The sequence below is a fragment of the Scyliorhinus torazame genome, chromosome 14 (genome assembly GCF_047496885.1).
Source record: "Scyliorhinus torazame isolate Kashiwa2021f chromosome 14, sScyTor2.1, whole genome shotgun sequence".
Lineage (NCBI taxonomy): Eukaryota > Metazoa > Chordata > Chondrichthyes > Carcharhiniformes > Scyliorhinidae > Scyliorhinus > Scyliorhinus torazame.
Window position 1 is genome coordinate 176,237,434 of NC_092720.1, and position 72,089 is coordinate 176,309,522.

General features: G+C 45.0%; 11 non-coding genes across 11 annotated transcripts; 3 read left to right on the plus strand and 8 right to left on the minus strand.

The window, feature by feature from the left end:
* Window positions 1–2,151: 2,151 nt before the first annotated feature.
* On the minus strand, window positions 2,152–2,225 carry trnan-guu (transfer RNA asparagine (anticodon GUU)). Its single transcript has one exon. It is a non-coding gene; the product is annotated as a tRNA-Asn (tRNA).
* A 1,909-nt stretch (window positions 2,226–4,134) lies between these two features.
* trnan-guu (transfer RNA asparagine (anticodon GUU)) lies at window positions 4,135–4,208 on the minus strand. The gene has a single exon. It is a non-coding gene; the product is annotated as a tRNA-Asn (tRNA).
* Window positions 4,209–6,459: 2,251 nt separating this feature from the next.
* On the minus strand, window positions 6,460–6,533 carry trnan-guu (transfer RNA asparagine (anticodon GUU)). The gene has a single exon. It is a non-coding gene; the product is annotated as a tRNA-Asn (tRNA).
* Window positions 6,534–10,205: 3,672 nt separating this feature from the next.
* On the minus strand, window positions 10,206–10,279 carry trnan-guu (transfer RNA asparagine (anticodon GUU)). Its single transcript has one exon. It is a non-coding gene; the product is annotated as a tRNA-Asn (tRNA).
* Window positions 10,280–12,195: 1,916 nt separating this feature from the next.
* trnan-guu (transfer RNA asparagine (anticodon GUU)) lies at window positions 12,196–12,269 on the minus strand. The gene has a single exon. It is a non-coding gene; the product is annotated as a tRNA-Asn (tRNA).
* Window positions 12,270–15,947: 3,678 nt separating this feature from the next.
* trnan-guu (transfer RNA asparagine (anticodon GUU)) lies at window positions 15,948–16,021 on the minus strand. The gene has a single exon. It is a non-coding gene; the product is annotated as a tRNA-Asn (tRNA).
* A 1,908-nt stretch (window positions 16,022–17,929) lies between these two features.
* Window positions 17,930–18,003, minus strand: trnan-guu (transfer RNA asparagine (anticodon GUU)). Its single transcript has one exon. It is a non-coding gene; the product is annotated as a tRNA-Asn (tRNA).
* A 3,274-nt stretch (window positions 18,004–21,277) lies between these two features.
* On the minus strand, window positions 21,278–21,351 carry trnan-guu (transfer RNA asparagine (anticodon GUU)). Its single transcript has one exon. It is a non-coding gene; the product is annotated as a tRNA-Asn (tRNA).
* Window positions 21,352–29,221: 7,870 nt separating this feature from the next.
* trnan-guu (transfer RNA asparagine (anticodon GUU)) lies at window positions 29,222–29,295 on the plus strand. The gene has a single exon. It is a non-coding gene; the product is annotated as a tRNA-Asn (tRNA).
* A 25,871-nt stretch (window positions 29,296–55,166) lies between these two features.
* Window positions 55,167–55,240, plus strand: trnan-auu (transfer RNA asparagine (anticodon AUU)). Its single transcript has one exon. It is a non-coding gene; the product is annotated as a tRNA-Asn (tRNA).
* An 11,756-nt stretch (window positions 55,241–66,996) lies between these two features.
* On the plus strand, window positions 66,997–67,070 carry trnan-guu (transfer RNA asparagine (anticodon GUU)). Its single transcript has one exon. It is a non-coding gene; the product is annotated as a tRNA-Asn (tRNA).
* Window positions 67,071–72,089: the final 5,019 nt, after the last annotated feature.

Below are 72,089 nucleotides of genomic sequence, written 5' to 3' on the forward strand. Positions count from 1 at the left end.
CCCCCAGGAACGGTATGTCTCTTGGGTGCCAGACACAGCAGAAACAGTAAAGGATTTGGCTGCAACTGCAGGATAAACAGGGCCTCTTCCAGCATCCAGGCGGGGGAAGGGCAAGCTTAAAGCTGCAAGCTGACCTGAGGGCCTGTATCAAAGGTGAATTCTAGCAGCAGAGGGAACAACTGTGAAAAGATCTCATCAAGGCCACTGAAGGGACTTCCGGTTGCGGTGATGCCTAGCTAGCCGCACGTTTCGGCGGCTCCAGCTCCGACGGACCTTCTGGCTCTTTTAAGAGCCCCAACGGGGAATTTTTTGACGACGCAACCCGGTGTAGGGTGTGTGGGAAGAGAGTCTCCACCCCCCACCCCCCCACCCCCAAACGAAGGAAGAAAAAACCGGCGGCGGCGGCTGCAGCGCGAGGAATCGTCGACCAAAGGGTCAGAAAGAGAGAAGTACAAGATGGCGGGGGAGAAAGCGCAGGCGACATGGGGGCCTGAGCAGGATGAAATTGTGAGACGGTGCGCGGAGCTGCTGAAGAGGGAGGTGCTGACCCCGTTGCTACAGGCAATTGAGGGGCTCAAGGAGACACTAAAGACCCAGGAGACAGAGTTCCGCGTGGTGGAGCAGAAGGTGACAGATATTGAGGACGAGATCCTGGGCCTGGCGGTTAAGACACAGACGCACGAGGCACTTCATAAAAATTGTACTGAAAGGATCGAGGCCCTAGAAAATGGAGCGCGAAGGAAGAACCTTCGGATACAGGGTCTCCCTGAGGGTGTGGAAGGAGTGGACTGTGGAGCGTACGCAAGTACGATGCTGAGCTCACTGATGGGTGCTGAGGCCCCTACGGGCCCCTTGGAGGTGGAGTGGGCAAATCGGATTCCGGCGAGAAGACCAAAAGCGGGAGAACCACCCAGGGCGGTAATCGTGCGATTTTACTGCCTTAAGGATAGAGAAGAGGTCCTGAGATGGGCTAAAAAGGTGCAGAGTAGCAGATAACAAAGAACAAAGAACAAAGAAATGTACAGCACAGGAACAGGCCCTTCGGCCCTCCAAGCCCGTGCCGACCATGCTGCCCGACTAAACTACAATCTTCTACACTTCCTGGGTCCGTATCCTTCTATTCCCATCCTATTCATATATTTGTCAAGATGCCCCTTAAATGTCCCTATCGTCCCTGCTTCCACTACCTCCTCCGGTAGCGAGTTCCAGGCACCCTCTACCCTCTGCGTAAAAAACTTGCATCGTACATCTACTCTAAACCTTGCCCCTCTCACCTTAACCCTGTGCCCCCTAGTAATTGACCACTCTACCCTGGGGAAAAGCCTCTGACTATCCACTCTGTCTATGCCCCTCATACTTTTGTATACCTCTATCAGGTCTCCCCTCAACCTCCTTTGTTCCAGTGAGAACAAACCGAGTTTATTCAACCGCTCCTCATAGCTAATGCCCTCCATACCAGGCAACATTCTGGTAATACACATTACATAACAATTTCGATATTTATCCCAAACATATGGTATCTGGACGTTCTCCCGGTGTCTGTATCGAGTTTCTCCGCCTGTTCCTGGTCCCTACCACATCCAAAGATGTGAAGGTTCGGTGATTAGCCATGCTAAAGTGTGCCAGATTGTCCATACATCAGCAGTTTCGCTGGATTGGTCCAGATCAACATGCCGGGTTACGGCATTCTACGGAGGAACTTCGTCACGTCGTTCCCTGCTGATTTTTTTGAAACCGTTTCACCCTCTGTCCTTTTCCTTTCATTCCTGAATATTGCCAGTGCGAATAAACTCTCTCTCTATTTCGACGATTGAACTATTTCGCCTAGATACCAGTTACACTATGGAACGCCTCACAATCGCCGTCTCACCCTCTTTGAACCAAAGAGAAAAATCGAGGCCCCTATCGTTTCACTGTTGCTATTGGGATAAATGTCTCCCTCTGGTAGTTCAAAGTAATATTGATTAGCTCTTTGGATGTGAAATGACTGTTTAAAATCATAATGTCAGCATTTGGCCTGTTTAATATTGGAACCGGAGGAAAGAAATCAAATCAATGTGGCATGAAATATAAATAGCACCAAGGCGGTGATTCGATCCCACAGAGGGACGAAGTATACAAAAAATTTCATCCTCGGGAGGAATATCATTTCATCTCCGGGTGGGATTGAACCACCAACCTTTCGGTTAACAGCCGAACGCGATAACCGATTGCGCCACAGAGACGACAATAGCTCACATCGCTAGAATAAACATGCCAAATTATGATGGAAACAATCTCATCCTGGCCACGTCATAAGAGCAAATTATTGTCCATGCACAAATCTGGAACAAAAACACAAAAGGTTGGGCAATCTCGGCACGTCTTACAGCATCTGAGAAGTCAGAACGGAGTCTGTGGTTCAAGACAGGGTGACCTTTTGTTACAGAACAAAGACTACACCATTATCCGTAGCCCTGCCAATAACGCGCCTCCAAACTTTTACATTCGAGCCATTTTTGTATTTCTGCTTCCAGATATTCGCAGTGAAACTATAATAAAACTGTATTTTCTGATGTGCAGTTAGGACAGTTTTCTTAGTTTCTAAATATCAGTTGATTTCTCATTCTAACCAAAGGAAATGTGTCTTGACTGTCGACGATCAGTCGGGCAGCGCACTTCGTTCTCCTCGAAGTCTCTTTCTCGAAGTGTTTCCCAATATTCACAAAACTAGTGCTTGATTTTCGTGTGTTGCTTCGTTTCATTTTCTCCACTGCCAAGTGGCTCTATTTCTCAAAATTCTGCCCTCTCCTCCTCACTGCTTCATGACCAGATGTCAGGAAATTCATTTCCATGGAGGGACTATCGAGACCAAGATCATTCTCCGCGTATATAGAAGGTTCAGTGGGTATTTGGTTGAGACACTTGAAAGTTTTGGGTGAATAGCCGAAGAAGCTGATGTAACAAATTGAGAGAGACTGTTTTCACTTGCAAAAATAAAAGACCCGGAGGAGTATGATGGATGAAAATAGTTAAAATATAAAACAGTGATCTGAGGAGATTCTCGTATTGCCAACAGTTTGAATTCAGGTGCCTCTCACAGGAGCAGAAACATGCACTCAGTTGTGACCCGCTTTAAAGAGGCCTTACACAGAGAATTCCGCACCCGTTAATTTTCGAGATACACATTAACTTACCGCTGTCGTGACTCGGAGTCGAAGCGAGGTTGATGCAGCCACAGCGCAAAGTACTAACCACTATACGATCACGACGCCACACGTTCCCGCCCAGGTGCACAGTGACTGCTGATGTACTTGATCATCAACTGTTTGGAATCTATCATGGCCAACACTTGATGACTCTCTCATTACAAGTTTCGTAGATACACAGTTTGGATACCTCAACATTGGTTCCAGAGTAATGTTCCTGCAACAAGGGTATATACATTTTAACCCACGCTGATAAAAAGAACCGCTATAATAGATAACACATAACAATTTCGACATTCAGCCCAAATATATGGCATTTGGACTTTCTCCCGTCTCTGCATCGATTTTCTCCGCCTGCTCGAGGTCCCTCCCATAGTCCAAAGATGTGAAGGTTCGGTGGATTGGCCATGCTAAAGTGTGCCAGATTGTCCATAGACTAGCAGTTTCGCTGGATTGGCCAAGATCAACGTGCCAGGTGACTGGCATTCTCCGGAGGAGCTTGATCACGAAGACCCCTGCTGATTTTTTAAAAACCATTTCATTCTGTATCCCTTTCCTCTCATTCCTGAATATTGTCAGTGCAAACCAACTTTCTCTCTATTTCTACGACTCAACATCTCCGCCCGCATACCAGTTGAACTTTGGAGCGTCTCTCATTCGCCGTCTCGCCCTCTTTGATCCAAAGAGAAAAATCTAAGATCCTTTCATTCCACCGTTGCTATTGGATGAATGTCTCTCTATGGTAATTCAAATTCATATTCATTAACCCTTTGGATGCGAACTGAATGTTTAAAATCAGAAAGACAGAATTTGGCGTGTTTAATATTGGAACCGGATAAAAGAAACCAAATCAACGTGGCATGAAATATTAAAAGCACCAAGGCGGTGTTTCGATCGCACAGAGGGACAAAGTAAAATGCGGTTCACGCGGGGTGGGATAACACTTCGTCTCTGGGTGGGATCGAACCACCAACCTTTCAGTTAACAGCCGAACGCGCTGACCGATTGCGCCACAGAGACGACAAATGCTCCTTTAGCTCCAATAAACAGGCCAATTTAAGATGGACACAGTCTCATCTTGTCCACATCGTAACAGTTCCTTCTTGTTGATGCACCAATCTGGAACAAAAACTCAAAATGCTGGGCAATCTCAGCAGGTCTGACAGCATCTGTGGAGAGAGAACGGAGTCTGTGTTTCAAGCCAGGTTGATTATGTGTCACAGAACAAAGACTACGCCATTATCCGTCGCCCTGTCAATAACGCCTTCCAGCCTTCTACATTCGAGCCATTGTTGTATTTTCTGCTTCCAGATATTCGCAATGAAACTATAATTAAATTGTATATTCTGATGTGCAGTAAGGACAGTTTTCTTAGATTCAAAATATCAGTTGATTTCTCGAATCATTCTAACCAATGGAAATGTGACGTCACTGTCGATGAGCAGTCGGGCAGCGCCCTTCGTTCTCCCCGGTGTCTCTTTCTCGAAGTGTTTCCCAACATTCACAAAACTAGTGCTTGATTTCCGTGTGTCGCTTCTTTTCCATTTTCTCCATTGCCAACTGGCATTTTCTCCCAAAATCCTGCCCGCTCCTCTAAATTGAATCATGTCAGATGTCAGGAAATTCATGGAGATGAAGGGACCATCCAGACCAAGAATATTCTCCGCGTACACAGAAGGTTCCGTGGGTCTTTACTTGAGACACTTGAACATTTTGGGTGAATGGCCAAAGAAGCTAATGCAGCAAATTGAGAGAGACTGTTTTCACTTCCAACCAGACAAGAACCTGAGGAGTATGCTTGCTGATAATAGATAAAATAAAAAACTGGGAGCTGAAGAGATTCTCGTATTCACAAGCGTTTGAATTCTGGAGTATCAAACAGGAGCAGAAGCATGCACTCAGATGTGAGCCCGTTTTAAAGAGTCCTTTCCTCAGAGAATTCCGCATCAGTTCATTTGCGAAAAACTCATCAAATTATCGCTGCCGTGACTCTGAATCGAAATTGCTGCGGCCACAACGCAGAGCACTAACCACGAGACGATCACGGCGCCACACGTCACCGGCGAAGCATGTCTGTAACTGTCGATGTACTTGGTCATCAACTGTTTGGAATCTATCATGACGCACAGTTGATGACTCCCTAAAAACAACTTTCGTAGATACACAAGTTTGGATACCTTAACTTTGGTTCCATAATAATGTTCCTGCAACAAGGATAATTAACCGGGCTCATAAAAATAACAATGCAATGGCTGTAATATATAATACATAACAATTCCGATATTCATCCCAAACTTATGGTATTTGGACGTTCTCCCGGTGTCTGCATCGGTTTTCTCTACCTGCTCGGGGTCCCACCCGCAGTGCAAAGATGTGAACGTTCGGTGTATTGGCCATGCTAAAATGAGCCAGATTGTCCATGGATTAACAGTTTCGCTGGATTGGCCGTGATCAATTTGCGGGATTACGAGTATTCTACGGAGGAACTTGGTCTCTTTGTCTCTTGCTGATTTTTTGAAACGATTTCTCCCAGCATTCCTTTCCTCTCATTCTTGAATATTGCAAGTGCAAACAAACTCTCTCTCTATTTCCAGGATTGACTTTCTTCGCCCAAATACCAGTTGCGCGTTGGAGTGCCTCTCATTCGCCGTCTCACACTCTTTGATCTAAAGAGAAAAATCTAGGCCCCTTTCGTTCCACTGTTGCTGTTCGGTGAATGTCTCTCTATGGTGGTTCAAATTCATATTGATTAAACCTTTGGATGCGAACTGATTACATAGATTACACAGAACATACAGTGCAGAAGGAGGCCATTCGGCCCATCGAGTCTGCACCGACCCACATTAATCCCTCACTTCCACCTTATCCCCGCAACCCAATAACCCATCCCAACCCTTATGGACACTAAGGGCAATTTATCATGGCCAATCCACCTAACCTGCACGTCTTTGGACTGTGGGAGGAAACCGGAGCACCCGGAGGAAACCCACGCGGACACGGGGAGAACGTGCAAACTCCGCACAGACAGTGACCCAGCGGGGAATCGAACCTGGGACCCTGGCGCTGTGAAGCCACAGTGCTAATCACTTGTGCTACCGTGCTGCCCACTGTTTGAAATCATAAAGACAGCATTTGGCGTGTTTAATATTGGAACCGGAGAAAATAAATCAAATCAACGTGGCATGAAATATAAAAAGCACCAAGGCGGTGATTCGATCCCACAGAGGGACGAAGTATACAAAACATTTCATCCTCAGTAGGGATATCATTTCGTCTCTGGGTGGGATTGAACCACCAACCTTACGGTTAACAGCCGAACGCGCTAACCGATTGCGCCACAGAGACGACAACTTCTCTCGTCACTCGAATAAACATGCCAAATTATGATGGAAACAATCTCATCCTGGCCACGACACAAGAGCAAATTATTGTCCATGCACAAATCTGGAACAAAAACACAAAAGGTAGGGCAATCTCGGCAGGTCTTACAGCATCTGAGAAGTCAGAACGGAGTCTGTGGTTCAAGACAGGTTGACTTTGTGTTACACAACAAAGACTACACCATTATCCGTAGCCCTGTCAATAACGCGCCTCCAGCCTTTTACATTCGAGCCATTTTTGTATTTTCTGCTGCCAGGTATTCGCAGTGAAACTACAATAAAACTGTATTTTCTGATGTGCAGTTAGGACAGTTTTCTTAGTTTCTAAATATCAGTTGATTTCTCATTGTAACCAAAGGAAATGTGTCTTGACTGTCGACGATCAGTCGGGAAGCGCCCTTCGTTCTCCCCGGTGTCTCTTTCTCGAAGTGTTTCCCAACATTCACAAACCTAGTGCTTGATTTTCGTGTGTTGCTTCGTATCCTTTTCTCCACTGCCAAGTGGCTCTATTTCTCAAAATTCTGCCCACTCCTCACTGCTTCATGACCAGATGTCAGGAAATTCATTTCCATGGAGGGACTATCGAGACCAATATTATTCTCCGCTTATAAAGTAGGTTCAGAGGGTATTTTGTTGAGACACTTGAAAGTTTTGGGTGAATAGCCGAAGAAGCTGATGTAACAAATTGAGAGAGACTGTTTTCACTTGCAAAAATAAAAGACCCGGAGGAGTATGATGGATGAAAATAGTTAAAATATAAAACAGTGATCTGAGGAGATTCTCGTATTCACAACAGTTTGAATTCAGGTGCCTCTCACAGGAGCAGAAACATGCACTCAGTTGTGACCCGCTTTAAAGAGGCCTTACACAGAGAATTCCGCACCCGTTAATTTTCGAGATACACATTAACTTACCGCTGTTGTGACTCGGAGTCGAAGCGAGGTTGATGCAGCCACAGCGCAAAGTACTAACAACCAGACGATCACGACGCCACACGTTCCCGCCGAGATGCACAGTGACTGCCGATGTACTTGATCATCAACTGTTTGGAATCTATCATGGCCAACACTTTATGACTCTCTCATTACAAGTTTCGTAGATACACAGTTTGGATACCTCAACATTGGTTCCAGAGTAATGTTCCTGCAACAAGGGTATATACATTTTAACCCACGCTGATAAAAAGAACCGCTATAATAGATAACACATAGCAATTTCGACATTCAGCCCAAATATATGGCATTTGGACTTTCTCCCGTCTCTGCATCGACTTTCTCCGCCTGCTCGAGGTCCCTCCCATAGTCCAAAGATGTGAAGGTTCGGTGGGTTGGCCATGCTAAAGTGTGCCAGATTGTCCATAGACTAGCAGTTTCGCTGGATTGGCCAAGATCAACGTGCCAGGTGACTGGCATTCTACGGAGGAGCTTGATCACGAAGACCCCTGCTGATTTTTTAAAAACCATTTCATTCTGTATCCCTTTCCTCTCATTCCTGAATATTGTCAGTGCAAACCAACTTTCTCTCTATTTCTACGACTCAACATCTCCTCCCGCATACCAGTTGAACTTTGGAGCGACTCTCATTCGCCGTCTCGCCCTCTTTGATCCAAAGAGAATAATCTAAGTTCCTTTCATCTCACTGTTGCTATTGGGTGAATGTCTCTCTATGGTAATTCAAATTCATATTCATTAACCCTTTGGATGCGAACTGAATGTTTAAAATCAGAAAGACAGAACTTGGCGTGTGTAATATTGGAACCGGAGAAAAGAAATCTAAAACCGGAGAAAAGAACCCTAACCCTAACCCTAACCCCAACCCTAACCAATCTGGAACAAAAACACAAGATGCTGGGCAATCTCAGCAGGTCTGACATCAACTGTGGAGAGAGAACGGAGTCTGTGTTTCAAGCCAGGTTGATTATGTGTCACAGAACAAAGACTACGCCATTATCCATAGCCCTGTCAATAACGCCCTCCAGCCTTCTACATTCGAGCCATTGTTGTATTTTCTGCTTCCAGATATTCGCAATGAAACTATAATTAAACTGTATATTCTGATGTGCAGTAAGGACAGTTTTCTTAGATTCTAAATATCAGTTGATTTCTCGAATCATTCTAACCAAAGGAAATGTGACGTCACTGTCGATGAGCAGTCGGGCAGCGCCCTTCGTTCTCCCCGGTGTCTCTTTCTCGAAGTGTTTCCCAACATTCACAAAACTAGTGCTTGATTTCCGTGTGTTGCTTCGTATCCTTTTCTCCACTGCCAAGTGGCTCTATTTCTCAAAATTCTGCCCACTCCTCACTGCTTCATGACCAGATGTCAGGAAGTTCATTTCCATGGAGGGACTATCGAGACCAAGATTATTCTCCGCGTATAAAGAAGGTTCAGTGGGTATTTGGTTGAGACACTTGAAAGTTTTGGGTGAATAGCCGAAGAAGCTGATGTAACAAATTGATAGAGACTGTTTTCACTTGCAAAAATAAAAGACCCGGAGGAGTATGATGGATGAAAATAGTTAAAATATAAAACAGTGATCTGAGGAGATTCTCGTATTCACAACAGTTTGAATTCAGGTGCCTCTCACAGGAGCAGAAACATGCACTCAGTTGTGACCCGCTTTAAAGAGGCCTTACACAGAGAATTCCGCACCCTTTGATTTTCGAGATACACATTAACTTACCGCTGTCGTGACTCGGAGTCGAAGCGAGATTGATGCAGCCACAGCGCAAAGTACTAACCACTATACGATCACGACGCCACACGTTCCCGCCGAGATGCACAGTGACTGCCGATGTACTTGATCATCAACTGTTTGGAATCGATCATGGCGAACATTTATGACTCTCTCATTACAAGTTTCGTAGATACACAGTTTGGATACCTCAACATTGGTTCCAGAGTAATGTTCCTGCAACAAGGGTATATACATTTTAACCCACGCTGATAAAAAGAACCGCTATAATAGATAACACATAACTATTTCGACATTCAGCCCAAATATATGGCATTTGGACTTTCTCCCGTCTCTGCATCGATTTTCTCCGCCTGCTCGAGGTCCCTCCCATAGTCCAAAGATGTGAAGGTTCGGTGGATTGGCCATGCTAAAGTGTGCCAGATTGTCCATAGACTAGCAGTTTCGCTGGATTGGCCAAGACCATCGTGCCAGGTGACTGGCATTCTACGGAGGAGCTTGATCACGAAGACCCCTGCTGATTTTTTAAAAACCATTTCATTCTGTATCCCATTCCTCTCATTCCTGAATATTGTCAGTGCAAAGCAACTTTGTCTCTATTTCTACGACTCAACATCTCCGCCCGCATACCAGTTGAACTTTGGAGCGTCTCTCATTCGCCGTCTCGCCCTCTTTGATGCAAAGAGAAAAATCTAAGATCCTTTCATCCCACTGTTGCTATTGGATCAATGTCTCTCTATGGTAATTCAAATTCATATTCATTAACCCTTTGGATGCGAACTGAATGTTTAAAATCAGAAAGACAGAATTTGGCGTGTTTAATATTGGAACCGGAGAAAAGAAATCAAATCAACGTGGCATGAAATATTAAAAGCACCAAGGCGGTGTTTCGATCGCACAGAGGGACAAAGTAAAATGCGGTTCACGCGGGGTGGGATAACATTCCGTCTCTGGGTGGGATCGAACCACCAACCTTTCAGTTAACAGCCGAACGCGCTGACCGATTGCGCCACAGAGACGACAAATGCTACTTTAGCTCCAATAAAAAGGCCAATTTAAGATGGACACAGTCTCATCATGTCCACATCGGAACAATTCCTTCTTGTTGATGCACCAATCTGGAACAAAAACTCAAAATGCTGGGCAATCTCAGCAGGTCTGACAGCATCTGTGGAGAGAGAACGGAGTCTGTGTTTCAAGCCACGTTGATTATGTGTCACAGAACAAAGACTACGCCATTATCCGTAGCCCTGTCAATAACGCCTTCCAGCCTTCTACATTCGAGCCATTGTTGTATTTTCTGCTTCCAGATATTCGCAATGAAACTATAATTAAACTGTATATTCTGATGTGCGGTAAGGACAGTTTTCTTAGATTCTAAATATCAGTTGATTTCTCGAATAATTCTAACCAATGTAAATGTGACGTCACTGTCGATGAGCAGTCGGGCAGCGCCCTTCGTTCTCCCCGGTGTCTCTTTCTCGAAGTGTTTCCCAACATTCACAAAACTAGTGCTTGATTTCCGTGTGTCGCTTCTTTTCCATTTTCTCCATTGCCAACTGGCAATATCTCCCAAAATCCTGCCCGCTCCTCTAAATTGCGTCATGTCAGATGTCAGGAAATTCATGGAGATGGAGGAACCATCCAGACCAAGAATATTCTCCGCGTATACAGAAGGTTCCGTGGGTCTTTACTTGAGAGACTTGAACATTTTGGGTGAATGGCCAAAGAAGCTAATGCAGCACATTGAGAGAGACTGTTTTCACTTCCAACCAGACAAGAACCTGAGGAGTATGCTTGCTGATAATAGATAAAATAAAAAACTGGGAGCTGAAGTGATTCTCGTATTCACAAGCGTTTGAATTCTGGAGCATCAAACAGGAGAAGAAGCATGCACTCAGATGTGAGCCCGTTTTAAAGAGTCCTTTCCTCAGAGAATTCCTCATCAGTTCATTTGCGAAAAACTCATCAAATTATCGCTGCCGTGACTCTGAATCGAAATTGCTGCGGCCACAACGCAGAGCACTAACCACGAGACGATCACGGCGCCACACGTCACCGGCGAAGCATGTCTGTAACTGTCGATGTACTTGGTCATCAACTGTTTGGAATCTATCATGACGCACAGTTTATGACTCCCTAAAAACAACTTTAGTAGATACACAAGTTTGGATGCCTTAACTTTGTTTCCATAATAATGTTCCTGCAACAAGGATAATTAACCGGGCTCATAAAAATAACAATGCAATGGCTGTAATATATAATACATAACAATTCCGATATTCATCCCAAACTTATGGTATTTGGTCGTTCTCCCGGTGTCTGCATCGGTTTTCTCTACCTGCTCGGGGTCCCACCCGCAGTGCAAAGATGTGAACGTTCGGTGTATTGGCCATGCTAAAATGAGCCAGATTGTCCATGGATTAACAGTTTCGCTGGATTGGCCGTGATCAATTTGCGGGATTACGGGTATTCTACGGAGGAACTTGGTCTCTTTGTCTCTTGCTGATTTTTTGAAACGATTTCTCCCAGCATTCCTTTCCTCTCATTCTTGAATATTGCAAGTGCAAACAAACTCTCTCTCTATTTCCACGATTGACTTTCTTCGCCCAAATACCAGTTGCGCGTTGGAGTGCCTCTCATTCGCCGTCTCACACTCTTTGATCTAAAGAGAAAAATCTAGGCCCCTTTCGTTCCACTGTTGCTGTTAGGCGAATGTCTCTCCATGGTGGTTCAAATTCATATTGATTAAACCTTTGGATGCGAACTGACTGTTTGAAATCATAAAGACAGCATTTGGCGTGTTTAATATTGGAACCGGAGAAAATAAATCAAATCAACTTGGCATGAAATATAAAAAGCACCAAGGCGGTGATTCGATCCCACAGAGGGACGAAGTATACAAAACATTTCATTCTCGGTATGGATATCATTTCGTCTCTGGGTGGGATTGAACCACCAACCTTACGGCTAACAGCCAAACGCGCTAACCGATTGCGCCACAGAGACGACAACTGCTCTCGTCACTCGAATAAACATGCCAAATTATGATGGAAGCAATCTCATCCTGGCCACGACACAAGAGCAAATTATTGTCCATGCACAAATCTGGAACAAAAACACAAAAGGTTGGGCAATCTCGGCAGGTCTTACAGCATCTGAGAAGTCAGAACGGAGTCTGTGGTTCAAGACAGGGTGACTTTGTGTTACACAACAAAGACTACACCATTATCCGTAGCCCTGTCAATAACGCGCCTCCAGCCTTTTGCATTCGAGCCATTTTTGTATTTTCTGCTGCCAGATATTCGCAGTGAAACTACAATAAAACTGTATTTTCTGATGTGCAGTTAGGACAGTTTTCTTAGTTTCTAAATATCAGTTGATTTCTCATTGTAACCAAAGGAAATGTGTCTTGACTGTCGACGATCAGTCGGGAAGCGCCCTTCGTTCTCCCCGGTGTCTCTTTCTCGAAGTGTTTCCCAACATTCACAAACCTAGTGCTTGATTTTCGTGTGTTGCTTCGTATCCTTTTCTCCACTGCCAAGTGGCTCTATTTCTCAAAATTCTGCCCATTCCTCACTGCTTCATGACCAGATGTCAGGAAATTCATTTCCATGGAGGGACTATCGAGACCAAGATTATTCTCCGCGTAGAAAGAAGGTTCAGATGGTATTTGGTTGAGACACTTGAAAGTTTTGGGTGAATAGCCGAAGAAGCTGATGTAACAAATTGATAGAGACTGTTTTCACTTGCAAAAATAAAAGACCCGGAGGAGTATGATGGATGAAAATAGTTAAAATATAAAACAGTGATCTGAGGAGATTCTCGTATTCACAACAGTTTGAATTCAGGTGCCTCTCACAGGAGCAGAAACATGCACTCAGATGTGACCCGCTTTAAAGAGTCTTACACAGAGAATTCCGCACCCGTTAATTTTCGAGATACACATTAACTTACCGCTGTTGTGACACGGAGTCGAAGCGAGGTTGATGCAGCCACAGCGCAAAGTACTAACCACCAGACGATCACGACGCCACTCGTTCCCGCCGAGATGCACAGTGACTGCCGATGTACTTGATCATCAACTGTTTGGAATCTATCATGGCCAACACTTTATGACTCTCTCATTACAAGTTTCGTAGATACACAGTTTAGATACCTCAACATTGGTTCCAGAGTAATGTTCCTGCAACAAGGGTATATACATTTTAACCCACGCTGATTAAAAAGAACCGCTATAATAGATAACACATAACAATTTCGACATTCAGCCCAAATATATGGCATTTGGACTTTCTCCCGTCTCTGCATCGATTTTCTCCGCCTGCTCGAGGTCCCTCCCATAGTCCAAAGATGTGAAGGTTCGGTGGATTGGCCATGCTAAAGTGTGCCAGATTGTCCACAGACTAGCAGTTTCGCTGGATTGGCCAAGATCAACGTGCCAGGTGACTGGCATTCTACGGAGGAGCTTGATCACGAAGACCCCTGCTGATTTTTTAAAAACCATTTCATTCTGTATCCCTTTCCTCTCATTCCTGAATATTGTCAGTGGAAACCAACTTTCTCTCTATTTCTACGACTCAACATCTCCTCCCGCATACCAGTTGAACTTTGGAGCGTCTCTCATTCGCCGTCTCGCCCTCTTTGATCCAAAGAGAATAATCTAAGATCCTTACATCCCACTGTTGCTATTGGGTGAATGTCTCTCTATGGTAATTCAAATTCATATTCATTAACCCTGTGGATGCGAACTGAATGTTTAAAATCAGAAAGACAGAACTTGGCATTTTTAATATTGGAACCGGAGAAAAGAAATCTAAAACCGGAGAAAAGAACCCTAACCCTAACCCTAATCCCAACCCTAACCAATCTGGAACAAAAACACAAGATGCTGGGCAATCTCAGCAGGTCTGACATCAACTGTGGAGAGAGAACGGAGTCTGTGTTTCAAGCCACGTTGATTATGTGTCGCAGAACAAAGACTACGCCATTATCCATAGCCCTGTCAATAACGCCTTCCAGCCTTCTACATTCGAGCCATTGTTGTATTTTCTGCTTCCAGATATTCGCAATGAAACTATAATTAAACTGGATATTCTGATGTGCAGTAAGGACAGTTTTCTTAGATTCTAAATATCAGTTGATTTCTCGAATCATTCTAACCAAAGGAAATGTGACGTCACTGTCGATGAGCAGTCGGGCAGCGCCCTTCGTTCTCCCCGGTGTCTCTTTCTCGAAGTGTTTCCCATCATTCACAAAACTAGTGCTGGATTTTCGTGTGTCGCTTCTTTTCCATTTTCTTCATTGCCAACTGGCATTATCTCCCAAAATCCTGCCCGCTCCTCTTCATTGCATCATGACAGATGTCAGGAAATTCATGGAGATGGAGGAACCATCCAGACCAAGAATATTCTCCGCGTATACAGAAGGCTCCGTGGGTCTTTACTTGAGACACTTGAACATTTTGGGTGAATGGCCAAAGAAGCTGATGAAGCAAATTGAGAGAGACTGTTTTCACTTCCAACCAGACAAGAACCTGAGGAGTATGCTTGCTGATAATAGTTAAAATAAAAAACTGGGAGCTGAAGAGATTCTCGTATTCACAAGCGTTTGAATTCTGGAGCATCAAACAGGAGCAGAAGCATGCACTCAGATGTGAGCCCGTTTTAAAGAGTCCTTTCCTCACAGAATTCCTCATCAGTTCATTTGCGAAAAACTCATCAAATTATCGCTGCCGTGACTCTGAATCGAAATTGCTGCGGCCACAACGGATAGCACTAACCACGAGACGATCACGGCGCCACACGTCACCGGCGAAGCATGTCTGTAACTGTCGATGTACTTGGTCATCAACTGTTTGGAATCTATCATGACGCACAGTTTATGATTCCCTAAAAACAACTTTAGTAGATACACAAGTTTGGATGCCTTAACTTTGGTTCCATAATAATGTTCCTGCAACAAGGCTAATTAACCGGGCTCATAAAAATAACAATGCAATGGCTGTAATATATAATACATAACAATTCCGATATTCATCCCAAACTTATGGTATTTGGACGTTCTCCCGGTGTCTGCATCGGTTTTCTCTACCTGCTCGGGGTCCCACCCGCAGTGCAAAGATGTGAACGTTCGGTGTATTGGCCATGCTAAAATGAGCCAGATTGTCCATGGATTAACAGTTTCGCTGGATTGGCCGTGATCAATTTGCGGCATTACGGGTATTCTATGGAGGAACTTGGTCTCTTTGTGTCTTGCTGATTTTTTGAAAAGATTTCTCCCAGCATTCCTTTCCTCTCATTCTTGAATATAGCAAGTGCAAACAAACTCTCTCTCTATTTCCACGATTGACTTTCTTCGCCCAAATACCAGTTGCGCGTTCGAGTGCCTCTCATTCGCCGTCTCACACTCTTTGATCTAAAGAGAAAAATCTAGGCCCCTTTCGTTCCACTGTTGCTGTTAGGCGAATGTCTCTCCATGGTGGTTCAAATTCATATTGATTAAACCTTTGGATGCGAACTGACTGTTTGAAATCATAAAGACAGCATTTGGCGTGTTTAATATTGGAACCGGAGAAAATAAATCAAATCAACGTGGCATGAAATATAAAAAGCACCAAGGCGGTGATTCGATCCCACAGAGGGACGAAGTATACAAAAAATTTCATCCTCGGGAGGGATATCATTTCGTCTCTGGGTGGGATTGAACCACCAACCTTTCGGTTAACAGCCGAACGCGCTAACCGATTGCGCCACAGAGACGACAACTGCTCTTGTCATTCGAATAAACATGCCAAATTCTGATGGAAACAATCTCATCCTGGCCACGACATAAGAGCAAATTATTGTCCATGCACAAATCTGGAACAAAAACACAAAAGTTTGGGCAATCTCGGCAGGTCTTACAGCATCTGAGAAGTCAGAACGGAGTCTGTGGTTCAAGACAGGGTGACTTTGTGTTACACAACAAAGACTACACCATTATCCGTAGCCCTGTCAATAACGCGCCTCCAGCCTTTTACATTCGAGCCATTTTTGTATTTTCTGCTTCCAGATATTCGCAGTGAAACTATAATAAAACTGTATTTTCTGATGTGCAGTTAGGACAGTTTTCTTAGTTTCTAAATATCAGTTGATTTCTCATTGTAACCAAAGGAAATGTGTCTTGACTGTCGACGATCAGTCGGGAAGCGCCCTTCGTTCTCCCCGGTGTCTCTTTCTCGAAGTGTTTCCCAACATTCACAAACCTAGTGCTTGATTTTCGTGTGTTGCTTCGTATCCTTTTCTCCACTGCCAAGTGGCTCTATTTCTCAAAATTCTGCCCACTCCTCACTGCTTCATGACCAGATGTCAGGAAATTCATTTCCATGGAGGGACTATCGAGACCAAGATTATTCTCCGCGTAGAAAGAAGGTTCAGAGGGTATTTGGTTGAGACACTTGAAAGTTTTGGGTGAATAGCCGAAGAAGCTGATGTAACAAATTGAGAGAGACTGTTTTCACTTGCAAAAATAAAAGACCCGGAGGAGTATGATGGATGAAAATAGTTAAAATATAAAACAGTGATCTGAGGAGATTCTCGTATTCACAACAGTTTGAATTCAGGTGCCTCTCACAGGAGCAGAAACATGCACTCAGTTGTGACCCGCTTTAAAGAGGCCTTACACAGAGAATTCCGCACCCGTTAATTTTCGAGATACACATTAACTTACCGCTGTTGTGACTCGGAGTCGAAGCGAGGTTGATGCAGCCACAGCGCAAAGTACTAACCACCAGACGATCACGACGCCACTCGTTCCCGCCGAGATGCACAGTGACTGCCGATGTACTTGATCATCAACTGTTTGGAATCTATCATGGCGAACACTTTATGACTCTCTCATTACAAGTTTCGTAGATACACAGTTTAGATACCTCAACATTGGTTCCAGAGTAATGTTCCTGCAACAAGGGTATATACATTTTAACCCACGCTGATTAAAAAGAACCGCTATAATAGATAACACATAACAATTTCGACATTCAGCCCAAATATATGGCATTTGGACTTTCTCCCGTCTCTGCATCGATTTTCTCCGCCTGCTCGAGGTCCCTCCCATAGTCCAAAGATGTGAAGGTTCGGTGGATTGGCCATGCTAAAGTGTGCCAGATTGTCCACAGACTAGCAGTTTCGCTGGATTGGCCAAGATCAACGTGACAGGTGACTGGCATTCTACGGAGGAGCTTGATCACGAAGACCCCTGCTGATTTTTAAAAAACCATTTCATTCTGTATCCCTTTCCTCTCATTCCTGAATATTGTCAGTGGAAACCAACTTTCTCTCTAGTTCTACGACTCAACATCTCCTCCCGCATACCAGTTGAACTTTGGAGCGTCTCTCATTCGCCGTCTCGCCCTCTTTGATCCAAAGAGAATAATCTAAGATCCTTTCATCCCACTGTTGCTATTGGGTGAATGTCTCTCTATGGTAATTCAAATTCATATTCATTAACCCTTTGGATGCGAACTGAATGTTTAAAATCAGAAAGACAGAACTTGGCGTGTTTAATATTGGAACCGGAGAAAAGAAATCAAATCAACCTGGCATGAAACATTAAAAGCACCAAGGCGGTGATTCGATCGCACAGAGGGACAAACTAAAATGCGGTTCACGCGGGGTGGGATAACACTTCGTCTCTGGGTGGGATCAAACCACCAACCTTTCAGTTAACAGCCGAACGCGCTGACCGATTGCGCCACAGAGACGACAAATGCTCTTTTAGCTCCAATAAACAAGCCAATTTAAGATGGACACAGTCTCATCTTGTCCACATCGTAACAGCTCATTCTTGTTGATGCACCAATCTGGAACAAAAACAAAAAATGCTGGGCAATCTCAGCAGGTCTGACAGCATCTGTGGAGAGAGAACGGAGTCTGTGTTTCAAGCCACGTTGATTATGTGTCACAGAACAAAGACTACGTCATTATCCGTAGCCCTGTCAATAACGCGCCTCCAGCCTTCGACATTCGAGCCATTGTTGTATTTTCTGCTTCCAGATATTCGCAATGAAACAATAATTAAACGGTATTTTCTGATGTGCAGTAAGGACCGTTTTCTTAGTTTCTAAATATCAGTTGATTTCTCGAATCATTCTAACCAAAGGAAATGTGACGTGACTGTCGATGGGCAGTCGGGCAGCGCCCTTCGTTCTCCCCGGTGTCTCTTTCTCGAAGTGTTTCCCAACATTCACAAAACTAGTGCTTTATTTTCGTGTGTCGCTTCTTTTCCGTTTTCTCCATTGCCAACTGACATTATCTCCCAAAGTTCTGGCTGCTCCTCCTCATTGCATCATGACCAGATGTCAGGGAATTCATTTATATGGAAGGACTATCCAGACCAAGAATATTCTCCGCGTATACAGAAGATTCCGTGGGTCTTTACTTGAGACACTTGAACATTTTGGGTAAATGGCCAAAGAAGCTGATGCAGTAAATTGAGAGTGACTGTTTTCACTTACAAACAGACAAGAACCTGAGGAGTATGCTTGATGATAATAGTTAAAATAAAACACTGGGAGCTGAAGAGATTCTCGTATTCACAAGCGTTTGAATTCTGGAGCATCAAACAGGAAAAGAAGCATGCACTCAGCTGTGAGCCCGTTTTAAAGAGACCTTTCCTCAGATAATTCCTCATCAGTTCATTTGCGAAAAGCTCATCAAATTATCGCTGCAGTGACTCTGAATCGATCCGAAATTGCTGCGGCCACAACGGAGAGCACTAACCACGAGACGATAACGGCGCTACACGTCGCCGGCGAAGCATGTCTGTAGCTGTCGATGTACTTGGTCATCAACTGTTTGGAATCTATCATGACGCACAGTTTATGACTCCCTAAAAACAACTTTAGTAGATACACAAGTTTGGATGCCTTAACTTTGGTTACATAATAATGTTCCTGCAACAAGGATAATTAACCGGGCTCATAAAAATAACAATGCAATGGCTATAATATATATTACATAACAATTCCGATATTCATCCCAAACCTATGGTATTTGGACCTTCTCCCGGTGTCTGCATCAGTTTTCTCTACCTGCTCGAGGTCCCTCCCACAATGCAAAGATGTGAACGTTCGGTGTATTGGCCATGCTAAAATGAGCCAGATTGTCCATGGATTAACAGTTTCGCTGGATTGGCCGTGATCAACGTTCGGGACTACGGGTATTCTACGGAGGAACTGGTCTCTTTGTCTCTTGCTGATTTTTAAAGACCATTTCTCCCAGCATTCCTTTCCTCTCATTCTTGAATATTGCAAGTGCAAACAACCTCTCTCTCTATTTCCACGATTGACTTTCTCCGCCCTCATACCAGTTGCGCGTTGGAGCGCATCCCATTCGCCGTCTCACACTCTTTGATCTAAAGAGAAAAATCTAGGCCCCTTTCGTTCCACTGTTGCTGTTAGGGTGAATGTCTCTCCATGGTGCTTCAAATTCATATTGATTAACCCTTTGGATGGGAACTGACTTACCTGGTCCCGTTTCTGTTCCTCTTTGCTGTTGTATTTTTAAAAAAATTAAAGCGGGAACCGGAAGTTCGGCCCGCGGACTTCTGGGAAGGTTTCCCCCCCCCCTCCCCTCCCCAATAAATTGTGGTGGAGTGGAAACCCGTACACTACACGGGTAGTGTCTCCCACCCGCCCTCCTCCTCTAACCTAATAATAAAACACATTAGTGTGAGGTAAGTACCAGATTATATTATTATTATTTTTTTAAAAATTTATTTGTTAGCCTTATCTTGTTTGAAAGTTAGAGGGATGGCAGGGAAGGGAGTGCAATGTTCCTCCTGCAGGATGTTTGAGGTGAGGGATGCCGTTAGTGTCCCTGCTGATTTTACCTGCAGGAAGTGCAGCCATCTCCAGCTCCTCCAAGACCGAGTTCGGGAACTGGAGCTGGAGTTGGAAGAACTTCGGATCATTCGGGGGGCAGAGGGGGTCATAGATAGCAGCTTCAGGGAATTTGTTACACCAAAGATTGGAGATAGATGGGTAACTGTAAGAGGGACTGGGAAGAAGCAGTCAGTGCAGGGATCCCCTGCGGTCGTTCCCCTGAGAAACAAGTATACCGCTTTGGATACTTGTGGGGGGGGGGACTTACCAGGGGTAAGCCATGGGGTACGGGCCTCTGGCACGGAGTCTGGCCCTGTTGCTCAGAAGGGAAGGGGGGAGAGGAGCAGAGCGTTAGTAATTGGGGACTCGATAGTCAGGGGCACAGATAGGAGATTTTGTGGGAGCGAGAGAGACTCACGTTAGGTATGTTGCCTCCCAGGTGCAAGGGTACGTGATGTCCGGGTCCTTAAGGGGGAGGGGGAGCAGCCGCAAGTCGTGGTCCACATTGGCACTAACGACATAGGTAGGAAAGGGGACAAGGATGTCAGGCAGGCTTTCAGGGAGCTAGGATGGAAGCTCAGAACTAGAACAAACAGAGTTGTTATGTCTGGGTTGTTGCCCGTGCCACGTGATAATGAGATGAGGAATAGGGAGAGAGAGCAATTAAACACGGGGCTACAGGGATGGTGCAGGCGGTAGGGATTCAGATTTCTGGATAACTGGGGCTCTTTCTGGGGAAGGTGGGACCTCTACAGACAGGATGGTCTACATCTCAACCTGAGGGGCACAAATAACCTGTGGGGGGAGATTTGTTAGTGCTCTTTGGGGGGGGGGGGGGGTTAAACTAATGCAGCAGGGTCATGGGAACCGGGATTGTAGTTTTAGGGTACGGGAGAATGAGAGTTTAGAGGTCAGGAGCACAGATCTGACGTCGCAGGAGGGGGCCAATGTTCAGGTAGGAGGTTTGAAGTGTGTCTACTTCAATGCCAGGAGTATACGAAATAAGGTAGGGGAACTGGCAGCATGGGTTGGTACCTGGGACTTCGATGAAATCAAATCAACGTGGCATGAAATATAAAAAGCACCAAGTCGGTGATTCGATCCCACAGAGGGACAAAGTATAAAACGCTTCATCCGGTGTGAGGTAACACTTCGCTTCTGGGTGGGATCGAACCACCAACCTTTCGGTTAACAGCCGAACGCGCTGACCGATTGCGCCACAGAGACGACAAATGCTCCCTTTGCTCGATTAAACAAGCCAATTTATGATGGACACAGTCTCATCTTGTCCACATCGTAACAGCTCATTCTTGTTGATGCACCAATCTGGAACAAAAACACAAAATGCTGGGCAATCTCAGCAGGTCTGACAGCATCTGTGGAGAGAGAACAGAGTCTGTGTTTCAAGCCAGGGTGATTATGTGTCACAGAACAAAGACTACGCAATTATCTGTAGCCGTGTCAATAACGCGCCTCCAGCCTTCTACATTCGAGCCATTGTTGTATTTTCTGCTTCCAGATATTCGTAATGAAACTATAATTAAACTGTATTTTCTGATGTGCCGTAAGGACAGTTTTCTTAGTTTCTAAATACCAGTTGATTTCTCGAATCATTCTAACCAAAGGAAATGTGACGTGACTGTCGATGAGCAGTCGGGCAGCGCCCTTCGTTCTCCACGGTGTCTCTTTCTCGATGTGTTTCCCAACATTCTCAAAACTAGTGCTTGATTTTCGTGTGTCGCTTCTTTTCCGTTTTCTCCATTGCCAACTGGCATTATCTCCCAACATTCTGCCCGCTCCTCCTCATTGCATCATGACCAGATGCCAGGAAATTAATTTATATGGAGGGACTATCCAGACCAAGAATATTCTCCGCGTATACAGAAGGTTCCGTGGGTCTTTACTTGAGACACTTGAACATTTTGGGGGAATGGCCAAAGAAGCTGATGCAGCAAATTGAGAGAGACTGTTTTCACTTCCAAACAGACAAGAACCTGAGGATTATGCTTGATGATAATAGTTAAAATAAAAAACTGGGAGCTGAAGAGATTCTCGTATTCACAAGTGTTTGAATTCTGGAGCATTAAACAGGAGCAGAAACATGCACTCAGCTGGGAACGGGTTATAAAGAGTCCTTTCCTCAGAGAATTACTCATCAGTTCATTTGCGAAAAACTCATCTCATTATCGCTGGCGTGACTCCGAATCGAACCGGGACTGCTGAGGTAGCAACGCAGAGTTCTAACTACGAGACGATCACCGCGCCTCACGTCACCGGCGAAGCTCGTCTGGAGTTGTTGATGTACTTGCTCATCAAGTGTTAGGTATCTATCATGACGCACAGTTTATGACTCCCTAAAAACAACTTTAGTAGATACACAAGTTTTGATGCCTTAACTTTGGTTCCATAATAATGTTCCTGCAACAAGGATATATACACTTTAACCCAGCCTCATAAAAATAACAATGCAATGGCTATAATATATAATACATACCAATTCCGATATTCATCCCAAACTTATGGTATTTGGACTTTCTCCCGGTGTCTGCGTCGGTTTTCTCCGCCTGCTCGAGGTCCCTCCCAGTGCAAAGATGTGAACGTTCGGTGTATTGGCCATGCTAAAGTGTGCCAGATTGTCCATGGATTAACAGTTTCGCTGGATTGGCCGTGATCAGCGTGCGGGATTACGGATATTTTACGGAGGAACTTGGTCTCTTTGTCCTTGCTGATTTTTTGAAACCATTTCTACCAGCATTCCTTTCCTCTCATTCTTGAATATTGCCAGTGCAAACAAACTCTCTCTCTATTTCCACGATTGACTTTCTACGCCCCCATACCAGTTGCGCGTTGGAGCGCCTCTCATTTGCCGTCTCACCCTCTTTGATCTAAAGAGAGAAATCAATGCCCCTTTCGTTCCACTGTTGCTGTTAGAGTGAATGACTCTCCATGGTGCTTCAAATTAATATTAATTAACTCTTTGGATGCAAACTGACTGTTTAAAATCAGAAAGACAGCATTTTAATACTGTTTAATATTGGAACCGGAGAAAAGAATTCAAATCAACGTGGCATGGAATATAAAAAGCACCAAGGCGGTGATTCGATCCCACAGAGGGACGAAGTATAAAAAACATTTCATCCTGGGGTGGGATAACACTTCGTCTCCGGGTCAGCAGCGCACGACGTGACTAAGTTCCCCCGGAGAATACCCGTAACCGGGCTCGTTGATGATGGCTAATCCAGCGAATCTGCCAATCGATGGAAAATCGGGCACACTTGAGCATGGCCAATCCACCGAACCTTCACATATTTGGACTGTGGCAGCGACCTCCAGCAGGCGGAGAAAACCGATGCAGACGCCGGGAGAACGTCCAAGTACCATATGTTTGTGATGAATATCGAAATTGTTATGTATTGTATATTACAGCGTTCGCATGGTAATTTTTATGAGCCTGAATTAAAGTGTATATATCCTTGTTGCAGGAACATTATTATGGAACCATGGTTAAGCCATTCAAACTCTGTATCTCCTAAAGTTGTTATTAGAGAATCATAAAGTTTGGGCTATGATAGATTCCAAACAGTTGATGACGAAGTACATCGCCAGTTACAGGTTGTCTCGGCTGCGACGTGTGGCGCCGTGATCGTCTACTCGTCAGTATTTTGCGGTGTGGCCGCAGCAACCTCAGATCGAATCCGAAACACGAGCAGCGATAATTTGATGTGTTTTTCCGAAATGAGCGGATGAGGAATTATTTGTGCAAAGGCCTCTTGAGAACGGGTTCACAGCTGAGTGCATGCTTCTGCTCCTGTTTGATGCTGCAGAATTCAAACGGTTGTGAATACGAGAATCTCTTCAGCTCCCGGTTTTTTATTTTAACTATTATCATCAAGCATACTCCTCAGGTTCTTGTCTGTTTCGAAGTGAAAACAGTCTCTCTCAATTTGCTGCATTAGCTTCTTCGGCCATTCACCCAAAATGTTCAAGTGTCTCAACCAAATACCCACTGAACCTTCTGTATACGCGGAGAACAATCTTGGTCTCGATAGACCCTCCATATAAATGAATTTCCTGACATCGGGTCATGATGCAATGAGGAGGAGCGGGCAGAATTTTGGGTGAGAATGTCAGTTGGCAATGGAGAAAACGGAAACGATGCGACACACGAACATCAAACACCAGTTTTGTGAATGTAGGGAAACACTTCGAGAAACAGAATCCGGGGAGAACGAAGGGCGCTGCACGACTGATCAGCGACAGTCAATACACATTTCCTTTGATTAGAATTATTCGAGAAAATAACTGACATTTAGAAAACTGTCCTTACTGCACATCAGACAATACAGTTTAATTATAGTTTCATTGCGAATATCGGGAAGCGGAAAATATGACAATGGCTCGAATGTAAAAACGCTGCAGGCGCGTTATTGACAGGGCTGCGGAATTCGTGTACTCTTCGTTCTGTGATACAGTCACCCTGGCTTGAAACACAGACTCCGCTCTCTGTCCACAGATGCTGACAGACCTGCTGAGATTGCCCAGCCTTTTGTGTATTTGTTCCAGATTGGTGCATCAGCAAGAATTTGCTGTTACGATGTGGACAAGATGAGACTGTTTCCATCATAATTTGGCTTGTTTAGTCGAGCGGGAAGAGCATTTGCCATCACTGTGGCGCAATCGTTTAGCGCGTTCGTCTGTTAACCGAAAAGTTGGTGATTCGACCCCGCCCCCCCCCCCCCCCCCCACCCCCACCCCCACCCCCCGGAGAGGAAGTGTTATCCCACCCGCGAATAAAACGTTTTTTATACTTTGTCCCTGTGTGGGGTCGAATCACCCACACTGGTGCTTTTTATATTTCATGCCACATTGATTTGATTTCTTTCCTCCGGTTCCAATTTTAAACACGCCAAATGCTGTCATTCTGATTTTAAACAGTCAGTTCACATCCAAAGAGTTAATCAATATTAACATAAATTACCATAGAGAGACATTCACCCCAACAGCAATAGTTGGACGAAAGAGACCTAGATTTTTCTCTTTGGATCAAAGACGGTGAGACTGCGAATGAGAGGCGCGCCTAAGTGCAACTGGTTTGTGGGTGGAGAACCTCAATCTTGGAAATAGAGAGAGAGTTTGTTTGCACGGACAATATTCAGGAATGAGAGGAAAGGGATACAGGATGAAATGGTTTTTTTAAAAATCAGCAGAGGTCGACGTGACCAAGCTCCTCCGTAGAATACCCGTCACCCGGCACGTTGTTCATGGCCAATCCAGCGAAACTGCTAATCTATAGACAATCTGGCACACTTTAGCATGGCCAATCCACCGTACCTCCATATTTTTGGACTACGGGCGGGATCTCCAGCTGGCGGGGAAAACTGATGCAGAAATCGGGAGAACGTCCAAATAATATCTGTTGGGATGAATTTCGAAATTGTGATGGATTATATATTATAGCGATTGCATTGTTATTTTTATGACCCTGTGTTAAAGTGTATATATCCGTCTTGCAGGAACATTATTATGGAACCAAGGTTTAGGTACCAAACTGTGTATCTACTAAAGTCGTAATTAGAGAGTCATAAAAAGTGGGCCACGATTGATTCCAAACATTTGATGACCAAGTACGTCGGCAGCTGCGGGTTGCCTCGGCGGTAATGTGCGGCGCAGTGATCACAGAGTGGTTTGTAATCTGCGTTGTGGCCGTCGCAGCCTCTGTTCGAATCCGAGTCACGGCAGCGATAAGTTGATGTGTTTTTCCTAAATGAACGGATGAGGAATTCTCTGTAGAAAGCACTCTTTAAAGCGGGTTCACAGCTGAGTGCATGCTTCTGCTCCTGTTTGGTGCTCCAGAATTCAAACGGTTGTGAGTACGAGAATCTCTTCAGCTCCGGGCTTTTTACTTTAACTATTATCATCAAGCATATTCCTCAGATTCGTGTCTGTTTGGAAGTAAAAACAGTCTCTCTCAATTTGCTGCATCGGCTTCTTTGGCCATTCACCAAAAGTGTTCAAATGTCTCAACCAAATACCCACTGAACGTTCTGTATACGCGGAGAATAATCTTGGTCTCTCGTCCCTCCATATAAATGAATTTCCTGACATCTGGTCATGATGCAATGAGGAGGCGCGGGCAGAATTTTGGGAAATAATGACAGATGGCACTGGAGAAAACGGAAACGAAGCGACAAACGAACATCGATCTCCAGTTTTGAGAATGTTGGGAAACACTTCGAGAAAGAGACACCGGGGAGAACGAAGGGCGCTTCCCGACTGATCAGCAACAGTCAAGACCAAGTTCCTTTGATTAGAAAGATTCGAGAAATTAAGTGATATTTAGGAACTAAGAAAACTGTCCTTACTGCACATCAGAAAATACAGTTTACTTATAGATTCATTGCGAATACCTGGAAGCACAAAATACAACAATAGCTCGGATTTAGAAGGATGGAGGCGCGTTATTGACTGGGCTACGGATAATGGTGTAGTCTTCGTTCTGTGACACAAAGTCACCGTGGCTTGAAACACAGACTCAGTTCTGTCTCCACAAATGCTGTCAGTCCTGCTGAAATTTCCCAGCCTTTTGTGTTTTTGTTCCAGATTGGTGCAACGGCAATAATTGCCATTATGACGTGGGCAATATGTGATTGATTCCATCATAATTTGGCATGTTTATTCGAGCAAGGAGAGCAGCTGTCGTCTCTGTGGCGCAATCGATTAGCGCGTTTAGCTGTTAAGATGGTGAATCGATCCCACCCCGAAACGAAGAGTAAATTCTCCCCGGATGACGTGTTTTTTAAACGTCGTCCCTCAGTGGGGTCGGATCACCCACCTTGGTGCTTTTAATAATAGATGCGACATTCATTTGATTTCTTTCCTGCGATTCCAATGTTAAACACGCCAAATGCTGTCATTCTGATCTTAAATAGTCAGTTCACACCCAAAAACGTAATCAATATTAATTTGAACTCCGATAGAGAGACATTCACTCCAACAGCAACAGTGGGATGACAGGGGCCTAGATTTTTCTCTTTGGTTCAAAGTGGGTGAGACGACGAATGAGAGGCGCTCCAAAGTGCAACTGGTATGTGGGCGGAGAAGTTCAATCGTGGAAATAGAGAGAAAGTTTATTTGCACTGGCAATATTCAGGAATGAGACGAAAGGGTGACAGGGTGAAGTGGTTTCAAAAAGTAAGCAGGGGACGACGGGACCAAGTTCATCCGTAGAATACCCGTAACCCGGCACGTAAATCGTGGCCTCTCCAGGTAAACTACCAATCTAAGAACAATCTGGTACACTTTAGCATCGCTAATCCACTGAACCTTCACATACTTGGAGTGGGGTAGGGACCTCGAGCGGCGGAGAAAACCGATGCAGACACCGGGAGAACGTCCAAATACTATATGTTTGGGATGAATATCGAAATTGTTATGTATTGTATATTATAGCATTTGCATTATTATTTTTATGAGCCTGGGTTAAAGTGTATATTTATCTTGTTGCAGGGACATTATTATGGAACTAAGGTTAAGGCGTCCAAATCGTGTATGTACTAAAGTTGTAATTGGAGAGTCATAAGTGTGGACCATAATAGGTTCCAAACAGTTGATGACGAAGTACATCGACAGTTACAAGTTGCCTCGGCGGTAACGTGCTGCGCCGTCGTCGTATAGTCGTTAGTACTCTGCGTTGTGGCCGCAGCAACCTCGGTTACAATCCGAATATCGGCAGCGATACGTTGATGTGTTTTTCCCAAATGAACGGATGAGGAATTCTCTGTGAAAGGCCTCTTTAAAGCTGGCTCACAACTGAGTGCATCTTTCTGCTCCTGTTTGATGCTCTCGAATTGAAACTGTTTTGAATACGAGAATCTCCTCAGCTCCAGTTTTACATTTTGACTAGTCTCATCAATCATAATCCTCTGGTTCTTTTCTTTTTGGATGTGCAACACTCTCTCTCAATTTGCTTCATCATTTTCGGCCATTCACCCAAAATGTTCAAGTGCCTCAAGCAATACCCTCTGAACCTTCTGTATACGCGGAGAATAATCCGGGTCTTGATAGTCCCACCCTATAAATGAATTTCCTGACACCTGGTCATGATGCAATGAGGAGGAGCGGGCAGAAGCTTGGGAAATAATGACAGTTGGCAATGGAGAAAACGGAAACGAAGCGACACACGAATATCATGCACCAGTTTTGTGAATGTTGGGAAACACTTCAAGAAACAGTTTCCGTGGAGAACGAAGGGCCCTGCCCGCCTGATCAGCGACAGTCAAGACACATTTCCTTTGATTAGAATGACTCGAGAAATTAACTGATATTTAGAAACTATGAAAACTGTCCTTACTGCACATCAGAAAATACAGTTTAATTATAGTTTCATTGTGAAGATCGGGATGCGGAATATACAACAATGGCTCGAATGTAAAAAGGCTGGAGGCGCGTTATTGACAGGGCTACGGATAATGGTGTACTCTTCGTTCTGTGACACAGTCACCCTTACTTGAACCACAGACTTCCCGGGCAACATCCTGATGAAGCTCCTCTGCACCCTCGCCAAAGCATCCACATCCTTTTGGTAATGTGGCGACCAGAACTGTATGCAGTATTCCAAATGTGGCTGAACCAAAGTCTTATACAACTGTAACATGACCTGCCAACTCTTATACTCATTTCCCCTTCCGATGAAGGACAGCATGCCGTATGCCTTCTGAACCACTCTATCGACCTGTGCAGCCACCTTCAGGGTACAATGGACCTGAACACCCAGATCTCTCTGTACGTCAATTTTCCCGGGGCTTTTTCATTTACCATATCGTTCGCTCTTGAATGACAGGGAGTAGGATAGCTTGATCTTGGTTTCGGACAAACCTCGGCACAACATCGAGGGCCGAAGGGCCTGTTCTGTGCTGTACTGTTCTATGTTCTATGTTCTCTCACAACAGATGCTGTCGGACCTGCTGAGATTGTCCAGCCTTTTTTGTTTTTGTTCCAGATTGGTGCATCAGCAAGAATTTTTTATTTCAATGTGGACAAGATGAGACTGTTTCCATCATAATTTAGCTTTTTTATTCGAGCCAAGCAAGCATTTGTGGTCTCTGTGGCGCAATCGGTTCGCGCGTTCGGCTGTTAACCGAAAAGTTGGTGGTTCGATCCCACCCAGAGGCGGTTATCCCACCCAGAGACGGTTATCCGACTCCTGGATCAAGTGTTTCTTATACTTTGTCCCTCTGTGGCATCGAATTATCCAACTTGGTGCTTTTTAAATTTCATGCCACATTGATTTGATTTCTTTCCTCCGGTTCCAATATTAAACTCACCAAATGCTGTCATTCTGGTTTTAAACAGTCAGTTCATATCCAAAGAGTTAATCAATATTAATTTGAATACCACAGAGAGACATTCACACAAGAGCAACAGTGGGATGAAAGGACCTTAGATTTTTCTCTTTGGGTTATAGAGTGTGAGACAGCGAATGAGAGACGCTGCAAAGTGCAACTGGTATGCGGACAGAGAAGTTCAATCGTAGAAATTGAGAGAGAGTTTGTTTGCACTGAAAATGTTCAGGAATGAGAGGAAAGGGATGCAGGATGAAATGTTTTTTTTTTAAATCAGCCGGGGTCGACGTGACCAAGATCCGCCGTAGAATACCCGTCACCTTGCACTTTCATCATGGCCAATCCAGCGAAACTGCTACTCTATGGACAATCTGGCACACTTTAGCATCGTCAAGCCAGCGAACCCTCATATTTTTGGGCTGTGGGAGGGACTTGGAGCATGCGGAGAATACCGATGCAGACACCGGGAGAACCTCCAAATACCATCTGTTGGGATGAATATCGAAATTGTTATGTATTATATATTATAGGTGCTGCATTGTTATTTTTATGATCCTGGGTTAAAGTGTATGTATCCTTGTTGCAGGAACATTGTTATGGAACCAAGGTTAAGGGATACAAACTATGTATCTACTAAAGTTGTAATTAGAGAGTCACAAAGTGTGGGACATGATAGATTCCAAACAATTGATGACCAAGTACGTCGACAGTTGCAGGTTGCCTTCGACGGTAATTTGCGGCGCCGTGATCATATAGTGGTTCGTACTCTGCGTTGTGGCCCCAGCAGCCTCGGTTCAAATCTGAGTAACGGCAGCGATAAGTTGGTGTGTTTTTCCCAAATGAACGGATGAGGAAATCTCCGTGTCAGGGACTCTTTAAAACGGGTTCACAGCTGAGTGCATGCTTCTGCTCCTGTTTGATGCTCCAGAATTCAAACGGTTGTGAAGAGAAGAATCTCTTCAGCTCCCGGTTTTATATTTTATCTATTATCACCAAGCATACTACTCCGGTTCTTGTCTTTTTGAAAGTGAAAACAGTGTCACTCAATGTGCTGCATCAGCTCCTTCGGCCAAATACCCACTGAGCCTTCTGTATACGCGGAGAGTAACCTTGGTCTCGATAGTCTCTCCATATGAATGAATTTCCTGACATCTTGTCATGATGCCATGAGGAGGAGTGGGCAGAACGTTGGGAAATAGGGCCACTGGCAGTGGCAAAACGCTAAAGAAGCGACACACGAAAATCAAGCACCAGCTTTGTGAATGGTGGGAAACACATCGAGAAACAGACTCCGGGGAGAACGAAGGGCGCTGCCCGACTGATCAGGGATAGTCACGACCCATTTCCTTCAATTAGAATGATTCGAGAAATTAACAGATATTTAGAAACTGAGAAAACTGTACTTACTGCACATCAAAAAATACAGTTTAATTGTAGTTTGATTGCGAAGATCTGGAAGCAGAAAGTACAACAATGGCTCGAATGTAGAAGGCTGGAGGCGCGTTATTGACAGGGCTACGGATAATGGATAATGTAGACTTTGCTCTGTGACACACAGTCACCCTGGCTTGAAACACAGACTCCGTTCTGTCTCCACAGATGCTGTCAGACCTGCTGAGATTGCCCAGCCTTTTGTGTTTTTGTTCCAGATTGGTGCATGTGAAAAAAATTGCTATTATGACGTGGGCAAGATGTGATTGTTTCCATCATAATTTGGCTTGTCATTTCGAGCCGAGGGTGCAGTTAGCGTCGCTGGGGCGTAATCGGTTAACGCGTTCGGCTGTTAACCGAAAAGTAGGTATTTCGATCCCACCCGGAGACGATGTGTTACGCCACCTCCGGATTAACAGTTTTTTATACTTTGTCGTTCTGCGGGATCGAATCACCACCTTGGTGCGTTTTATATTTCATGCCACATTGATTTGATTTCATTTCTCTGGTTCCAATATTAAACACGCCCAATGCTGTAATTCTGATTTTAAACAGTTGGTTCGCATCCGAAGAGTTAATCAATATTAATTTGCACGACCAGAGAGAGACATTCACCCTAATAGCAACAGTGGAACGAAAGGGGCCTGAATTTTTTTCTTTGGATCAAAGAAGGTGAGACGGCGAATTAGAGGCTTTCCAAAGTGCAACTGGTATGTGGGCGGGGAAAGTAAATCGTTGAAATAGAGAGAGAGTGTGTTTGGACTGGCAATATTCAGGAATGAGAGGAAAGGAATACAGGGAGAAATGGTTTCAAAAAATCAGTAGGAGACAAAGTGACCAAGTTCCTCCGTAGAATACCCGTAATCCGTTATGTTGATCATGGCCAATCCGGCGAAACTGCTCATCCAAGGACAATCAGGCACACTTTAGCATGGCCAATCCACCGAACTTTCACATCTTTGGACTGTGGGAGGGACTCCGAGCAGGCGGAGAAAACCAATGCAGATATCGGGAGAACGTCCAAATGCCATACGTTTGGGACGAATATCGAAATTGTTATGTAGTATATATTACAGCTGTTGCATTGTTATTTTTATGAGCCTGGGTTAAAGTGTATATGTCCTTGTTGCAGGAACATTATTATGGAACCAAAGTTAAGGCATCCAAACTTGTGTATCTGCTAAAGTTATAATTAGGGAGTCATAAACTGTGGGTCATGATAGACTCCAAACAGTTGATGACCAAATACATCGACAGATAGAGCATTCACCCTAATCGCAACAGTGGAACGAAAGGGGCCAATGTGCTCCGCCGTTGACGTGTGGAGCCGTGATCGTCTCGTGGTTAGTACCCTGCGTCCTGGCCGCACCAATCTCGTTTTGAATCCGAGTCACAGCTGCGATAAATTGATGAATTTTTCTCAAAAGAACTGATGAGGAATTCTCTGTGTAAAGGACTCTTTAAAACGGGTTCACAGCTGAATGCAAGCTTCTCCTCCTGTTGATGTTCCAGAATTAAAACGGTTGTGAATACGAGAATCTCTTCAGCTCGCGGTTTTTATTTTAACTCTTATCATCAAGCCTATTCCTCAGGTTCTTGACTGTTTGGAAGTGAAAACAGTCTCTCTCAATTTGCTGCATCAGCTTTTTTGCCCATTCACCCAAACTTTTCAAGTGTCTCAACCAAATACCCACTGAACCTTCTGCATACGTGGAGAGTAATCTTGGTCTCGATAGCGCCTCCATATAAATGAATTTCCTGACATCTGGTCATGATGTAATGAAGAGGAGCAGGCAAAATTTTCGGAAATAATGCCAGTTGGCAATGGAGAAAACAGAAAGGATGCGACATACGAACATCAAGCACCAGTTTTATGAATGTTGGGAAATAAGTCGAGAAACAGAATCCGGGGAGAACGAAGGGCGCTGCCCGACTGATCAGAGACAGTCACGACACATTTCCTTTGATTCGAGTGATTCGAGAAATTAACTGATATTTAGAAACTAAGAAAACTGTCCTTACTGCACATCAGAAAATACAGTTTAATTATAGTTTCATTGCGAAGATCGGGATGCGGAATATACAACAATGGTTCGAATGTAAAAAGGCTGGAGGCGCGTTATTGACATGGCTATACAATGGTGTACTCTTCGTCCTGTGACACAGTCACCCTGGCTTGAAATACTGATTCCGTTCTCTCTCCACAGATGCTGTCAGACCTGCTGAGATTGCCCAGCCTTTTGTGTTTTTGTTCCAGATTGCTGCAGCGGCAAGGATTTCCTGGCACGATGTGGACAAGGCGAATTGTTACCATTATAATTTAGCTTGTGTATTAGTGCCAAACCAACATTCGTCGCCTCTGTGGCGCGAACGGTTAGCGCGTTCGACTGTTAACTGAAAATTTGTGGTCCGATCCCACCCACAGCCGGAGTATTATCCCACACACGGATAACTTTTTTTTGTACTTCGTCCCTCTGTGGGATCGAATCCACCCACCTTGGTGCTTTTTACATTTCATGCTCATTGATTTGATTTCTTTCCTCCGGTTCCAATATTAAACACGCCAAATGCTGTCATTCTGATTTTTAACAGTGAGTTCACATCCAAGGAGTCAATCAATATTAATTTGAATTACCAGCGAGAGACATTCGCCCCAATAGCAACAGTGGGACCTAAGGGGCCTAGATGTTTCTCTTTGTATCAAAGTGAGTCAGACGGCGAATGAGAGGCGCTCCAAAGTGCAACTGGTATGTGGGCGGAGAAGTTCAATCGTGGAAATAGAGAGAGAGTTTGTTTGCAGTGACAATATTCAGGAATGAGAGGACAGGGATACAGGATAAAATAAATGTTTTTTTACAAAACAGAAGGGCTCGATGTAACCAAGCTTCTCCGTAGAATGCCCGTCGCCCGGCACGTTGTTCATGGCTAATCCAGCGAAACTGCTAATCAATAGACAATCTGGCACACTTTAGCATGGCCAATCCATCGAAACTTCACATCTTTGAACTGTGAGAGGGACCTCGAGCAGGCGGAGAAAACTGATGCAGACACCGTCCAAATACCATATGTTTGGGATGGATATCGAAAATGTGATGGATTATATATTAAAGCGATTGCTTTGTTATTTTTGCGAGCCTGTGTTAAAGTGTATATAACCTTTTTGCAGGAATATTATTATGGAACCAAAGATAAGGCATCCAAACTATGTATCTACTAAAGTTGTAATTAGAAAGTCATAAAGTGTGGGCCATGACAGATTCCAAACAGTTGATGACCAAGTACAGCGGCAGTTACAGGTTGCTGCGGCGGTAACGTGAGGCGCCGTGATCGTATCGTAGTTATCATTCTGCGTTGTGGCCGCAGCAACCTCGGTTCGAATCCGAATCACGGCAGCGATATGTTGATGTGTTTCTCCCAAATGAACGGATGAGGAATTCTCTGTATGAAGGGCTCTTTATAACGGGGTCACAGCTGAGTGCATGCTTCTGGTCTTGTTTGATGTTCCAGAATTCAAACGGTTGTGAATACGAGAATGTCTTCGGCTCCCTGTTTTTTATTTTAACTATTATCATCAAGCATACTCCTCAGGTTCTTGTCTGTTTGGAAGTGAAAACATAGAACATAGAACATTACAGAGGAGTACAGGCCCTTCGGCCCTCGATGTTCCACCTACCCGTGAAACCACTCTAAAACCCATCTACACTATTCCCTTATCGTCCATATGTCGATCCAATGACCATTTGAATGCTCTTAGTGTTGGCGAGTCCCCTACTGTTGCAGGCAGGGCATTCCACGCCCTTACTACTCTCTGAATAAAGAACCTACCTGTGACATCTGTCTTATATCTATCTCCCCTCAATTTAAAGCTATGTACCCTCGTGCTAGACATCTCCATCCGAGGAAAAAGGCTCTCACTTCGCACCCTATCCAATCCTCTGATCACCTTGTATGCCTCAATTACGTCACCTCTTAACCATCTTTTCTCTAACGACAACAGCCTCAAGGCCCTCAGCCTTTCCTCGTAAGATCTTCCCTCCATACCAGGCATCATTCTGGTAAATCTCCTTTGCATCCTTTCCAATGCTTCCACATCCTTCCTATAATGTGACGACCAGAATTGCACGCAATACTCCAAATGCGGCCGCACCAGAGTTTTGTACAGCTGCGAGATGACTTCATGGCTCCAAAATTCAATCCCTCAACCAACAAAAGCTAACACACCGTACGCCTTTTCAACAACCCTCTCAACCTGGGTGGCAAATTTCAGTGATCTTTGTACATGGACAGCGAGATCTCTCTGCTCATCCACACTGCCAATAATCTTACCATTAGCCCTGTTATTCCTTCCAAAATGAATCACCTCACACTTTTCTGCATTAAACTCCATTTGCCACCTCTCAGCCCAGCTCTGCAGCTTATCTATGTCCCTCTGTAACTTGTAACATCCTTCCGCACTGTCCACAACTCCACCGACTTTAGTGTCATCTGCAAGTTTACTCACCCATCCTTCTACACCCTCCTCCAGGCCATTTATAAACATGACAAACAGCAATGGCACAAAACATATCCTTGTGGTACACCACTAGTAACTGGACTCCAGTCTGAACATTTCCCATCAACCACCACCCTTTGTCTTCTTCCAGCTAGCCAATTTCTGATCCAAACTGCTAAATCATCCTGAATCACATGCCTCCGTAATGTCTGCAGTATCCTACCGTGGGGAACCTTATCAACCGCTTTACTGTAATCCATAAACACCACATCAACTGCTTTACCCTCATCCACCTGTTTGGTCACCTTCTCAAATAACTCAATAAGGTTTGTGAGGCACGACCTACCCTTCACAAAACCGTGTTGACTATCTCTAATCAAATTATTCCCTTCCAGATAATTATACATCCTGTCTCTTGTAAACCTTTCCAAGATTTTGCCCACAACAGCAGTAAGGCTCACTGGTCTATAGATACCGGGGTTGTCTCTACTCCCTTTCTTGAACAAGGGGACAATATTTGCTATCCTCCAGTCTTTTGGCACTATTCCTGTAGACAATGATGACTTAAAGATCAAAGCCAAAGGCTCAGCAATCTCCTCCATTGCTTCCCAGAGAATCTTAGGATCAATCCCATCCGGCCCATGGGACTTATCTATTTTTACACTTTCCAGAATTGCTAACACCTGCTCCTTATGAACCTCAAGCCCTTCTACTCTATTAGCCTGAATCTCAGTATTCTCCTCGACAACATTGTCTTTTTCCTGTGTGAATACTGATGAAAAATATTCATTTGGCACCTCTCCTATCTCCTCAGACTCCAAGTTCAACTTCCCACTACTGTCCTTCACTAGCCATACTCTTACCCCAGTCATTCCTTTATTCCTGACATATTTATAGAAAGCTTTAGGGTTATCCTTGATCCTACCTGCCAAAGACTTCTCATGTCCCCTCCTGGCTCTTCTTTGCTCTCTTTAGGGCCTTCCTAGATAACTTGTAACTCTCGAGCGCCCTAAGCTGAACTGTCATGTCTCATCTTTACATAAGCCTCCTTTTTCCTCATGACAAGTGTTTCGACTGCTTTTGTAAACCACGGTTCCCTTGCTCGAGCACTTCCTCCCTGCCTGACAGGTACATACTTCTCAAGGACACACAGTAGCTGTTCCTTAAAGAAGCTCCACATTTCCATTGTGCCCATCACCTGCCGTTTTCCTCTCCATCCGATGCATCCTAAGTCATGCCTCATCGCACCATAATTGCCTTTCCCCCAGATACAACTCTTGCCCTGCGGTATATATCTATCCCTTTCCATCACTAAAGTGAACGTAATCGAATTGTGGTCACTATCACCAAAGTGCTCACCTAACTCCAAATCTGTTTCATTACCCAGTACCAATTCCAATATGGCCTGGCCTCTCGTTGGCCTATCTACATACCGTATCAGGAAACCCTCCTGCACACATTGGACAAAAACGGACCCATCTAATGTACTCCAACTATACCGTTTCCAGTCAATATTTGGAAAGTTAAAGTCCCCCATAACAACTACCTTGTTGCTTTCGCTCCTATCCAGAATCATCTTTACAATCCTTTCCTCTACATCTCTGGAACTTTTCGGAGGCCTATAGAAAACCCCGAACAGGGTGACCTCTAGTTTCCAGATTCTAACCTCAGCCCATACTGCCTCAGTAGACGAGTCCTTTCGGCCACCGTAATACTGAAACTTGACTAACAATGCCACCCCTCCCCCTCTTTTACTACCTTCCCTGAGCTTACTGAAATATCTAAACCCCGACACCGACAACAACCATTCCTGTCCCTGCTCTATCCATGTCTCTGAAATCGCCACAACATCGAAGTCCCAGGTACCAACCCATGACACAAGTTCACCCACCATATTCCGGATGCTCCTGGCATTGAAGAAGACACACTTTAAACCACTTTCCTGCCTGCCGGTACACTCCTGCAAATTTGAAACCTTATTCATGACCTCACTACATTCAACCTCCTGTGTACTGGAGCTACAATTCAGGATCCCAAGCCCCTGCTGAACTAGTTTAAACCCTCCCAAAGAGCATTAGCAAATTTACCCCGCAGGGTATTGGTACCCCTCTGGTCCAGGTGTAGACCATCCAGTTTGAAGAGGTCCCACCGACCCCAGAATGAGCCCCAATTATCCAGAAATCTGAAACCCTCCCTCCTGCACCATCCCTGTAGCCACGTGTTCAACTCCTCTCTCTCCCTATTCCTCGTCTCGCTATCACATGGCAGGGGTAACAACCCAGAGATAATAACTCTGTTTGTCCTAGATCTAACTTTCCACCCTAGCTCCCTGAATTCCTGCCTTACATCCCTATCCCTTTTCCTACCTATGTCGTTGGTACCTATGTGGACCACGACTTGGGGCTGCTCCCCCTCCCCCTTAAGGATCCCGAAAACACGATCTGAGACATCACGCACCCTGGCACCTGGGAGGCAACATACCAACCGCGAGTCTCTCTCGTTCCCACAGAATCTCCTATCTGTCCCCCTAACTATGGAGTCTCCAATGACTAATGCTCTACTCCTCTCCCCCCTTCCATTCTGAGCAACAGGGACAGACTCTGTGCTAGAGACCTGTGCCACATGGCTTACCCCTGGTAAGCCACTCCCCCAACAGTATCCAAAGCGGTATACTTTTTACTAAGGGGAATGACCACAGGGAATCCCTGTACTGACTGCTTCCTCTCAGCCCCTCTCACCGTCACCCATCTATCTTTATTCTTCGGAGTAACTACATCCCTGAAGCTTCTATCTATGTCCACCTCTCCCTCCCGAATGATCCGAAGTTCATTCAGCTCCAGCTCCAGTTCACTAACGCGGTTTCTGAGTAGCTGGAGATGTCTGAACTTCCCACAGGTGAAATCAGCAGGGACACTGACGGCGTACCTCACCTCAAACAATCTGCAGGAGGGATAATGCACTACGTTCCCTGCCATTCCTTCACGATAAAAAAAGAAAGATAGAGCTTACCTGTTATTCACTGCCCTTTTCAGCAAGTTATCACTCAGCCACATCTGCGCCCCGCACGATAACACCTGAGGGAAAATAAAAGAAAAACTTCTTACCAGTCACCAGCCAATCTCTTACCTGCAGGCTGTGACGTCACAGTTCAACTTCTTTCTATTTCTACCTGCCCTCGAGCCTTCCTCTTGATCTTGACAGCGGTTGGGGTTTTTTTTGTTAGTAGAGGGGGTAGGGAGGGAACCACTAAAGAAGTGTTTCTAAACCCGAGCTGTAGAGGAGAACAGCTCCTCTACAAACCACCTTCAAGTTAGGGTGAGCACACGGACGTATGCAAATTTCCCACGCAACAACCAATCAGCAGCTCCGCTCTACTGCCCTCTGCTGGATGCTTGTCTTCACTAGAACAGCTCGGATCTCTTGCTCAGGTACACCTTCAAGTTAGGGTGAGCACACGGACGGATGCAAATTGCCCCCGCAACAACCAATCAGCAGCTCCGCTCACCAGCCCTCTGCCCGACAGTCTCTCTCAATTTGCTGCATCAGCTTCTTTGGCCAATCACCCAAAATGTTCACGTGTCACAACCAAATAACCACTGAATTTACTGTTTACGCGGAGAATAATCTTGGTCTCGATAGTCCCTCCATATAAATGAATTTGCTGACATCTGGAAATGATGCAATGAGCAGGAGCACGCAGAGTTTTGGGAAATAATGCCAGTTGGCAAAGGAGGAAATGGAAACGAAGCGACACACGAACATTAAGCATCAGTTTTGTGAAACAGAATTCGGGGAGAACGAAGGGCGCTGCCCGACTGATGAGCGACAGTCAAGACCCATTTCCTTTGATTAGAATGATTCGAGAAATTAACTGATATTTAGAAACTAAGAAAACTGTTCTCACTGCACATCAGAAAATACAGTTTAAATGTAGTTCCATTGCGAATATCTGAAAGCAGAAAATACAACAATGGCTCGAATATAGAAGGCTGGAGGCGCGTTATTGACAGGGCTACGGATAATGTTGTAGTCTTTGTTCTGTGACACAAAGTCACCCTGGCTTGAAACACAGACTCGTTCCATCTCCACAAATGCTGTCAGACCTGGTGAGATTGCTCAGCCTTTTTAATTTTTTTCCAGATTGGTGCATCGGCAATAATTTGCTATTGTGACGTGGGCAAGATGAGATTGTTTCCATCACAATTTGGCATATTTATTCGAGCAAAGGGAGCAGTTGTCGTCTCTGTAAAGGTTGGTGGATCGACCCCCCCCCCCCGAGACGAAGTGTCATTCCACCCCCGAATGAAGCCGTTTTTTTACGTCGTCCCTCTGTGGGATCGAATCACCACCTTGGAGCATTTTATATTTCATGCCACGTTGATTTAATTTCCTTTCTGCGGTTTCAATATTAAACACGCCAAATGCTTTCATTCTGATTTTAAACAGTCAGTTCACATCCAAAGAGTTAATCAATATTAACTTGAATTACCATAGAGAGACATTCACCCCAATAGCAACAGAGGAACGAAAGGGGCCAAGAATGTTCTCTTTGGCTCAAAGAGGGTGAGACGGCGAATGGGAGAATGCACAACTGTATGTGGGCGGAGAAGTTCAATCGTGGAAATTGAGCGAGAGTTTGTTTGCACTGACAATATTCAGGAATGTGAGGAAAGTGGTACAGGGTGAAATGGTTTTTAAGAAATCAGCAGGGGTCGACGTGACATAGCTCCTCGTTAGAATGCCCGTCACCCGTCACGTTGATCATGGCCAATCCTGCGAAACTGCTAATCTATGGGCAATCTGGTATACTTTAGCATGGCCAACCTGCCGAACCTTCACATCTTTGGACTGCGGGTGGGACGTCTAGCAGGCGGAGAAAACCGATGCAGACACTGGGAGAACGTCCAAATACCATCTGTTTGGGATGAATATCGAAATTGTGACGGATAATATATTATAGGGATTGCATTGTTATTTTTATGAGCCTGTGTTAACGTGTAATTCTCCATTTTGCAGGAACATTAATATGGAACCAAGGTTCAGGCATCCAAACTGTGTATCTACTAAAGTTGTATTTAGAGAGTCATAAAGTGTGGGCCATGATAGATTCCAAACAGTTGATGACCAAGCATATCGAGAGTTGCAGGTTGCCTTGGCGGTAACGTGAGGCGCCGTGTTCGTCTAGTGGTTAGTCCTCTGCATTGTGGCTGCAGCAACCTCGGTACGAATCCGAGTCACGGCAGTGATCAGTTAACGTGTTTTTCTTAAAAGAACGGATGAGTGATTCTCTGTGTGAAACACTCTTTAAAACGGGTTCACAGCTGAGTGCATGCTTCTGCTTCTGTTTGATGCTCCAGAATTCAAACAGTTGTGAATGCGAGAATCTCCTCAGCTCACGATTTTATATTTTAACTATCATCATCAAGCATACTCCTCCGGTTCTTGCCATTTTGGAAGTGAAATCTGTCAAAGTCAATATTTTCCCGCTTCTGTAGTAGAAAATTTCAACACACTCATTATGACAGAATAACAAGCTTTATTGTCGAAAACAACTGCATGAAGTAATGGCTGAAACTTGAAGTCAGAGAGCAGTCAACAAAACTGCTCAGTCTTCACAAGTTCCGCGCTTTCGTCGAGAATTAGCTCCATATTTATACATTAACTTTATCAAGATTATGTGACAACAGTATGGTCAGGAGTTTGATCGGAAAAACAAACGGAAGCAAAGACCAGACCATGTTTGGTCATATCACTCATACCATTATTTAGTCCTCGGAGGGAACACTGAAAGTTCAGAATAGACTTGTTTCTTCCTGAACTTACCTTTGTTTTAAATTCCTACGGCCCTGGGTTATGACGAGTTAGTTTACACAGGAGTTGCCGAGGTCCGGTGTTTTGGAATGGCTCGACGTTCGCTAATATTTTCAGACTTCAAGGTATGCAGAATTGGCCTATGGCCATACTAGTCTGAAAATGGTTAGGGCAGCATTGTTTCCCTGGGCCTGGCAAGCTGGAATGAGCAGTTTCAGCCTTTCTTGTATTGTATCAAACCTTTTGACCAGTCTTCCCATTGACCAGTTTTCCCATCATGCCATTACTTAATTCGTACCATATCACATTCCCTCCTTTCGTCATATCATGACCACAAGTTAAATAGATATATCCATGACTCGTTTGAAAATGCATTTCCACAAGCAACCAGGCAATCCTATCCCTAGTAGAATTAATAGTAATAAAATGAAGGCCTTAAAGGTCCAATCAAATACTCCGTGACCCAGCCATCCTAGCCAACCCAGCGGGTTTTTGTCATGAAATACACTGTCAATCTCTTGAATTTGAGAAGCCTGTCTCTTTATACGGTCGGCCAGGTTAGTGATATTTTCCGAGCCATCTGGAATATAAGTACAGCACTCCTGACCTATGATAGCGCACGTTCCTCCCTGCGAGGCTAACAAATAATCCAAAGCCATTCGATTTTGTAATGCCACAGTCCCGACAGCTACTAGCTCAGCTGAGACCTCAGCCAATGCCTGTCCAGTATCCCTGGCTTCTGCTGCCATTACGTTCGCCAGTTGTTCCAATGCTGTGGCCATGTGGATCAGTTCGTCGGATGCCTTGCCCATTCCGTACAAGGGAAAGGCCATCATAAAGAACTGTTCCATTTTAGAAATAGTCCTTTTTGCTCACGAGGGGGAGTGCTTAAAGGTGGGTAGGTGACGCATTTGAAGTACAACATATCCCAAAAAGCAGGATCCTGTCCAATCAATGGGAAGCCATGGATGTCCTTTCGTGCCGCATATGAAATAGGTTCCATTATAGGCCGTAAAATCATCAGCTGATGTCATCCAGGGGATTGGGGATGTCTGTCCCCATGAAATGTTAGAAGTTATATTTCATACCTTGGACCAATCACAGTTAAACATGCCCTTGTTGGATATGCCTGGTACCAGTCCTTGCCAGTCAACTGTAAGGTTGCACCTACTTTGCCCCATTAACTTTCCTTTCCCTGATTTATTAAAACACATGGAACCTTGAACATTATACGAGTGGACAGTGAGGGAGGGTGGAGTCAAGGCATGATTATAGGTAGGTTGATATGAAGCTGAAAATTTAGTCATGTCATAGCCAGCAGATCTCCATATTTCCATATCCCCCCTATTTCCCCTGCTCCCTGTTTGATTTTGTCATAAAATCCATTCAACCGTCTCTGCGATATGAAAGGGGAGGGATTGGAGAGGTATTCCTTCCCTCGAATGGACGGAGATGTGGGTACAAACCCAACACTTGCTTACATTCAATTTTTCGGCATAAAGATATGACATACATAAATAGGTATTGGAAGGCAGGTCTCGTTTCGGTCGTTTTTTTCACTACCGAGTGGCCATTAAGGCTAAATAGTCCAAAAATTATAATGAAGATCTTCATCCTGTGTTCTCGTCTGGTTTGGAGACTATCTTCTTGCAATCGGATGGATGTATCCAACTTGAACGTCCTTCAAGTTTGACGGAAGTCGGTGTAGTCAGCAGTACGTGGAAGGGTCCACTCCAGCACTATCCTAGTTTCTTTCTGTCCCAGTTTTTAACCAACATGTGGTCTCCGTGTTTATTCACTGGATATCGAGGGACGGCTGTCTCTGCCATTACTGGGAGATGTGCCTGTTTTACCTGTGAGTGGAGAAACTTCAGAGAATGTGTTAATTGCTTCAAATTCTTCTGCATTTGTTCCCCGATCATGCGGAGGTCTACTCCCTCTAGGAATTTTTCATGGGCATCCCAGGGAGTTCTCATTGGCCAACCATAGACTATCTCTGTAGCTGACAGTCCGGTCCGCGAATGGGGAGTCACACGCATGTGAAATAGTGCCAACTTTTAGCCAATTTAACCCAGTTTTTCCAGTTAATTTAGATAATTTTTCTCTTAATGTCCCGTTGGCTCTTTCCACAATTCCCTCAGCCTGCGGGTGATATGCGCAGTGCAGTTGCTGTTTAATTACGAGTGCTTCACACAATTCAGTATTGATCCGAGCTACAGCATATGGTCCATTGTCTGAGTTCACCATTTTGGGTACCCCAAAACGAGGAATGACTTCCGTTAACAACCACTTCACCAGTGTATGTGCCGTACAATTAGTGGTGGGGAAGGCTTCAATCCATTTACTAAATACATTGATTATTACTAAACAATATTTATGGCACTGTGCTTTTGGCAATTCGATAAAATCAAGCTGTATACAGGCAAAAGGGCCATCTGGCAAGGGAGTGGTTCCTGGAGGGCATTTAATGCCTTTACCCTTATTATGTTTCACGCAAATAACGCATCGATCCAGCCGCGTTTGCGTTGCTGTATTCAAATCTGGGTGCCACCAGGTTTTCAGGAGTAGCTGTGCCATTCCCTCCTTGCCAAGATGGGTACAAGAATGCAAATAATCAATAAGTACCGGCAATAAAGAATTCGGAATACAAACTTGACCAACGGGAGTAAGCCTGAGGTCTCGTGTCAAGGTTTGTGAACACCCCATTGACTTCCATGGTGTGCGCGCGGAATCAGAGGCGTCCCTCTGTAAATTTTGAACTTAGTTATGTCTGGCATGCCCTTCGTTCCTAATGCAGGTACCTGCTTTAGAGCCTGATTAGCCCCACTGGGAACAATCAGCCGCAGCTAAAGCAGCCGAATCAGCACGGGCATTTCCTAATTGAACGGGAGTGTCCCGCTTTGTGTGCGCAACACATTTAATAATTGCCAATTGATGGGGAAGCTGATTAGCATCGAGGATATTTTTAATCCAAAGAGCATTTTGAATGGGAGCTCCCGCAGAGGTGAGGCTGTTGCCAGAGGCGACCGAAAGCGTGCGTCACGCCAAAGGCATTCCTAGAATCAGTGTAAACATTAGTACTTTTACATGTGGCCAAAATACATGCTTGAATACGGGCAAATAGCTTGTGCGGAGACAGGGGTCTCGAAGGCTGCTGCTTCCTGCACGTCAGTGTCGGTTACCACGGCATATCCCGACTGTGGGATGCCAGTGAGAGAAATGGAGGAACTGCCATTAACATAAAAAATTAGATCTGGATTATCAATAGGCCGGTTCGTTAAATCCGGGCGACGCGCGGTAAGGAAGTGATTCCGAAGCAAACAATCGTGTGGCGGGTCCACAAGGTTATCGGGGGGCTGTTCGAGGAACACAGCAGGATTTAAGGTCGAACAGGAATGAAAAGAGAGGTAAAGGTTTTGCAATAGTGAAACCTCATAGCGGCTCAAGCGGGCTTGAGTCAGATGCTGGGTTTGCTGAGACGTTAGGAGAGCCACAATAGAGTGTGAGGTATGCACTTGTACTGGCTGGTAAAGGGTCAGATTAGAGGCTGCGTGAGCTAACAAATGGGCAGCCATAAGAATTTGGGTGCAGGGAGGTAGACTGCAAGCTACAGGGTCCAATTTCGTAGAATAGTAGGCGACCGGGCGACGCCGGTCACCGTGTTCTTGTGTTAGAACACTAGTGGCATATTCATCAAGAACATTAACGTACAACTGAAAGGGTCTGTCATACATAGGTCGTCCTGGCGCTGAGGCGGCTGCCAGGGCGTTTTTCAGAGTAACAAAAGATTGTTTTGCTGAATCAGGAAGTTCAAACTTAAGAGAAGCATTTTGAGAGGAGTACAGAGTTAACTCTTTAGTATGGACAGTAACATTCGCAATCCATTGTCTGCAAAAGTTCACCAATCCAAAAATGGCTCGCACCTGCTTGGGCGATGTAGGAAATAGGGTCTGCAGTGAAGGAGTAATGCGTTCCTGAGTAGGGGAGCGATCCGTAGCACTTATTAGGACACCCAAACATTTGACCTGCCGTTGGCCTTTATGAACTTTAGTGGGTGGGATCACATACCCCCATGAATGGAGACGGATGAGCAGGTAAACGGTGTCATGCTGGTTAGTGGTGAAGTCAGGGCTGGCAAGGAGTAAGTCATCAACATATTGGATGATGGTGGAGCCACCAGGAGTTGATAATGTCGCTAACTGGGAGTGCAATGCTTGTGAGAAAAGGGTTGGAGAATGAATGAAGCCCTGTTGGAGCCTAGTCCAAGTGTATTGGTTGCCCTTAAATGTAAAGGCAAACAAATACTGTGATTCAGGGGCGAGGGGTATTGCAAAAAGGCATGTTGTAAATCAACAAGGGTGAAAACAGCCGCCTGTGGTGGGACATTACTAAGGATTGTCACCGGGTTTGGAACAATAGGATGTAAGGGTTCCACTATCTGATTAATACGTCAGAGGTCTTGGACCAAACGCCATTCGGATGTCTTGCTATCTTAGGAACTGGAAGAATCGGGGTGTTACAGGGCGATTGGCATGGTACCACAATTCCCTGTTGAAGCAACGATTGAATCATGACCAAGACTCCTTCTTCAACCTCGGGGCGCAAAGGGTACTGTGAAATCGAGGGAAAGGGCATGTCGGGTATAACTTTAATAACAACGGGAGGGACATTAGTGAGACCAACTTCGTGTTTCGATGCCGCCCATAAATCTGCGGGTAGTTCAGAAGTCGTTGATTGGACTGAACGATGGTGGTGCAGTGTGCCAATGAGGACAACTGGGCGTTGAAAATATTGTAAAGTGCCTGCGGGTAGTATTTGTCTTCCATTAAAGAACGGATCTGCTTGTCCTCGTAATGCAACTGCCAGAAATCCCAAGGACTTGGCACTGTAGCCTTCGTTCACAGAAAGGATCACGTGGGGTGACACAAGTCCCGACTGATGCCAGAGGCCATGGGGTAAATTGACAAGAAAGGCAGACCCTTCTTTTCCCTGAGCGAGGCCAACAAATGATACAGATTTTAGAGAACCGAGGGTGTCTTGGTACATGCTCTCCAAATCAGGTGAGCATCCTGTATGATCGTAGCAAAGAGTGACATGTGGATCGGGAATATCTAAGGGAGTTGAAAAGTGTGAGGGATAAAAATCAACCGACCACCACTGTGGAGTAGTGAAAAGGGGAAAATTTCGAAGCTGGGCCTGCGGGATAGCTGATATAGTAATGCCGTTATCAAGGCAAACAATTTCCACCTGCAAGGGACACAGCAAGTAACGTCTGACCAGGTTGACTCCAAGGACGCGGGTAACTGTGAAAGGGATGCAACATTCCTGGCCCTCAAATTGAACAGAGAGTGGCTTCGTAAGCGGATAAACAGCACCTTCCCCCATGAAACCAGCAAGTTCCACATGCTTATCAGAAAGGTGAAAGCACTGTTTCTGAATTAATGTCCAGTCCAGCGTAGAATGAGTCACGCCGGTGTCAATCAGGAAGGGTATAGGCACGCCCTCTATGCAAATCGTAGCGGTGGGCTCGTCAGAGTGGTCTGTTCAGAGGAGCGGAAAGTTCGATCTGGCTAGTCATTAGGGGTTAGAGGTAGTAAAGGGTGTCTGCCGACAGGGTTGAAATCTACTTTGTCGTCGGGGTGCTGGACAATCCCTAGCGTAGTGGCCTGTACGTTGACAGTTGGAGCAAGTGACATTATATTTGGCAGCAGGACGATGCGGAGGAGTGCTGTCGAAATCCTGCATGTATGCAGTGAAGGGCTAAGGAGCCTGTCAGTGGTAACCAAATTCAGGAGGGTCCGTGCAATCTGGGCGATAGTAACGTTAATCTGTCTGAGAGTTCTGACCTTAAGGAGCTCTTCTTTGAGAGGGACATTGGATGAATTCGAATTTAACTTTGGGCAAAGTGTCTTTGTAACAGGTCTCACCCCACGTTTCATTTGAGGTTTGGAATTGTCAGACCAGTCCATGTTATTAGTTTTAATACTGGATGCTAAGCGGTCAGGCAAAACCTGCATTAATAGTGCATTAAAATGGGGAAACTGTGTGCCTGCATTGAAAGCAATGTCCATAAGACCATAAGACCATAAGACATAGGAGTGGAAGTAAGGCCATTCGGCCCATCGAGTCCACTCCACCATTCAATCATGGCTGATTTCAACTCCATTTACCCGCTCTCTCTCCATAGCCCTTAATTCCTCGAGAAATCAAGAATTTATCAACTTCTGTCTTAAAGACACTCAACGTCCCGGCCTCCACCGCCCTCTGTGGCAATAAATTCCACAGACCCACCACTCTCTGGCTGAAGACATTTCTCCTCATCTCTGTTCTAAAGTGACTACCTTTTATTCTAAGGCTGTGCCCCCGGGTCCTAGTCTATCCTGCTAATAGAAACAACTTCCCTACATCCACCCTATCTAAGCCATTCATTATCTTGTAAGTTTCTATTAGATCTCCCCTCAACCTCCTAAACTCTAATGAATATAATCCCAGGATCCTCAGACGTTCAGCGTATGTTAGGCCTACTATTCCTGGGATCATCCATGTGAATCTCCGCTGGACCCGCTCCAGTGCCAGTATGTCATTCATGAGGTGTGGGGCACAACATTGCTCACAGTATTCTAAATGGGGCCTAACTAATGCTTTATAAAGCTTCAGGAGTACATCCCTGCTTTTATATTCCAAGCCTCTTGAGATGAATGGCAACATTGCATTTGCTTTCTTAATTACGGACTCAACCTGCAAGTTTACCTTTAGAGAATCCTGGACTAGGACTCCCAAGTCCCTTTGCACTTCAGCATTATGAATTTTGTCACCGTTTAGAAAATAGTCCATGCCTCTATACTTTTTTCCAAAATGCAAGACCTCGCACTTGCCCACGTTGAATTTCATCAGCCATTTCTTGGACCACTCTCCTAAACTGCCTAAATCTTTCTGCAGCCTCCCCACCTCCTTCATACTACCTGCCCCTCCACCTATCTTTGTATCATCGGCAAACTTAGCCAGAATGTCCCCAGTCCCGTCATCTAGATCGTTAAGATATAAAGAGAACTGCTGTGGCCCCAACACTGAACCCTGTGGGACACAACTCGTCACCGGTTGCCATTCCGAAAAAGAACCTTTTATCCCAACTCTCTGCCTTCTGCCTGACAGCCAATCGTCAATCCATGTTAGTACCTTGCCTCGAACACCATGGGCCCTTATTTTACTCATCAGTCTCCCATGAGGTACCTTATCAAAGGCCTTTTGGAAGTCAAGATAGATAACATCCATTGGCTCTCCTTGGTCTAACCTATTTGTTATCTTTTCAAAGAACTCTAACAGGTTTGTCAGGCACGGCCTCCCCTTACTAAATCCATGCTGACTTGTCCGAATCCGACCCTGCACTTCCAAGAATTTAGAAATCTCATCCTAATGTCCCCGGAGTAAAGAGTGTACACGCCACAAAAGTTGATCTGTTTTTCCCAAATGAACGGATGAGGAATTATGACTTATCGACAGTTACACTTCTGCCTCGGCGGATACGTGTAGCGCAGTGATCGTACCGTGTTTCGTACGTATGGTTGTGGCTGCAGCAAACTCGGTTCGAATCCGAGTCATGGCAGCAATAAGTTTATGGGGTTTTCTCAAAAGAACTAATGAAGAATTCTCTGAGGAAAGGACTCTTTAAAATGGGTTCACAGCTGAGTGCTTGTTTGGTGCTCGAGAATTCAAACGGTTGTGAATACGAGAATGTCTTCAGCTCCCTGTTTTTTATTTTAACTATTATCATCAAGCATACTCCTCAGGTTCTTGTCTGTTTGGAAGTGAAAACAGTCTCTCTCAATTTGCTGCATCAGCTTCTTTGGTCATTCACCCAAAATTTTCAAGTGTCTCAACCAAATACCCACTGAACCTTCTGTATACCCGGAGAATAATCTTGGTCTCGATAGTCCCACCATATAAATTCATTTCCTGACATCTGGTCATGATGCAATGAGGAGGAGCGGACAGAATTTAGGGCAATAATGCCAGTTGGCAATGGAGAAAAAGGAAACGAAGCGACACACGAACATCAAGCACCAGTTTTGTGAATGTTGGGAAACATTTCGAGAAACAGAATCTGGGGAGAACGAAGGGCGCTGCCCGACTGATCAGCGACAGTCAAGACACATTTCCTTTGATTAGAATGATTCGAGAAACTAACTGATATTTAGAAACTAAGAAAACAGTCCTTACTGCACATCAGAAAATACAGTTTAATTATAGTTTCATCGCGAGTATCGGGAAGCGCAAAATACAACAATGGCTCGAATGTAGAAGTCTGGAGGCGCGTTATTGACAGGGCTACGGATAATGGTGTAGTCTTCGTTCTGCGACACAAAGTCACCCTGGCTTGAAACACAGACTCCGTTCGCTCTCCACAGATGCTGTCAGACCGGCTGAGATTGCCCAGCCTTTTGTGTTTTTGTTGCAGATTGGTGCAAGAGCAAGAATTTGCTGTTCCGATGTGGACAAGATGAGACTGTTTCCATCGGAATTTGATATGTTAATCCGAGCAAAAGCAGAGGTTGTCATCTCTGTGGAGCAATCGGTTAGCGCGTTCGGCTGTTAACTAAAAGGTTGGCAGTTTGATTCCACCCAGTGATGAAGTGTTTTCCCACCCCATGGATGAAGTGTTTATGAGACTTTGTCCCTCTGTGGGAAAGAATCACCCACCGTGGTGCTTTTTATATTTCATGCCACATTGATTTGATTTCTTTCCTCCGGTTCCAATATTAAACACGCCGAATGCTATCATTTTGATTTTAAACAGCCAGTTCCCATCGAAAGAGTTCAGCAATATTACTTTGAACGACCAGAGAGAGATATTCACCCTAATTGCAACAGTGGAATGAAAATGGCCTCGATTCTTCTCTTTGGATCAATGAGGGTAAGGCGGCGACTGAGAGGCGCTCCAAAGTGCAATTGGTATGTGGGCGGAGAAGTTCAATCGTGGAAATAGAGAGAGAGTTTGTTTGCACTGACAATATTCAGGAATGAGAGGAAAGGGATACAGTGTGAAATGGTTTCGAAAAATCAGCAGGAGTCGAAATGACGAAGTTCCTCCGTACAATACCCCTCATCCGGCACGGAGATCATGACCAATCCAGCGAAACTGCTAATCAATGGACAATCTGGCACACGTTGCCGTGGCCAATCCACCCGAACCTTCATATCTTTGGACTGTGGGAGCGACGTCGACCAGGCGGAGAAAACCGATGCAGGCACCGGGAGAACGTCCAAATACCATATGTTTGGGATGAATATCGAAATTGTTGTGTATTATAGATTATAGCGATTGCATTGTTATTTTTATGAGCCTGGTTTAAAGTGTATATATCCTTGTTGCAGGAACATCATTATGGAACCAAGGTTAAGGCATCCAAACTGTGTATCTACTAAAATTGTAATTAGAGAGTCATGAACTGTTGGCCATGATGCATGCCACACCGTTGATAATCAAGTACATCGACAGTTGCAGGTGAGCCTTTGCCGGAACGTGTGGTGCCGTGATCGTGTATTGGTTAGTAGTCTGCGTTGTGGCCGAACCAATTTCGGTTCGAATCCGAGTCACGGCAGCGATAAGTTGATATATTTTTCCCAAATGAACGGATGAGGGATTCTCTGTATGAAGGACTCGTTAAAACGGGTTCACAGCAGAGTGCATGCTTCTGCTCCTGCTTGATGCTCCAGAATTCAAACGGTTGTGAATACGAAAATCTCCTCAGCTCCCGGTTTTTTATTTTAACTATTATCATCAAGCAGGAAGTCTCTCTCAATTTGTTGCATCGCTTTCTTTGGCCATTCACGCAAAATGTTCAAGTGTCTTAACAAAATACCCACTGCACCTTCTGTATACGCGGAGAATAATCTTGGTCTCGATAGTCCATCCATATAAATGAATTTCCTGACATCTGGTCATGATGCAATGAGGAGGAGTGGGCAGAATTTTGGGAAATAATGACAGTTCGTAATGGGGAAAACGGAAACGAAGTGGTACACGAACATCAAGGAACCGTTTTGTGAATGTTGAGAAACACTTTGAGAAACAGATTCCGTAGCGCTGCACGACAGATCAGCGACAGTCAAGACACATTTTCTTTCATTAGAATGTTTCGAGAAATTAACTGATATTTAGAAACTAAGAACGCTGTCCTTACTGCACATCAGAAAATACAGTTTAATTATAGTTTTATTGCGAATATCGGGAAACGTAAAATACAACAATGGCTCGAATGTAAAAAGGCTGGAGGCGCGTTATTGACAGGGCTCCGGATAATGGGGTACTCTTCGTTCTGTGACACAGTCAACTTGGCTTCAAAAACAGACTCCGTTCTCTCTCCACAGATGCTGTCAGACCTGGTGAGATTGCTCAGCCTTTTGTGCTTTTGTTCCAGTTTGGTGCATCAGCAAGAATTTACTGTTACGAAGTGGACAAGGGGAGACTGTTTCCATCATAATTTGGGTTCTTTATTCGAGCCAAAGCAGCATTTGTCGTCTCTGTGGCGCAATCGGTTAGCGCGTTCGGCAGTTAACCAAAAGTTTGGTGGTTCGATTTCACCCAGAAACGAAGTGTTATCCCACCCCCGGATAAATTGTATTTTCGACTTTGTCCCTTTGTGGGATCGAATCACCCACTTGGTGCTTTTTATATTTCATGCCACACTGATTTGATTTCCTTCCTCCGGTTCCAATATTAAACACGCCAAATGCTGTCATTATGATTTTAAACAATCAGTCCACATCCAAAGAATTAATCAATATTAATTTGACCTACCAAAGAGAGACATTCACCCCAATAGCAACAGTGGGACGAAAGGCCCGAGATTTTTCTCTTTGGATCAAGAGGGTGAGACGGCTAATGGGAGACTCTCCAAAGTGCAACAGGTATGCGGGCGGAGAAGTTCAATCGTGGAAATAGAGAGAGTTTGTTTGCACTGACAATATTCAAGAATGTGAGGAAAGGGAAACAGGACGAAATGTTTTTTTTTTAATTAGCAGGGGTCGACGTGACCAAGCTCCACCGTAGAATACCCGTAATCCAGCACGTTGATCATGGCCAATCCAGCGAAACTGCTAATCTATGTACAATCTGGCACACTTTAGCATGGCCAATCCACCGAACCTACACATCTTTGAACTGTGGGAGGGACTTCGAGCAGGCGGAGAAAACCGATGCAGACACCATGTGAACGTCCAAATGCCATATGTTTGGGACGAATATTGAAATTGTTATGTATTATATATTACAGCGGTAGCATTGTTATTTTTATGAGCCTGGGTTACAGTGCATATATCCTTGTTAAAGGAAAATTATTATGGAACCAAGGTTAAGGCATCAAAACTGTGTATCTACGAAAGTTGTAATTCGAGAGTCATAAAGTATGGGCCATGATAGGTTCCAAACAATTATGACTAAGTACATTAACAGTTGTAGCTTGCCTCGGCGGTAACGTGTGGCGCCATGATCGTATAGTGGTTAGTACTCTGCGTTGTGGGCGCAGCAACCTCGGTTCGAATCCAAGTCACGGCAATGGTCAGTTGACGTGTTTTTCCTAAATGAACGGATGAGGAATGCTCTGTGCGAAGCACTCTTTAAAACGGGTTCACAGCTGAGTGCATGCTTCTGCTACAGTTTGATGTCCTGGAGAATAGCCAATGTTGTTCCTCTGTTTAAGAAAGGTAGCAAGGATAATCCCGGGAACTACAGGCCGGTGAGCCTTACTTCAGTGTAAGGGAAATTACTGGAGAGAATTCTTCGAGACAGGATCTACTCCCATTTGGAAGCAAATGGACGTATTAGTGAGAGGCAGCACGGTTTTGTGAAGGGGAGACAACTTAGTGTCTCACTAACTTGATAGAGTTTTTCGAGGAGGTCACTAAGATGATTGATGCAGGTAGGGCAGAAGATGTTGTCCATATGGACTTCAGTAAGGCCTTTGACAAGGTCCCTCATGGTAGACTAGTACAAAAGGTGAAGTCACACGGGATCAGGGGTGAGCTGGCAAGGTGGATACAGAACTGGCTAGGCCATAGAAGGCAGAGAGTAGCAATGGAGGGATGCTTTTCTAATTGGAGGGCTGTGACCAGTGGTGTTCCACAGGGATCAGTGCTGGGACCTTTGCTCTTTGTAGTATATATAAATGATTTGGAGGAAAATGTAACTGGCCTGATTAGTAAGTTTGCAGATGACACAAAGGTTTGTGGAATTGCGAATAGCGATAAGGACTGTCGGAGGATACAGCAGGATTTAGATTGTCTGGAGACTTGGGCGGAGAGATGGCAGATGGAGTTTAATCCGGACAAATGTGAGGTAATGCATTTTGGAAGGTCTCATGCAGGTAGGGAATATACAGTGAATGGTAGAACCTTCAAGAGTATTGAAAGTCAAAGAGATCTAGGAGTACAGGTCGACAGGTCATTGAAAGGGGCAACACAGGTGGAGAAGGTAGTCAAGAAGGCATACGGCATGCTTGCCTTCATTGGCCGGGGCATTGAGTATAAGAATTGGCAAGTCATGTTGCAGCTGTATAGAACCTTAGTTAGGCCACACTTGGAGTATAGTGTTCAATTCTGGTCGCCTCACTACCAGAAGGATGTGGAGGCTTTAGAGAGGGTGCAGAAGAGATTTACCAGAATGTTGCCCGGTATGGAGGGCATTAGCTATGAGGAGCGATTGAATAAACTCGATTTGTTCTCACTGGAACGAAGGAGGTTGAGGGGAGACCTGATAGAGGTATACAAAATTATGAGGGGCATAGACCGAGTGGATAGTCAGAGGCTTTTCCCCAGGGTAGAGGGGTCAATTACTAGGGGACATAGGTTTAAGGTGAGAGGGGCAAGGTTTAGAGTAGATGTACGAGGCAAGCTTTTTACGCAGAGGGTAGTGGGTGCCTGGAACCCGCTACCGGAGGAGGTAGTGGAAGCAGGGACGATAGGGACATTTAAGGGGCATCTTGACAAATATATGAATAGGATGGGAATAGAAGGATACGGACCCAGGAAGTGTAGAAGATTGTAGTTTAGTCGGGCAGCATGGTCGTCACGGGCTTGGAGGGCCGAAGGGCCTGTTCCTGTGCTGTACATTTCTTTGTTCTTTGTTCTTTTGTAAAAACGGTTGTTAATGCGAGAATCTCTTCAGCTCCCGGTTTTTTATTTTAACTATTATCATCAAGCATACTCCTCAGGCTCTGGTCTGTTTGGAAGTGAAAACAGTCTCTCTTAATTTGCTGCATCTTCCTTTGCCATTAACCCAAAATGTACAAGTGTCTCAACCAACTACCCACTTAACCTTCTGTATACGCGGAGAATAATCTTGGTCTCGATCGTCCATCCATATAAATGAATTTCCTGACATCTGGTCATGATCCAATGAGGATGAGTGAGCCAATTTTCTGGAAAGAGAGCCAGTTGGCAATGGAGAAAACGGAAACGAAGCGACACACGAACATCAAGCACCAGTTTTGTGAATGTTGGGAAACACTTCGAGAAACAGAATCCGGGGAGAACGAAGGGCGCTGCCCGACTGATCAGCGACAGTCAAGACACATTTCCTTTGATTAGAATGGTTCGAGAAATTAACTGATATTTAGAAACTAAGAAAACAGTCCTTACTGCACATCAGAAAACACAGTTTAATTCTAGTTTCATTGCGAATATCGGGAAGCGCAAAATACAACAATGGATCGAATGTAAAAAGGCCGGAGGCGCGCTATTGACAGGGCTACGGATAATGGTGTACTCTTCGTTCTGTTACACAGTCACCCTGGCTTGAAACACAGACTCCGTTCTCTCTCCACAGATGCTGTCAGACCTGCTGAGATTGCGCAGCCGTTTGTGTTTTTGTTCCAGATTGGTGCATCAGCAGTTGCTGTTGCGATATGGACAAGGTGAGATGGTTTCCATCGTAATTTGGCTTGCTTATTCGAGCAAAAGCAGCATTTGTTGTTTCTGTGGCGCAATCGGATAGCGCGTTCGGTTATTAACCGAAGGATTGGTGGTTCGATCCCACCCAGAGATGACGTGTTATCCCACCCCCGTATGAAGTGTTTTTTATACTTTGTCCCTCTGTTGGATCGAATCACCCACTTTGGTGTTTTTTATATTTCATGCCACATTGATTTGATTTCTTTTGTCCGGTTCCAATATTAAACACACCAAATGCTGTCATTCTGGTTTTGAACAGTCAGTTCACATCCAAAGAATTAATCAACGTTAATTTGACCTACCAAAGAGAGACATTCACCCCAATAGCAATAGTGGGACGAAAGGGGACTAGATTTTTCTCTTTGGATCAAAGTGGGTGAGACAGCGAATGAAAGGCGCTCCAAAGTGCAACTGGTATGGCGGCGGTGAATTCAATCGTGGAAATAGAGAGATTTTGTTTGCACTGACAATATTCTGGAATGAGAGGAAAGGGATACAGGGTGAAATGGATTCCAAAAAATCAGCAAGGGATGACGTGACCAAGTCCCTCCAGAGAATACCCTGAACGCGGCATGTTGATCATGGCCAATCCAGCGAAACTGCTAATCTGGCTTGAAACACAGACCCCGTTCTCTCTCCACAGAAGCGTTGCGCAGGTCAAAGAGACACAGCCTGAGTGAGTAAGACACATCCAGCGAGGGAATTGGAAACTTGGTAATTTGGGGCAGTTAGGTAACCAGGAAAGGGAGAGAACCAGAGAGCATATGAGACCCTCAGAAGGTAAGAAAGTGAGTTTTACTCATTTTTATTTTTATTCCTTTTCAAATTGTGTGTGTGTGGGGGGGGGGGGGGGGTGGAGAGGGGGGGGGGGACTGAAGTGACATCAGAGAAAAGCTGTGACCTGAGTGGCTGGTTGGGAATCTTCAGAAATTAAAAAAATTAAGCATTGGGAAACTAATTAAACATGTAAATTACTTAATTATAATTTAGAGGGGTATCTAAGCCAGAGATCGGAGAGTACTGTATTAAGCCTTCACATTTATAGTATAAATCTACTGCTAGGAAACAGGTAGTGAACAGTAACTTTTTTTTCTTCAAATTTTAACAATTAACTTTAATTTACGAATTAATTGACGCAATGTCAGTTAGAGGGGTGCAGTGCTCTGACTGTGAGATGTGGCAGGCCCAGGAGGCTTCCAGAGTCCCGGATGGCTTCATCTGCAGAAACTGCACCTAACTGGAGCTCCTTACAGACCGCATGGTTCGGTTGGAGCATCAATTGGATGCACTTAGGAGCATGCAGGTGGCGGAAAGCGTCACAGATAGCAGGTATATAAATGTGGTCACACCCAAGGTGCAGGCAGAGAAATGGGTGACCACCAGAAAGGGCAGGCAGTCAGTGCAGGAATCCCTTATGCTGTCCCCCTCTCGAACAGGTATACCCCTTTGGATACTGTCGGGGGGGGGGGGTAGCCTATCAGGGGATAACAGCAGCAGCCAGAGCAGTGGCACCACGGCTGGCTCTGCTGTTCAGAAGGGAGGGTCAAAGCGCAGAAGAGCAAAAGTCATAGGGGACTCGGTAGTCAGTGGCACAGATAGGCGATTCTGTGGACGTGAAAGAGACTCCGGGATGGTAATTTGCCTCCCTGGTGCCAGGGTCCAGGATGCCTCCGAACGGGTAGAGGGCATCCTGAAGGGGGAGGGCAAACAGGCAGAGGTCGTTGTACATATTGGTACTAACGACATAGGCAGGAAGGGGCATGAGGTCCTGCAGCAGGAGTTCAGGGAGCTCGGCAGAAAGTGAAAAGACAGGACCTCTAGGGTTGTAATCTCGGGATTACTCCATGTGCCACGTGCTAGTGAGGCTAGAAATAGGAAGATAGAGCAACTAAACACGTGGCTAAACAGCTGGTGTAGGAGGGAGGGTTTCTCTTATCTGGACCACAGGGAGCACTTCAGGGGCAGGTGTGACCGATATAGGAAGGACGTGTTGCACCTAAAATGGAGAGACATAAATATCCTGGCTGCGAGGTTTGCTAGTGTCACACGGGAGGGTTTAAACTAGTATGGCAGGGGGGTGGGCAAGGGAGCAATAGGTCAGAAGGTGAGAGCATTGAGGGAGAACTAGGGAATAAAGACAGTATGGCTCTGAGGCAGAGCAGACAGGGTGAAGTTGCTGAACACAGCAGTTCTGGTGGCCTGAAGTGCATATGTTGTAATGCAAGAAGTATTATGGGGAAGGCAGATGAACTTAGAGCTTGGATTAGTACTTGGAACTATGGTGTTGTTGCCATTACAGAGACCTGGTTGAGGGAAGGGCAGGATTGGCAGCTAAACGTTCCAGGATTTAGATGTTTCAGGCGGGTAGAGGGGGATGTAAAAGGGTTGGCGGAGTTGCGCTACTGGTTAGGGAGGATATCACAGCTGTACTACGGGAGGACACCTCAGAGGGCAGTGAGGCTATATGGGTAGAGATCAGGAGTAAGAAGGGTGCAGTCACAATGTTGGGGGTTTACTACAGGCCTCCCAACAGGCAGCGGGAGATAGAGTGGCAGATGGGTAGACAGATTTTGGAAAAAAGCAAAAACAACAGGGTTGTGGTGGTGGGAGACTTCAACTTCCCCAATATTGACTGGGACTCACTTAGTGCCAGGGGCTTAGACGGGGCAGAGTTTGTAAGGAGCATCCAGGAGGGCTCCTTAAAACAACATGTAGACAGTACAACCAGGGACGGGGCGGTACTGGACCTGGTATTGGGGAATGAGCCCGATCAGGTGGTAGAAGTCTCAGTAGGGGAGCATTTCGTGAACAGTGACCACAATTCAGTAAGTTTTAAAGTGCTGGTAGACAAGGATAAGATTGACCAAGGGTGAATGTGCTAAATTGGAGGAAGGCTAATTATAACAATATTAGTCGGGAACTGAAGAACCTTGATTGGGGGCGGATGTTTGAGGGTAAATCAACATCTGACATGTGGGAGGCTTTCAAGTGTCAGTTGAAAGGAATTCAGGACCGGCATGTTCCTGTGAGGAAGAAGGATAAATACGGCAATTTTCGGGAACCTTGGATAATGAGAGATATTGTAGGCCACGTCAAAAAGAAAAAGGAGGCATTTGTCAGGGCTAAAAGGCTGGGAACAGAAGAAGCCTGTGTGGAATATAAGGAAAGTTGGGAGCAACCTAAACAAGGAGTCAGGAGGGCTAGAAGGGGTCACGAAAAGTCATTGGCAAATAGGGTGAAGGAAAATCCCAAGGTTTTTACACGTACATAAAAAGCACGAGGGTAACCAGGGAAAGGTTGGCCCACTGAAGGATAGGCAAGGGAATCTATGTGTGGAGCCAGAGGAAATGGGCGAGGTACTAAATGAATACTTTGCATCAGTATTCACCAAAGAGAAGGAATTGGTAGGGCAGCATTGTAGCATCGTGGATAGCACAATTGCTTCACAGCTCCAGAGTCCCAGGTTCGATTCCGCTTTTGGTCACTGTCTGTGTGGAGTCTGCACATCCTCGCCGTGTGTGCGTGGGTTTCTTCCGGGTGCTCCGGTTTCCCCCCATGGTCCAAAGATGTGCAGGTTAGATGGATTGGCCACGATAAATTGCCCTTAGTGTCCAAAATTGAAACTTCGTGTTGGGTAGGGTTACTGGGTTGTGGGGATAGGGTGGAGGTGTTGATCTTGGGTAGGGTGCTCTTTCCAAGAGCCGGTGCAGTCTTGATGGGCCGAATGGCCACATTCTACACTGTAAATTCTATGATAATCTATGATGTTGAGTCTGGAGAAGAGTGTGGTAGCCTGGGTCACATTGAGATCCAAAAAGACGAGCTGTTGGGTGTCTTAAAACATATTAAGGTAGATACGTCCACAGGGCCTGATGGGATCTACCCCAGGAGGCTGGAGAGGAAATTGCTGAGGCCTTGACAGAAATCTTTGGATCCTCACTGTCTTCAGGGGATGTCCCGGAGGAACGGAGAAAAGCCATTGTTGTTCATTTGTTCAAGAAGGGTAACAAGGATCATCCAGGGAACTACAGGCCGGTGAGCCTTACGTCAGTGGTAGGGAAATTACTGGAGAGAATTCTTCGAGACAGGATCTACCCCCATTTGGAAGCAAATGGACGTATTAGTGAGAGGCAGCATGGTTTTGTGAAGGGGTGGTTGTGTCTCACTAACTTGATAGAATTTTTCGAGGAGGTCACAAAGATGATTGGTGCAGGTAGGGCAGTGGATGTTGTATATATGGACTTCAGTAAGGCCTTTGACAAGGTCCCTCATGGTAGACTAGTAAAAAAGGTGAAGTCACATGGGTTCAGGGGTGAGCTGGCAAGGTGGATATAGAACTGGCTAGGTCATAGACTGCAGAGAGTAGCAATGGAAGGTTGCTTTTCTAATTGGAGGGCTGTGACTAGTGGTGTTCCGCAGGGATCAGTGCTGGGACCTTTGCTGTTTGTACTATATATAAATGATTTGGAGGAAAATGTAACTGGTCTGATTAGTAAGTTTGCAGACGACACAAAGGTTGGTGGAATTCCGGATAGCGATGAGGGCTGTCAAAGAATACGGCAGGATTTAGATTATTTGGAGACTTGGGCGGAGAGATGGCAGATGGAGTTTAATCCGGACAAATGTGAGGTAATGCATTTTGGAAAGTCTAATGCAGGTAGGAAATATACAGTGAATGGTAGAACACTCAAGAATTTTGAAAGTCAGAGAGATCTAGGTGTACTGGTCCACAGGTCGCTGAATGGGGCAACATGGTGGTGAAGGTAGTCAAGAAGGCATACGGCATGCTTGCCTTCATTGGCCGGGGCATTGAGTATAAGAATTGGCAAGTCATGTTGCAGCTGTATATAACCTTAGTTTGGCCACACTTGGAGTATAGTGTTCAATTCTGGTCGCCATACATCCAGAAGGATGAGGAGGCTTTAGCGAGGGTGCAGAAGAGATTTGCCAGAATGTTGCCTGGTATGGAGGGCATTAGCTATGAGGAGCGGTTGAATAAACTCGGTTTGTTCTCACTGGAATGATGGAGGTTGAGGGGCGACCTGATAGAGGTCTACAAAATTATGAGGGGCATAGACTGAGTGGATAGTCAGAGGCTTTTCCCCAGGGTAGAGGGGTCAATTACTAGGGGGCATAGGTTTAAGGTGTGAGGGGCAAGGTTGCCAGTAGATGTACGAGCAAGTTTTTTACACAGAGGGTAGTGGGTGCCTGGAACATGCTACCAGAGGAGGAGGTGCAAGCGGGGACGATAGTGACATTTAAGGGGCATCTTGAGAAATACATGAATGGACTGGGAATAGAGTGATACGGACCCAGGAAGTGTCGGAGATTGTAGGTTAGTCGGGCAGCATGGTCGGCACGGGCTTGGAGGGTCGAAGGGCCTGTTCCTATGCTGGACTTTTCTTTGTTCTTTGTTCTTTGTTTATGCTGTCAGACCTCCTGAGATTGCCCAGCCTTTTGAGCTTTGTTCCAGATTGGTGCATCAGCAAGGATTTGCTGTTACGATGTGGACAAGATGAATTGTTTCCATTACAATTTGGCTGTTTTATTAAAACAAAAGCAGCGTTTGTCGTCTCTGTTGCGCAATCGGTTGCCTCATTCGGCTGTTAACCCAAAGGTTGGTGGTTCGATCCCACCCAGTGACGAAGTATTATCCCACCCCCGGATGAAGTGTTTTCTATACTTCGTCCCTCTGTGAGATCGAATCCACCCACGTTGGTGTTTTTTACATTTCATGCCACATTGATTTGATTTCTTTCCTCCACTTCCAATATTAAACACGCCAAATGCTTTCATTCTCATTTTAAACAGTCAGTTCACATCCAAAGAGTGAATGACCAGAGAGAGACATTAGCCCCAAAAGCAACAATGGGACAAAAGGGGCCTAGAATTTTCTCTTTTTATCAAAGAGGGTGAGACGGCAAATGAGAGGCGCCAAATCCCCACTGAACCTTCTGTATACGCGGAGAATAATCTTGGTCTCGATAGTCTCTCCATATAAATGAATTTCCTGACATCTGGTCATGATGCAATGAGGAGGAGTGGGCGGATTTTGGGCAAATAGAGCCAGTTGGCAGTGGAGAAAACGGAAACGAAGCGACACACGAAGATCGAGCACCAGTTTTGTGAATATTGGATAACTCTTCGACAAACAGAATCTGGGGAGAACGAAGCGCGCTGCCCGACTGATCAGCGACAGTCAAGACACATTTCCCTTGTTTAGAATTATTCGAGAAATTAACTGATATTTAGAAACTAAGAAAACTGTCCTTACTTCACATCAGATAATACACTTTCATTTTAGTTTCATTGCGAAGATCTGGAGGCAGAAAATACAACAATGGCTCGAATGAAGAAACAGGAGGCGCGTTATTGACAGGGCTACCGATAATGATGTAGTCTTCGTTCTGCGACACAAAGTCACCCTGGCTTGAAACACAGACTCCGTTCGCTCTCCACAGATGCTGTCAGACCTGTTGAGATTACCCAGCCTTTTGTCTTTTTGTTCCAGATTGGTGCATCAGCAAGAATTTGTTGTTACGATGTGGACAAGATGAATTCCTTCCATTATAATTTGTCTTGTTTATTAGAGTAAAAGCTGCATTTGTCGTCTCTGTGGCGCAGTCGGAGAGTGCGTTCGGCTGTTTATCGCAAAGTTAGTGGTTCGCTCCCACCCAGAGACGAAGTGTTATCCCACCCACGGATGAAGTGTTTTTTGTACTTCGTACCTCTGTGGGATCGAATTCACCCACCTTGGAGCATTTTACATTTCATGTCACATTGATTTGATTTCGTTCCTCCGGTTCCAATATTAAACACGCCAAATGCTGTCATTCTAATTTTAAACAGTCAGTTCACATCCAAAGAGTGAATCAATATTAATTTGAATTGCCAGAGAAAGACATTCGCCCCAATAGCAACAGTGGGACCAAAGCGCCCTAGATTTTTCTCTTTGGATCAAAGAGACGGCGAATGAGAGGGGCTTAAAAGTGCAGCTGGTTTGTGGGCGGAGAAGTTCAATCGTGGAAATAGAGAGAGAGTTTGTTTGCACTGACAATATTCAGGAATGAGAGGAAAGGAATACAGGGTGAACTCGTTTCAAAAAATCAGCAGGGGACGACGTGACCAAGTTCCTCCGTAGAATACCCGTAACCTGGTACGTTGATCATGGCCAGTCCAGCTCACCTGCCAATCTATGTACAATATGGCACACTTTCGCATGGCCAATCCACCGAACGTTCACATCTTTGGACTGTGGGAGGGACCTCCAGAACGCGGAGAAAACCGATGCAGTCACCGGGAGAACGTCCTAATAGCATATTTTTGGGATGAATATCGAAATTGTTCTGTATTAGAAATTATAGCGGTTGCATTGTTATTTTTATGAGCAAAGGCTAAAGCGTATATATACCTTAGAATCATAGAATCATAGAAGTTTACAGCATGGAAACAGGCCCTTCGGCCTAACCAGTCCATGCCGCCCAGTTTTTACCATTAAGCTAATCCCAGTTGCCCGCACTTGGCCCATAACCCTCTATACCCATCTTACCCATGTAACTATCTAAATGCTTTTTAAAAGACACAATTGTACCCACCTCTACTACTACCTCTGGCAGCACATTCCAGACACTCACTACCCTCTGAGTGAAGAAATTGCCCCTCTGGGTCCTTCTGAATCTCTCCCCTCTCACCTTAAACCTATGCCCTCTAGTTCTAGACTCCCCTACCGTTGGGAAAAGATGTTGACTATCTACCTTATCTATGCCCCTCATTATTTTATAGACCTCTATAAGATCAGCCCTAAGCCTCCTACGCTCCAGGGAAAAAAGTCCCAGTCTATCCAGCCTCTCCTTATAACTCGAACCATCAAGTCCCGGCAACATCCTAGTAAATCTTTTCTGCACTCTTTCTAGTTTAATAATACCCTTTCTATAATAGGGTGACCAGAACTGCACACAGTATTCCAAGTGTGGCCGTACCAATGTCTTGTACAACTTCAACAAGACGTCCCAACTCCTGTATTCAATGTTCTGACCAATGAAACCAAGCATGCCGAATGCTTTCTTCACCACCCTGTCCACCTGCGACTCCACCTTCAAGGAGCTATGAACCTGTACTCCTATATCTCTTTGTTCTATAACTCTCCCCAACGCCATACCATTAACTGAGTAGGTCCTGGCCTGATTCGATCTGCCAAAATCCATCACCTCACATTTATCTAAATTAAACTCCATCTGCTATTCGTCGGCCCACTTGCCTAATTGATCAAGATTCCGTTGCAATCCTAGATAACCTTCTTCGCTATCCACTGTGCCATCAATCTTGGTGCCATCTGCAAACTTACTAACCATGCCTCCTAAATTCTCATCCAAATCATTAATATAAATCACAAATAACAGTGGACCCAGCACCGATCCCTGAGGCATACCACTGGTCACAGGCCTCCAGTTTGAAAAACAACCCTCTACAACCACCCTCTGTCTTCTGTCGTCCAGCCAATTTTGAATCCAATTGGCAACCTCACCCTGGATCCCGTGAGCTTTAACCTTCTGCAACAACCTACCATGCGGTACCTTGTCAAAGGCTTTGCTAAAGTCCATGTAGACTACGTCTACTGCACTGCCCTCATCTACCTTCTTGGTCACCCCCTCAAAAAACTCAATCAGATTTGTGAGACATGATTTTCCACGCACAAAGCCACGCTGACTGACCCGAATCAGTCCTTGCCTCTCTAAATGCTTGTAGATCCTGTCTCTCAAAATACCTTCTAGCAACTTACCTACTACAGACGTTAGGCTCACCGGTCTGTAGTTCCTAGGCTTTTCCCTGCTGCCCTTCTTAAACAAGGGCACAACATTCGCCACTCTCCAATCTTCAGGCACCTCACCTGTGGCTGCCGATGATTCAAATATCTCTGTTTGGGGACCCGCAATTTCCTCCCTAGCCTCCCACAACATCCTGGGATACATTTCATCAGGTCCCGGGGATTTATCTACCTTGATGCGCTTTAAGACTTCCAGCACATCCTCCTCTGTAATATGCACACGTCTCAAGACATCACTATATATTTCCCTTAGATTCCTAACATCCATGCCTTTCTCCACCGTGAATGCCGATGAGAAATATTCATTCAGGATCTCACCCAACTCTTGTGGCTCTGTACATAGATGTCCTTGTTGATCCTTAAGAGGCCCTACTCTGTCCCTAGTTACTCTTTTTCCCTTTATGTATCTGTAGAAGCTCTTTGGATTCTCCTTTGCATTATTTGCCAAAGCAATTTCATGTCCCCTTTTTGCCCTCCTGATTTCCCACTTAACTCTATTTCGACAATCTCTATATTCTTCAAGGGATCCACTTGATCCCAGTTGTTTATGTACATCATATGCCTCCTTCTTCTTTTTGACCAGAGTCTCAATATCTCGAGTCATCCAGGGTTCCCTACTTCTACCAGCCTTGCCCTTTACTCTAAAAGGAATGTGCTTACCCTGAACCCTGGTTAACACATTTTTAAAAGCCTCCCATTTACCAGCCGTCCCTTTGCCTGCCAACAGTCCCCCCCAATCTACCTCTGAAAGTTCCCGTCTGATACCATCAAAATTGGCCTTGCCCCAATTAAGAATTTTCACTCTTGGGCCAGACCTATCATTCTCCATAGGTATCTTAAAACTAATGGAGTTATGGTCACTTGTCCCAAAGTGACCTTGTTGCAGGAAAATTATTATGGAACCAATGTAAAGGCGTCCAAACTGTGTATCTACTAAAGTTGTAATTAGAAAGTCATAAAGTGTGGGCCATGAAAGATTACAAACAGTTGATGACGAAGTACATCGACAGTTACAGGTTGCATCGGCGGTAACGTGTTGCGCCGTGATCGTCTCGTGGTGACTACTCTGCGTTGGGGTCCGCAGCAACCTCTGTCCGAATCCGAGTCACGGCAGAGTTAAGTTGATGTGTTTTTCCCAAATGAATGGATGAGGAATTCTCTGTGTAAAGGCTTCTTTAAAACGGGTTCGCAACTGAGTGCATGTATGTGCTCCTGTTTGAGGCACTGGAATCCAAACTGTTGTGAATACGAGAATCTCCTCATTTCCAGGTGTTATATTTTAACGAGTCTCATCAAACATAATCCTCCGGTTCTTGTCTTTTTGGAAGTGAGAACAGCCTCAATTTGCTGCATCAGCTTCTTCGACCATTCACCCAAAATGTTCAAGTGTCTCAACCAAATACCCACTGAACATTCTGTATACCTGGAGAATAATCTTGGCCTCGATAGTCTCTCCATATAAATGAATTTCCTGACATCTTGTCATGATGCAATGAGGAGGAGTGGGCCGAATCTTGGGAAATCAGGGTAGAGGGGTCAATTACTAGGGGGCATAGGTTTAAGGTGTGAGGGGCAAGGTTGCCAGTAGATGTACGAGCAAGCTTTTTACACAGAGGGTAGTGGGTGCCTGGAACATGCTACCAGAGGAGGAGGTGCAAGCGGGGACGATAGTGACATTTAAGGGGCATCTTGAGAAATACATGAATGGACTGGGAATAGAGTGATACGGACCCAGGAAGTGTCGGAGATTGTAGGTTAGTCGGGCAGCATGGTCGACACGGGCTTGGAGGGTCGAAGGGCCTGTTCCTATGCTGGACTTTTCTTTGTTCTTTGTTCTTTGTTTATGCTGTCAGACCTCCTGAGATTGCCCAGCCTTTTGAGCTTTCGTTCCAGATTGGTGCATCAGCAAGGATTTGCTGTTACGATGTGGACAAGATGAATTGTTTCCATTACAATTTGGCTGTTTTATTAAAGCAAAAGCAGCGTTTGTCGTCTCTATTGCGCAATCGGTTGCCTCATTCGGCTGTTAACCCAAAGGTTGGTGGTTCGATCCCACCCAGTGACGAAGTATTATCCCACCCCCGGATGAAGTGTTTTTTGTACTTCGTCCCTCTGTGAGATCGAATCCACCCACGTTGGTGTTTTTTACATTTCATGCCACATTGATTTGATTTATTTCCTCCACTTCCAATATTAAACACGCCAAATGCTTTCATTCTCATTTTAAACAGTCAGTTCACATCCAAAGAGTGAATGACCAGAGAGAGACATTAGCCCCAATAGCAACAATGGGACAAAAGGGGCCTAGAATTTTATCTTTTTATCAAAGAGGGTGAGACGGCAAATGAGAGGCGCCAAATCCCCACTGAACCTTCTGTATACGCGGAGAATAATCTTGGTCTCGATAGTCTCTCCATATAAATGAATTTTCTGACATCTGGTCATGATGCAATGAGGAGGAGTGGGCGGATTTTGGGCAAATAGAGCCAGTTGGCAGTGGACAAAACGGAAACGAAGCGGCACACGAAGATCGAGCACCAGTTTTGTGAATATTGGGTAACTCTTCGACAAACAGAATCTGGGGAGAACGAAGCGCGCTGCCCGACTGATCAGCGACAGTCAAGACACATTTCCCTTGTTTAGAATGATTTGAGAAATTAACTGAGATTTATAAACTAAGAAAACTATCCTTACTGAACATCAGAAAATACAGTTTCATTTTAGTTTCATTGCGAATATCTAGTGGCAGAAAATGCAAGAATGGCTCGAATGTAGAAGGCTCGAGGCGCGTTATTGACTGGGCTAAATAGTGTAGTCTTCGTTCTGTGACACAACGTCAACCTGGCTTGAAACACAGACTACGTTCTCGCTCCACAGAGGATTTCACACCTGCTGAGATTGCCCAGCGTTTTGTGTTTTTGTTCCAGATTGGTGCATCAGCAAGAATTTGCTGTTCGGATGTGGACAAGATGAGACTTTTTCGATCATAATTTGACATGTTTTTTCGAGATGCTGCAGCGTTTGTCGTCTCTGTGGCGCAATCGATTAGCGCGTTCGGCTGTTAACTGGAAAGGTGGTGGTTCGATACCACCCAGGGACGAAGTGTTATCCCACCGCCTGAAGGAGTTGTTTTTATCCCTCTGTGGGAACGAATCACCCACCTTGGTGCTTTTTATAATTCATGCCACATTGATCTGATATCTTTCCTCCGGTTTCAATATTAAACACGCCAAATGCTGTCATTCTGATTTTAGTAAGAAGCCTTACAACGCCAGGGTAAAGTCAAACAGGTTTGTTTCGATATCACCAGCTTTCGGAGCGCTGCTCCTGCCTTAGATTCACCTGTGGAAGGAACGGCGTTCCGAAAGCTAGTGATATCGAAACAAACCTGTTGGACTTTAACCGGGTGTTGTAAGACTTTTTACTGTGCTCACCCCAGTCCAACGCCAGCATCTCCACATTCTGATTTTAAACAGTCAGTTCACATCCAAAGAGATAATTAATATTAATTTGAGCTACCAGAGAGGGACATTCAGCCCAATAACAACAGTGGTACGAAAGGGGCCTGGATTTTTCTCTTTGGATCACAGAGAGTGAGACGGCAAATGAGAGGCGCTTAAAAGTGCAACGGGAATGTGGGCGGATAAGTTCAATCGGGGAAATAGAGAGAGAGAGTTTGTTTGCACTGACAATATTCAGGAATGAGCGGAAAGAGATACAGGGTGAAATGGTTTCAAAAAAATCAGCAGGGGACGACGTGACCAAGTTCCTCCGTAGAATACCCGTAACCTGGCACGTTGATCATGGCCAATCCAGTATTTGCTAATCTACGGACAATCTGGACACTTTAGCACGGCCAATCCACCGAAACTTCACATCTTTGGACTGTGGGATGGACCTCGAGCAGGCGGGGAAAACCGATGCAGACACCGGGAGAACGTCCGAATACCATATGTTTGGGACGACTATCGTAATTGTTATGTATTATATATTTTAGCGGTTACTTTGCTATTTATATGAGCCTGGGGCTAAAGTATATAAAGCCTTGTTGCAGGAAAATTATTATGGAACCAAGGTTAAGATAGCCAAACTGTGTATTTACTAAAGTTGTAATTAGAGAGTTATGAAGTGTGAGCCATGACAGATTCCAAACATTTGATGACCAAGTACATCGACAGTTACAGTTTGCCTCGGCGGTAACGTAAGGCGCCGTGATCGTATAGTGGTTAGCACTCTGCGTTGTGGCCGCAGCAACAGCGGTTCGAAGCCGAGTCATGGCAGTGATAAGTTGATATCTTTTCACAAATGAACGGATGAGGAATTTTCTGTGTTAAGGACTCATTGCAACGGGGTCGCAGCTGAGTGCATGCTTCTGCTCCTGTTTGGTGCTCAATAATTCATACGGTTGTGAGTACGAGAATCTCGTCACCTCCAGTTTTATAATTTAACTAATATCATCCAGCGTACTCGTCCGGTTCTTGTCTTTTTGGAAGTGAAAACAGTGTCTCTCAATTTGCTGCATCAGCTTCTTCGGCCATTCACCCAAAATGTTCAAGTGTCTCAACCAAATACCCACCGAACTTTCTGTATACGTGGAGAATAATCTTCGTCTCGATAGTCTCCCAGTGAGCGAGAAGTGATACAGCCAGAGTGAGACGGCAAAGAGTGAGTTTGGCAATTTGAATCTTGGTGGGACTTCGAAGCTGGGTGGGGAGGAGGTGCATTTTATCCCTGGTAAGTGACTGGTTAGTAGTTTTTCATTTCGTTGTCTAATTTATATATTTTTTCTATCATTTTTTGGAATTATAGTTGTATAAGTTAACCTAAGGTTTAAGACATGGTAGGAGATTTCAGACCCGTGTCATGCTCGACGTGATCGATGTGGGAGCTCAGGGACACGTCCACTGTACCTGGCTACTTCACGTGCAAGAAGTGCGTCCAGTTTCAGCTCCTGTTAGACCGCTTGGCGTTTCTGGAGATGCGGATGGACTCACTTTGGAGCATCCACGATGCTGAGAACGTCGTGGATAGCACGTTTACCAGCTTGGTCACACCGCAGGTGAAAGGTACTGAGGGAGATAGAAAATGGGTGACGAAAAGACAGAGCAAGAGTAGGAAGGCAATGCAGGTGTCTGCTGCGGTCATCTCCCTGCAAAACAGATATACCGCTTTGGATAGCACGTTAGCATTGTGGATAGCACAATTGCTTCACAACTTCAAGGTCCCAAGTTCGATTCCGGCTTGGGTCACTGTCTGTGGGGAGTCTGCACATCCTCCCCGTGTGTGTGTGGGTTTCCTCCGGGTGCTCTGGTTTCCTCCCACAGTCCAAAGATGTGCAGGTTAGGTGGATTGGCCATGATAAATTGCCCTTAGTGTCCAAAATTGCCCTTAGTGTTGGGTGGGGTTACTGGGTTATGGGGATAGAGTGGAGGTGTTGATCTTGGGTAGGGTGCTCTTTCTAAGAGCCGGAGCAGACTCGATGGGCCGAATAGCCTCCTTCCGCACTGTAGATTCTATGATCTATGATGCTGTTGAGGGAGATGGCTCACCAGGCGGAGGCAGCAGCAGCCAGGTTCATGGCACCGTGGCTGGCAGGTAGATGTTTGGCAGGGCTATAGTGATAGGGGACTCAATCATAAGGGGAATAGACAGGCGGTTCTGCAGATGCAATCGAGACTCCAGGATGGTATGTTGCCTCCCTGGTGCAAGGGTCAAGGATGTCTCGGAGCGGCTGCAGGACATTGTGTGTGTGTGTGTGTGTGGGGGGGGGGGGGGGCGGTGAACAGCTAGCTGCCTTGGTGCACATAGGGACCAACGATTTAGGGACAAAATGGGACAAGGTCCTACAAGCTGAATTCAGGGAGTTAGGAGTTAAACTAAAAAGTAGGACCTCAAAGGCAGTAATCTCAGGATTGCTACCAGTGCCACGAGCTAGTCAGAGTAGGAATATCAGGATAGATAGGATGAATGCGTGGCGTGCGAGAGGGAGGCATTCAAATTCCTGAGGCATTGGAACCGGTTCTGGGGGAGGTGGGACCAGTAGAAACCGGACGGTCTGCACCTGGCCAGGACTGGAACCGATGTCCTAGGAGGGGGAGGTGTTTGTGAGAGCTGTTGGGAAGGGTTTAAACTACTATGGCAGGGGGATGGGAACCGATGCAGGAAGTTGGAAGGTGGTAAAACAGGGACAGAAGCAGAAGGCAGTAAGGGGTAAAGTGTAAGGCAGAGAAGTCATTGTCAAAAATAGGACCAGTAATACAAAAAGGAATAAAACGGTCAGTAAAAACATTAATGGTAAGCGACGTGGCAGGTTGTTGCATGAAGATATGGGTTCAATGACAAGGAAAATTATGAGAAAAGCTAAGAGGAAATATAACATAGGAGAGGTTACTGATCGAGGTGTTAAGATTCAGAACAGAGGTTAAAAAAAAAGGCAACATAAGTGTACTTTACCTGAATGCTCATTGTATTCGGAATAAGGTAAATGAGTTGATGGCGCAAATCATCGTGAATGACTGTGAGTTAGTGGCCATTACTGAAACATGGTTGAAGGATGGTCACGACTGGGAGTTAAATATCCAAGGGTATCAAGCTATTCGGAAGGACAGAGTGGATGGTAAGGGAGGTGGTGTAGCTCTGTTATTTAAGGATGACATCCGGGCAATAGTAAGGGATAACATCGGTGCTATGGAGGATAAGGTTGAATCCATTTAGGTGGAAATCAGGACTAGTAAGGCGAAAATGTCACTGATAGGAGAAGTCTATAGGCCAACAAATAGTAACATTATGGTGGGGCAGGCAACAAGCAAAGTAATAACGGATGCATGTAGACATGGAACAGCAGTTATCTTGGGGGGTTTCAATCAACATGTCGATTGGTTTAAACAGGTCGGTCAAGGTAGCCCTGAGGAGGAGTTTATAGAATGTATCCGCGATAGTTTCCTAGAACAATATGTAATGGAACCTACGAGGGAACACGTGGTCCTATATCTGGTCCTGTGTAATGAGACAGGATTGATTCATGATCTCATAGTTAGGGATCCTCTCGGAAGGATCTACCACAGTATTGTGGAATTTAAAATACAGATGGAGGGTGAGAAGGTGAAATCAAACACTAGTGTTTTGTGCTTAAACAAAGGATATTATGATGGGATGAGAGAAGAACATGCTTAGGTAGACGGGGTGCAAAGACTTTATGGTGAAACAGTTGAGGAACAGTGGAGAACCTTCCAAGCGATTTTTCACAGTGTTCAGCAAAGGTTTATACCAACAAAAAGGAAGGCCGGTAGAAAGAGGGAAAATCGACTGTGGATATCTAAGGAAATAAGGGAGAGTTTCAAATTGAAGGAAAAAGCATACAACGTAGCAAAGATTGGTGGGAGACTAGAGGTCTTGGAACTCTTTAGGGGGCAACAGAACACTTCTAAAAAAAAAGCTATGAAGAAGAGTAAGATAGATTATGAGAGTAAACTTGCTCAGAATATTTTTTTTAAATAGTAAATGTTTCTACAAATATATAAAACAAGAAAGAGTGGTTCAGGTAAATATTGGTCCTTTAGAGGATGAGAAGGGAGATTTAATAATGTGAAATGAGGAAATGGCTGAGGAACTGAACAGGTTTTTTGGGTCTATCTTCACAGTGGAAGACACAAATAACATGCCAGTGACTGATAGAAATGAGGCTATAACAGATGAGGACCTTGAGAGGATTGTTATCACTAAGGAGGTAGTGATTTGCAAGCTAATGGGGCTAAAGGTAGACAAGTCTCCTGGCCCTGATGGAATGCATCCCAGAGTGCTAAAAGAGGTGGCTGGGGAAATTGCAAATGCACTAGCGATAATTTATCAAAATTCACTAGACTCTGGGGTGGTCCCGGCGGATTGGAAATTAGCAAATGTAACACTATTGTTTAAAAAAGGAGGTAGGCAGAAAGCGGTGAATTATAGGCCAGTGAGCTTAACTTCGGAATTAGGGAAGATGCTGGAATCTATCATCATAGAAGAAATAGCGAGGCATCTGGATGGAAATTGTCCCATTGGGGAGATGCAGCACGGGTTCATAAAGGGCAGGTCGTGCCTAACTAATTTAGTGGAATATTTGAGGACATTACCAGTGCGG